Raw genomic sequence first — 72,089 nt, 5'->3', positions numbered from 1 at the left:
CTCTTTACTATGTTTAAATTCATTATCTTTCATTTTGTTGTGAACATGAGTGGCTAAACCTCTCTTAGCTAAGGGTGATTTCAAAGCCATGATTATGTGTGTAATATGATTTGATAAATTCTAGTTATGAACTCTTGAATCGTGAATGCAATTGACTTAACTATTTGATTGATAACTTATTTGCATTTGTTGATTAAGGGCCAACACTTAATTGGCATGCATAAATCCAATGCTAGAATATAAGAAAGTTTCACATAATCGTTACAAACTTTTATTCATAAGTAGTGGAGGTCGCTTATAAACGATCGTGTTAAGTTTAATTCTAGCATGAGTGACATGATGTCATAGTTGCAAGTGCTTTGTCAATGCTTATGATTTTCATTAAACGTAATGATCTTTGATTGTATCTCTATTATGATGTCATGTAGGGAACTTTTGAAGAATGTTTTGGGTTGTCGAATGATGTCATCCAATCTAATAAAACAAGGAAAATATGAGGGTTAATTGGTGATGTCACAGTTAATTTGGGGCATTGTCGTTCATAATTCAATGAAGTAGTAACTGGAAATCGAGTTATTTGCATACATGTCATGTGTGGAGAAAAAGCCTCTAGCTATCCCATCCATCATCTTATTTCTCAAATTCGTTTTACAATGTGTCTAGTTTTTCATACTTGTTTGTTTGTTTGTTTCAACTTCATCCAAATCAAAACCCCCCTTTTAGTTTCGTGTTTCAAAGTGTTTCAAATACGTTTTAGTTTGTGTTTTTAAGTGTTTTGATTCAAGTAAAAGTCAATTTTCGTCCAAAGTTATTCCTAGTGTCTAGTTTAAGTTTATTTAGTTGTTTTAAATTGTTTTGAGTATTTTAAATTTGCTTTGAGCCTTGTGAGTCTTGTTAAGTATTTTTAAGTTTAGTTTTATGTTTTTGAGTCAGTTTAGAGGTTATTAGCAAGCCCTCCTAATCCCCGGTCCAGAACGATCCCTACTTATACTTATACTACAATTGTCAAAAGAGGGTTAAATTTGTGTGTTAAGTTAATTTTTGCATCAGAAGGGCGAGTCGATGCCGGACCATTGGATTAGGACGGAGTCGCCCGATTTGGAGAGGAAGGTTGGGGAGAGAGAGAGTGAAACAGTTTGGTGGGTCGGAGGGAAGAAAGTGGATGCTGCACGGAGGATGATGACGACGCTGCAAGGAAGACGATAACGACGCTGCAAGGAGGACGATGACGAAGCTGCAGAAATTGATTGAAATGAATTTTGGGATTTTTCTATGTTTGATTTGAAGAGAAAGAAATTGTTTGGGGGTCTGATTTGTCATTTTTTTCCTTCTTGTAATTGTTTGGGGGTCTGATTGGTTTCCGAGAAAACGAAGGAAAACGACGACGCTACAGAAATTGTACAAACATAACACGAACCTCCATTTCATTCCATTTCATCCTATGCATACCAAACATAACACGAACCTCCATTTCGTTCTGTTCCGTCCCGTCCCGTCCCGTCCCATTCCGTCCTGTCTGCGTACCAAACGGTACCTGAATGCAAGCATGCAAAAAACAAGAAAACGAAAACAAGTAAACTTAAATACCATTTTGAGTTGGTATTCAAATGATTTAGTATTCGGAACCGTAAATAGACATAGACCGAACCGAAAATAGTGTGAATCGAACCATACGGTTTCAATAATAAATTTAAGCGAAAACCACATTGAACCGTTGATATTTCCTGGTTCTAGTTTTGATTTGAGGGTGAAACTGCACCGAATTACATATTTTTATTTAATTTATCAAAAGAAAAGGGAACATATGAAAAAAATAACTATAATAATTTCATATCAAATATTTCTTACTGCACCATTTATGTGTATGTTGTGAGCTTAGTGGTTAGAGGATAATATTTCGTACGCCACAGCTGGACTTGTCATCAACATCTTCCTCCCCTCTCCCCCCAAACAACTTGTCCATTCTCCAGACTCTACTCTTCCCGGCAAATTTAATAGTATCAATGCCCTCACCTATGACTGTACGAGACATCCACTTCCCCACGGATTAACATCAGCCCGTGAGGATCCTCTATCCATTGAACCTACCAACAACACTCAAGCATCTAAATTCTCGCATTGGTAGCAAGCGATGAAGGAGGAATATGATGCACTTCTCCAGAATCAAACCTTGTTTCTCTTCTCTGCTACTCCTCATATGAATATTGTAGCATGCAAATGGTTATTTCGTGTTAAACGAAAAGCCAATGGCTCTATTGACAGCCACAAAGCTCGTCTCGTCACGAAAGGGTTCAATCAACAAGTTAGGCTTGACTACGACGAAACCCTTAGCCCTACTGTTAAACTAGGTACTATCCTACCATTCTTGCCTTTGTGGTTTCAAAAAATTGGCCATTGCAGTAACTTGACGTCCAGAATGCTTTCCTGAATGGAATTCTTCACGAGAAAGTTTATATGAAACAACCGCTTGGCTTTGTTGATTCCAAACACTCTTAGTATGTTTGTCACCTTCACAAGGCTCATTATGGCCTCAAACAAGCACCCCGCGATTGGTTTCAGTTTTTAGCCCCATTCCTGCACACTCAAGGCTTTTTCCATAGCAAATCGGATGCATCTTTGTTTGTTTACCACTCCTCTACATACCTACTATATGTTTTGGTATACGTTGATGATCTCATTGTCACATGTTCAAACAATGATGCTATTCACAGGTTCATTGATATCTTTCATGGAGCATGTCAACTTTAGTGTTGCATTAATCCAAGGGATAAATGTAAATTGTACAACAATAGGGTAGAATGGCCATTAGGGGTCACATGGTAAGTTACATTTGATGAAGGATGTAATGAACAAGTAAAAGGATGATGTGATATGGAATTGTGTGGCTAAATCTTTGATTTTATTATCATATTTTCTAGCGTGTGTAAAATGGCGCTGCTTAACTGGCATAATACAATTCTATTCTGGGCAACGGTGGTTGTTGCTCACCCCTCACCCTTTTATTTTTCAAATGAGTTATTTGGCAAGAGAGGTGCTAAATGAGCTGAGGTTGTGTTAGGCGAGGAATGTATGGGTTTTATTTATTTTTGTACACTTGTAAGTTTTTCTGGATTATTGGAATAAGAGAAGTTTGTTTTTCATTTTTTTTTTACTTTTACTCGCACGTCGGGCATGGGGTTAAATTTTCCACTGACACGGGGTCCAGGGTGTGACAAAGATGCTTTTAGACCATCTCTAAAAGAGATGTCAAATTTTAAATTTTAAAGCTTATGCAACCTCTGATTTTTTTTATTATTTTATTCTCCACTTTAGACTATTATTTACTTTCATAATTGTAATAAATATCTTTAAAACCAAAAATAGATTTGAAGTTACTGTCAAATTTGACAACAACTATCTTTGCTATCAATTCATATCATGCCACATAGGAATTGACATTTCAGTTGCAAAACACTAATGCTGTTTTTTTTTTTTACCATTATTGTTGATGTGGACTTTTTGACTCTTTCTTTACAAATGCTCTTAGCTCACTATTTTTTTAATTACATATCTCACAATATTCTACTCTAAGCAGAGGCGTGAAGTGGGCCAAGCCACACTTATGGGTCTACAACAAGGTAGAAAATTCCACACATAATTATACCACATCCACCTCGCCATCTATGAAAGAAAAATATTCTCTCACATTTTAGTCAATACGTGGTTATTTAATAACGTTCATTAAATTTAAGGTTGTTGTAGTTCTAACTTCGTTAGGAGTGTGATTGTGTAAACCTTAGTAGATTATGTGTCTGATTATGTGAGATTTCTTAGATCTTTCTTTGTTGTACTTATATTACTTGGAGAGCAAGATTTCTCTTCCTTATCATTGTAAATAAAGGCCCAAAGGGTTGAGAAATCACACTACAGACCAATCATTAATCTTCAAGAATAAAGGCAAAGCTCAAACCAATCAAGCTTCTACTGATCTTGGTATGTGTTGCCATTGTGGTTCCAAAGATTATGTTGGAAATGTGCCCTAAAGCCAATCATATGATGATACTTTACGTACATTTCACATGTTAAACTAATCTAGTTTAATATAAAGGGCAAAGATTATTGTTTAAGCCGTCTCATATAAATGTTATATGCTTAAACGATAAAGTCCAAGGAATATGTGATTGGGAGAATGTAATCTAATGAAGTTAGATTCATGAGACCATTCTTTCGTAGACACATCCTAAATGTTCCTGATCATAGGATTGCCAATTGGGCATTGACAGTCCATCAAGATCGGTACGTGCTATGTCTTCTCTCAGGGAGAGTGACTAGTCTCGAGTCATTGGTGTGTGTGACATCAAGACAAGTACGTAGGTGCTCAATAGAGAATGAGTTCACTGAACGTGATCGACGAAGAGTTCTCATACTCATGTCACATGAGAACTCATGGTTGGGATAATGCAAAGTAGTCATTTGACCTGAGGCATCATAGTTGTCTTGTGGTTAAGTCCTTGATCTTTGATTATGTCAAAGTCACTCCATCAGGAGGGTGTCCACGGCATCGTTGGAGTTAAGCCACTTAGCCATGGAGGCAAGTGAATGCGCAACAAGGGATCTCTAACCTTCAAACTGTTTGAGGGAGAATACTCTATGATATGATTTAGAATCTCTGGCCAGAGTATGAATGAGATTTAGAAAAGTCGTTCTAAATCACATTCAAGGAAATCATATAAGCACACGAATCACATTGGATAGTAGACATGAACATATAAACTATCAAACCAAACAATGTGGTCAAGAGTATTAGATTAGAGAAAGACCGTATTGCATTTGTAATCCCAAACTGAATAGGTTCTCTAACCTCTTCTGATTAGCTTGGGTAACCATGATATGCTGCTAGGTGTCACTCATGGTTTGTGGAAGCCCTAAACGTGTGTAATCACTAAAGGGAGAATTGAAAGTAAGTTTCAATTCACAATCGATGTAAAATGGTTTTAATCGCCCACTGCCTCGCTAAAAGGAACCTAATGGATCGCACACCATAAGAGGTGGAGATTGGAGATTAAACGGAGATGAGTAAGAATGATTAAATGGTTTAATCATTTATTTATGGCAAGGATTAATTAATATGTTAATTAATCAAACGAATAAGTTCGTTAAAGACCTCGGTATAGTTTTGGACCTTAAGGCCCAATGGGCTTTGAACGTCAAGCCCATTAACTTAAGTTGTATGACAATTTAATGAATAAAGATTCAAAAAGGCCCAAAAGCCCAAATCCCTTTAGGTGGCCGGCCATGAAGGAGAAAATTGGTTTTGGTTCTTTAGGTCACTTATTTGAAGAGACTATATAAAGGACTTTATAGCTAAAATTCATAAGGGCTTCTTTTTGGAGAAAATTGGTGAGAACATGTCTCTCCTTTTCTCTCTAGGAGGAAGGTCACTTTGGAGGGTACATCTAGCAATCCTACTACTCCAAGGTCACTCATATCTTCTCCAATCTAACCTTGGTGAAGAGACTTAGAGGTTCCCTATTTTGGGAACTTGGAGAAACCTATTCTTCCATCCAAATCCATAGATTTAAGATGCAAGGAATGAAGGCCCTCTCTTTGGGTGATTAGCCTTTGCTTATGCAAAGAGGAATCTTCAAAGGTATCAATTTCAACTCACTTTGTTTTGAGTTGATTAATGGTTCACCAATCTACTAGGCTTTGAATTTCTTGGTTAATGTTTTGTTTTTAAGTGCATGCTAGCATGATTCCGCCTTTAATTGTTAATTGCATGCTATATGATGTTGCTTAAATGAACATGTTTTCACAAAATATTCCTTCAGATTATAGGTCCCACATTTGCCCAACTTCTCCTCAAGCCATTGCTGATATCTTTAACGTCGTAAGAAGAGTGAGACAAATTTTGCTTGAGGGGATAACCCCGAAGATACCACCATGGAGATTTCTGACTTCCAAGAGGCATCTGTTCCTATGGAAGATTATTGTCCGTGCCAGCCAAATGTGAGTCCAAAGGGGTGAGTTTCAAAAGCCTGGGGGTCAGTATCTTGTTTCCAAACCAACTGCTAAATCCAATCTTGGTATTTCCATCTTTCTCAGTGAACATAGTGCAAATTAGTACCAAATACGTGTTAGTGGTGCCTAACACCAACTTCCCATCAAAGTTACATCAATAAGCGTAATGGGAGGACTGAGACCAGGAAAATCATTTTTTGCATGCCTTATGGAGGTCTTGGAATACAACCTTATCTTTCTTTCCAGAGCCCCTAACAACAATGGAGCCATCTCTATTGGTAGAAAATTATTGAAAATTGATCCCTCGAGAAAACTGATGCCCTTGGGTCCAATGCAGGACTGGGGAATTCGCATTAGCAATGTTCTGAACCATTCCAGCACTGTCGCGCATATCACACTGACAAAGCTTGTTATCATCCAAACCCAAAAAGGTCGATTCTGAAAGATCTAATTATGACCCTTTAGTGTCATTAGTGATATCTCTCATTGTAATATATGTTCCATCCTTTTGAAACTTCCATTCTGAGACAGTCTTGCCCGTCTCAATGTCAAGCTATTGAAGCCCATTAGATTGAGGCTTACCTTCCTTTGATGGACACATAAGTAGCTTATTAATCTTAGCCATCATTACAAAGCCTTATTTGGTGTCGATTTCCCCAAACTCGAACCTCTAGTATCGAATTTCCATACACTCCCTTCCCATGAATGCTATGGTTGAAATTCTGGTAGACCTGAACACCATTCTCATTGACCAAAAAGCTATTGTCCAATGTGCGAAAGAGTTAAGCTCTGGACACCTCCACTGGTAGCCTCCTCGAACTCCTCCATCTAGTCGTGGCCGGACCGCCCCAGCGTGGCTGACTTTGGGCTTTTCTTGTAATCCTCATAGTCCCATGCTGAATCATCAATCGCCTCCAACTTAAACTACCCAAGAAAATCCTTACCGTAAACCTTGACCTTGTTTTCATCCATGGCCTCGAGTCTTCTGTACACATTCTCGAACAAGTAGTCCTGAAACTCCATCACGAACATTTGGTACTGCTCGTCGATGTAAAATTTAATAAGAGCCCAAACGCCATTGGACACAAAGTCGATAGATACCCTAGCTCGGACTTTTAAGCCAACTTTCGGAAACCACTCCTCCTCACGGTCTATTTTTTTGTCATCATCGTATTCAAGGTCGTCGTCAACATTAGAGGTCTTGAAAAAGGAGTAGGCAATCTTCTCGGAGACGATCCACTTGGCCTTAAGAGTGGTATCGCCGACGTGGAGGTAAAGCTTGATAGCGTTCAAGCCTTGCGCGGTGGAGGCAACTAAAAAGAAGGATGAAGGAGAGGCGTACTTAAGTTTAAGGGCTTTGAGCCTGGCGTCGACGTCATCGATAGTGGAGTTTAGGATTTTGGATTTGGGTTTCAAAGTAGCAATTTGTTATGGCTTGTAGTCGGCCTTTACGTCGTCGTATTAGTCCTCCTCCTTCGATTGATGTTCTTCCTCATCCGACTCGTAGTCGTCGATGTGATCCTCATGGCTCTGAGCGGGTCCCATGAATTTTTGGAAATTCAAAATCCGACTTATCGCGGAGAGATGAGTAAGAGTGAATTTTTGGAGAATTTGGGAAATAAAAGCAATTGGCAGAGAATTTTAAGAAATGCGAAGTATGAAAGTTGTGAAATGGTAGGAGTGATGACACAGTTGGGTTGTGAATTGGGTTGGTTTTGCCCTTCTGTTATATTTGTTTTTCTTTCCACGTGTAGCGTTGATTTGATGTGGTGGTTGCTTCTTGGCTAAGGAAGTGATTTGGTGTGGTGGGAAAATACTTCTCGCGGTAAAAAAAAATTGATAGAAGTGTTCTAGTCTTAATTATTTAGTAATGTGATCGTGTAAACTCTTGTCAAATTTTTAAGAAATTGTTATGGAATTCTACTATCTTTTTTGTTTATATTGTCTTATTTAAGTTGTAAAATATTAGGGTAAGGAATTTACCTTCTCACCATCATAAATAAAGGCAAAATGAGATGAGATCAAACATTCCTCAAAATTATGTCAACTCTCTCTTGTCGTCTCTCTTGCCACTACTCCCCTTCTCCTTGCCCTATAATTCCTCAATTAAATAGGCCTACTGTGGATGGAAATCTTCGTCATTTCTTGCCTTGACGAAAATGGATCTGCAAAACAATCAACACCTTTGATCAAAGACCTAAGTCTCATGTGCCCACGAGCTGGGGGGTTAGGCCAATGTTGTGTTCTTTTTTTAGTGCAAATATAAGGATAGTATAATGGCACAAGTAAGGGTGTCGAACCACAGGGACTGATTAGACCTCTACAAATTACTAGCTTTATGTGAACCCTATCTAAACAATGAAACTAACAAATTGAGTTTGGATTTTGATTTGAAGAGTAAAGTAACTTAAAATGCAAGAGAATGTAAATATGAATAATAGAATAATTCAGAAACGATAGGAATGGAACTATGGATACTGATTTCACCATTACAAGTGAAGTCCATGAAAATTAAATCAAAACGCATTCAGCTCTCCAATCTGCAACTAGAGTTCGTTTTACTCATTTATGATCATCCATTTGATGTGTGGTTGTGATCAAGTACTCCTAATCTGCAACCTAGTTGTGATGCTCAACTTAGATTACCAAATAAGAATGCATTAAGAAAAAGAAAACTTCAAAGAACTAGAGAAATCACATGGCAGGATGTGTGCATGGCAGTTTCTTCATTCATTGACTTGTCCACCATGATTAAGTGATGTGAAATATTCTAACACTCAAATTAAACCCTATTGTTGACAATTGTAGTAAAGATGAAGGTAGGGATCATTTTATACCGGGGATTAACTAGGGATGCTAATCTATTAAAAACTGACTTAAAAACACAAAATTAAACTTAAAAACATAAAACTAGACTCTAAGATTCTTAACTAGACTTATATGACTCAAAACAAACTAAACTAACTCAAAACAGCACAAAACAATAAAAAAGACTCAAAACTAACTCTAAAGAGTTATTTGGACGAATTTAAGACTTACTTAACTCAAAACACTGAATTGGACAGATTCAAACACTCTTCTAACTAATCTAACACACTTAATTAAAGGGGGGATTGACTTGGACGAAATTAACTAAAACAAATAACTTGCAGAAACAAAGCAAGGTAAAAACGAATTTAGGTGAATTCAAGGGTGAAAAGCTAGCTAGAGGATTCTTCTCCACACATGAAACATATGCAACATAAATTGATTTCCAATATTGTTTCTTTAAACCACGAACGACAATGCCCCAAATTAATTATGAAAAGCACAAATTAATTTTCAGATTTTCCTAAGTTCATTGAATTGGATGGAATATGCATCGGCAACCAAATTATTCTTCTCAAGTTCCCTATATGAACAACATGATAGAGATACAATCAAAGATCATTAAGTTCTATGAAAATCATAAGCATTGACATGACATTTGTAACTATGAACTGCATGATACTCCTGCCATGGATTTACCTAACACGATTGTGACTAGCAACCTCCACTACTTGTAAATATAAGTTCATAACGACTAAGTGAAACTCTCTTATACTTGAGCATTAGATTCATGCATGCAAATTAAGTGTGCACCCCTAATCAACATACATAAATAAGTTCTCAATCAATCAGATAAGTAAACCACATTCATGTTTTACGAAACAAAAAATGAAGGTAATCAATTCATATCAAACATATGTCCATGGCTTCGAATTCACCTCTAACTAATAAGAAAATTAGTTACACATGTTCATAACAATTGAAAAGCAATATGAAATAAACATGGAAACAAAACAAGGGAAGAAAGAACTCTAGAAACTCCAAAGGATGCAGGTAGGCTTGCGCACACTCCTCCTTTTCCAATGGAAGCCACGACAAGGTCTTGTCCTCTCTCCTCTGCGGCAAAATATGGATTTCTGAATGGGTGGTGGTGTAGAACGAATTATGGTGTGGTGGGTGGTGTTTTTGCGACTGAAAGGGGTGTAGAATTATATGGGGGGTGGTGGTGCAAATTTATGGCTGAAAACACATATTTATAGCCTAGGGTTTTGACAGATTCTAATGGGAAAAGGCTTAGGATTTTCGGCAAAGGCTTGGGCCTCAATCCAAGGGGGAAAAGAACTAGGGTTTGTGCAGATTTTAGGGTTTCTAGAAGGGTTTGGGGTGCCGCTTTTGTAGGGAATTCTAGAAACAATGTTATGTGGCTGATTTCTAGAAGAACAAGGCCTAAAAACATGCAACACCAATGTAGGAACATATAAGGCCTTCTAGAAAGGTTTCTAGGTGATTTAAATCAGAAATTACCTCCCCCTTGCAGTAGGAATTAAGTTAGGAAAAGATTAGGATAGGATAGGATAAGATAATGTTAGTTACAGTTTGGATAAGATAAGGCAGTTTGAATAAGGTTTGGATAATGTTCCTTCTTTCTTGCTGATTCCTTATCTTCCAAGTTTTGAAATAATTTCTCTAGATTTGTAACACATTCCTAGCCTCATTTAAGCATAAAGAATGTCCATCCAACTTGGTCCACATGCATGCAATCCAATTCAGCCCAAAACTACACCAAAATGCACTTTCTTGCCAACTTTGCCATTAGGACCTACAAACACACGAAAATAGCTTAAAACACTATAATAAACACAAACTCGCTTTGAAAATGCAAGAAAACAAGCTAACTAAGTCGCATAAATATGCTCCTATCATTAAGCATGATGTGTGCTATAACCATGATCAAATAATATGTAAGAAACCCTAATGGTGATCAAACATTAAGATTAACAAACAAATTAAACTATAAAATCAATGAATGAAACAAGAATACATATTGGTAATTTGAATACTTTAACTTAATAACAACGAGTAGTTTTGCAAGGTTACATTGAAATCCCCAGCTATGAGCTTAATTACACAACATGATTACATAATATATAAATATCAAGAACAACATGAGTAAAACTAAAGTTCACAGAAGAAACCCCCTTGAAGCAATTTTGATGTTGAACTTCTCCAAGAATAGCACGGTTGCATGGTTTCTTCGGTGGCAGTGGATGGTGGAGGGAAATAGGGTTTTGTTTATGAAAGAAAGGCCAAAGAAAGGGTAGAGAGTAAGCTCTGGGAGACCCCAAGGGGGGGCTTGTGTAAAAGTGATTTGAAACCCTAGTATTTATATGCTAAATGAGGCTGCAAGATATTCCAAAGTGATCCCAGCAACTTAGCCTTTATTTTGCACGTTTTTGCCTTATTTGGCATCTCCAAATCAGGTTAGATATCCCAATTCCTTTCCCATTTTGTTCCTGGTCTTCTAACATGCCAGATTTGTCTTGGATTCTTTATTTGGGCTTCAAAACAAGCCACTAAACTTCTTTCCACCTTTGAATAAGGGTCAACCCAAAAAATGGCACGTTTTCATTTCTTTTGCCTTCAAATTGATCCTAAAGTACATGTAACTGCACATTGACACAAAATAAGGTAAAATGCAACCCGTTTAACTCAAAAACATAAGAAAGAGACTAGAAATGGATGGTATAAATGCATGAAATATATGAGTTATCAGCCAATGATCTTTGATGCCTAAGTTAGTTTCTCTGAAAATAGTATGTGTTTAGGGCTTTTAGGGGTAGCAAAAGCTTACCAAAATTTGGTAGAGATGGAGGTATTTATAGGAGGAGGGGTCGACCATGGTGTTAGGGTTTTACCCTACACATGGCATCATCCTATTGGCTAAGGTTTATGGAAAGAATATTCTCAAGATATTAAATAGGAAATAATATCTTGAGATAATAGTGTAAATATCCCTAATTGATTTAAGTAGGGATTACTTACTTGAACGGAGTCAATTTTCAATTGGGAATGAATTAAAGATAGGATTTGGTAATTAAACCTTATCTTTAATGCCTTGAGTTTTCCTTGTCATGGGCAGGTGAGCAATGACAGTCGTATTCAGCTACTTGGACCTTCAAAGGTGCTAAGCTGCGTGTGAGAGTATTTGAGAAGCCCACCCATTTAATGAGGGCAATCTTGTCTTTCTTGAACAAAAGTCCATGTGTCACCTCTAGGATTTTTGAGTTTATTTTAGGCTCCACACCTACAACAACATGTTATCAACACGCTCTAGCTTAACGCCAAGGAAACCGACGTTAAGGAACTTAAGGTTCGTGGATAAGTTCTTCTACAAATTCAAAGGCTCAATTTTGTTTTCTGCCAATCAGGTTCACCTAAAATCTATGTTTGATATTTTCAACTACTATGATGCATGAAAACATTCCTCATGATGCAGGCATGAGTGCCTGGGCCTTTCGTACACAGTGTGTAGCCTCAGCCCGCGCCTCGCACTGCCTTCCAAAAGCCAGCTATCATTGGGCTTCTCGCGCCTCTGCCCACCCCTCCAGCAAGCCTAATACTTAGGGCTATTTTTCCCTTCGACCCTCAAGCCTAAAGCTTGCACCTGCAAGCTGGATTGCTTTGCAGCCTACCCCGAGCCCAATCCAAGGCTTGCAACTTTGCTGCAGGGTCGTGTACCAACAACCAACAATTCTATGCTAGGCCACAACCTTTTTTCGACCCAGCGCCAATTTTTGACACCCCCTACTTCTTAGCCACACCCAAATATTTTGGGGGGGGGGGGTCCTAGGCTATATTTTCACAAGTGCTTGACCTGAAGCCAACCAAAGCTAATATTACACAAACGTTATCATTATTTGCTTCCACAATTGACCCTAAATGGTCTCGATCTATTCAATTAATTTAAGTGACTAATAGTCCATTAATTTGACAAAAATTCAAAATTATTGGCCTAAAGTCCATTTTTTGGCATTAATGATTCAATATTTTATTTCTTTTCTTTGAACCGTTGGCATCCTTTCGCAGTCTCAAAGCTACTCACACTTAGGTTCCTGAAGCAAACCCCAAACTCACTACACTTTAGTTGTATATTGTATTATGTGTTCTTGCATGTGCCCCTTTTATGAACCGGAAGTTCATGCTAAACTCGAGCGTGTAGTTTTGAATTTAGTTCCTTTGAAACCCCAAAGTTTTCAATTCAAAATATATACCATGAAACCTGAAATTTTCATGTTAAAATTAAGACAATATGTGTCCACATAACCCCGAATGTTGTAAAAGTATGTCTATGCCTTTTTTTATATTTTCCATATGACTAACCACATTCTTGCTCTCTCCATTGCAGCGACATGTTGAACTTGAATAAACTCAACTTTACCGCTCTGGAAGTATCCGGAAGAAACCACCTGAACTGGGTTCAAGATGTGAAGCTTCATCTCACCACCAAAAATCTTAAAGTTACCATTGAAGAGGCTGTGAATGTTTCAGTTGGTGAAGCTGACAAAGCTACCACCATGATTTCCATCTCTTCCTACTATTAATTAATATGAAATCGTTACATAATATTCAAACTTACGAAATTGACTTTTAGGGCACAACTCCAATGTTCACCCCATGCCATTCTTTTCTGTTCAATATGGTTTAGAACCCAAAATTGTTAAAATACTCATTTCAAACAAGTAAACACATCACTAAATATCTCTATGTATTATTTGTTTGCCAAAAACAGACGTGGGCACCTCTTTAAATGGTGAGAAAATGTATTGTAATGCGCTACTATTATGATAAAGAATCATAAACTTGGAAGTGTGGCCATCCGTTTTCTGTAGGGATTGGAAGGAGATAATTTCCTTTATGACTAATTTCTCTAATCGGCAACTTTGATAAAAGTTTGAACTTGGCATCAACTTGTTCACTTACGTAATAAATCTAGCGAGTTATCCAATCTAATTTCTCGACACCGAATGATTGTTTCGAAGTTTGATTTCCATGATTAGCAAAGTAAATGAATGAGTAAAAAGTGCAGAGTATTGAGTAAGAAGACATCATACCTTTCAGTGTATAGGGCACATGAAAATCAGGAAACCACAAGTTTCACTGGCTACATAACAAAGAACACAGATGGACTAATTGCTGACATTTGGGGGAGATTAGCTTTGCATCTTATAATTAGCAGTCCGTCGAGCTATAACTGCCATCTGTAGAATAGAACTCGTTCTTGGAAGGATTTTGGGAACTGAACAAGCCTAGACCAAATCATGAGAGGCTTGTGATAACGAATCTTATCGACTCTTTTCAAGTAGAAACGGCACAATGGAGCCATCAGTTGCATAATCACGTCTTTCAAATTTTGGCTTTGCCTATAAGTAATCTACATATTAAAACAGGCAGTTGAATTTGCCCAAACAGAAATAATAAGCTACATTGTTTCTGTTTCCTACACCACCTTACAAACATAGCTTTGCAGTTCGGACCTCAATTCCCAGAACATCAACCTCATTCTAGACAGAGATATAATCTATCAAAGTAGTTGGGCACAAGAAAACTAGGGGGAAAGGGTAGAACATAAACAAGTTTCAACCTGCTCTTCTCACAAGGCATCACGAGAAGCAATCCGGCATGTAATAGCATCATCAAGTGACGATATTCCTAGCTCCACACTTGTTATCTTATAGTGCTGGGGAAAAAAAAAACTTTTTGATCACTAACTAGAAACGCCATCACAAGAGAACTCATTGCCACTATAAAATGAGATCAATATACATGTATACCTTTTGTATTTGGGCTTGATCTGCTCTCCCTGCTAACTCCTCCAAGTCAATCTCTTTCCCATTGACAAGTTTCTCTACTGCTTTTTGTTCTATCTTTTATAACATGAACATGATTAAAGTCGAAAGTGCTAACAATTTTCGGATATACTGAAGCAATGTAACGCTTGATCTACCAGGCATTTCATGAGACAGTGATCTTATCTCATCAAAAGAAGCATTGAAACGAGCGGCAAGCACATAGGTTGAGCTTTCAGAAATCCCACATCTTTTCAAGGACTCTGTGATCTAAGCAACAATCAAAGCTAGGGGTTACATCTTCGCAGCAATAGATAATTGCGCACATTGGTTAATTGGTAGAAACTTACATGCTTGGATCCTGAGTAATTGTAAACAAGCTCAGAATGAAGAGTGCGTGTTGTCAGTGACTCTCGGGACTAGGATACAAGAGTCTTATGTGCAGCTGCAAGTAAAGGGAAAACATCTGGGATCTGATTCCAAGTGAACAAAGGTAGCATTAGCGAAATGCAGCGATAAGCATGTCAGCAGAACACAACATCGAAGGAAAAAAACAAGCAACGGTTAAAGAACACAGAATTATACAAGCGAAGCATTCAGGAATGCGACTTCTGCGTTTAGTGTCCTTGATTGCATCAAATCAAGCAGCTCCCTGCAAGATAATCACTCTATTAGGCACTCACATAGCGTCGATAATTTGATATCACATAACGAAATTCAGTTCAAATTGCTGAGTTCACTTTCAATTCTGTTAGAAATTAATACATCTTTCATTATTATGTTCTTCTGGGAATGAAATCAGATTAACATTTCACTAATTAACCGTCACTGATTCCGAAAAAGAAACAATCTTTCCTAATGGAATTGGATAACGAAAGCCCAATTTTACTCTAAAGTTTGACAGGTTTTGGTGGGAAAATCCAGGGGAACAAAACTGGGGTTGGAGAATTTTGCATGAGAGAGCACTACCCAGTTAAGCTAGTTTAGAGAGAGAGAGAGAGAGAGAGTACTTGGAGTTGGTGACTTGAGTGAAGAGAGCAAGAGAGAGGGTGTTCCCATTTACCTGAAAGTCCTTCATTGTTGCGTCTTCAAGCTCCGGACTTTCTGCACTGCTGCAATTCTGCAACAAAACAATTGAAGCTTACAGTTGTTTATGGAATTGAATAAATAATCAAATAGAGAATTAGCAACAAAAAGGAAAGCAGCGCATGGGTTGGCTACCGGCAGGTGATTATTTCTCGGCTGTCGCTCTGCCACTGCCTAGGGTTTTAGGGGCACCAGAAAACTACAAAAAAGCGAACACCATATTGTGAATGCGCGCCAGGAAGGGGTCGACCTTCGACTTTCTGCTTAGGAAATAGAAGCTCTATCCACTGAGCTACAGGTGCTTTGTTGTCAATAATCCACTAATCTGATTTAATAATGTAAACAAAAATATTATTGACCTGGTCAAACATTTCTTTATTTGTGTTGGCGCCCATTCGTCAATTTCTCCGAGAAGAAAAATACTTTGGCAAACGTTTCAGAAAATAAATTTGTAAACCAAATGATGTGTAATGTAACAACTCATCCTTAAAAATTATGGTTTTTATAATTTTAATACATGAAAGGACGGAAATGCCCTATGGGCAAAGCGTGATTTTTCGAGGACGTGTGTAACTCTCGTATATTTTGTCATGTTTATTGACATATTCGGATAGAGCTCGATCTTACGGATGCGTAGGCACAGGTAGAAGAGGATTTGGAGTTACGGTTAAAGTTTTATGGAACTGTAAACCCAAGAAGTATTTTGGTTTTAGTTAATATTTATTCTTTTATGTATCTATTGATATAAGTTTTTTTTTTTTTAGGAGTATTGTTAGAATATGGGAAAAGAAAAGAAGAGAGCCGGGGAGGAAGAATAGAGGGCAAACAGGATTGGGCAAAGCTGCCGAATCTGGAAGAAGGAAGAGATGGCGAATCAAGAAAAGAGAAAAGGAGAGGACGACCAACCAGAAGAAGGTAAGGAGGGAAAGGAGGGAGAAGGAAAAGGAAAGGAGCAGTCGGGTCCTTCTAACCCACGCGAAGACCTGGCTCTATAGGGTGTTTTCCCGACGGTTTTCCATCCAAATTTCCATTTTTCTCCAACCTCCCATCACCCTCAAACACCCTCAAGATATCCCAGCATCCAATTCAACCCAAAAATCAACGAATTTTGTTGTGATTTCACGAAGAACACCCACACGGGTGCCGTGAGGTCTTTGCTCCAAATCTACCATTTCTGAAACAATTTCTTCCAATTACCACTACCTATACACTTCCCTTGAGCCTAGAAACAATGCCCAATTGTTGGTTGGAGCGGCGGAGTTGAGTAGAGGACGAATTGATCACACCCAAAACTAGGGTTTCCGACGGATTTTGATGAAATTAGAGCCTTTCCAGGCCAAATTGGCCTTGGTCAGATGTATGAAAGTTGTTCTACTCATTGAGATCTTCAAATTTGCAAATTTTGGTAATTTTTAATGATAGTTGATTTTTCCGACGAGTTGGGGCGGCCAACCACCACCCACGGCGGCGCGTGGTAAGAGGGCCGACAATGCTATTTTTAGGCTATATTTGATGCCTTAAATTCTATTTTGAGAATTGAATGACGTAGATTGATTGTTGGAACCAAAATTCTACAAGATACGTTAATAGGCCATTATCTGAATCGACGATCCAACTGTTGGATTGTCATCAAATTTTAATAGGTTATTATTCATAATATTTGAAGAATATAGGAACTTAAGGATTGGGAATCCGACGTACGGATATTCTCAAATTGAATTTGTAAGTTTGTAAAATAAAATGTTAACCGCCACTTGGTTTTGGCAATTGGCGGAGATCCAACCGTTGGATTGTTCCGAAACTTTAGTATGTTATTTTGGAAATATAATGTGGATCCTTGGAAGTTACGGATCAGAGATTTGATTTGTAGATCTTCTGGACCAAATTATATAGACTCATGTGCGATGTAAGTTATGTATTGTATCGACGAGAATTCTGAGACATGGTTTGATAATTGGTCACAGGCGCCGATCATTTGGGACGCCTCGATGTGCATGCTAGACAATCATAGCGTGGACTCCAGGTGAGTGAGTCTTTTCCTTTCTATCGTATATTATATACATATTTATATATATATATGATTGACAATTCCACAAACGTTTATAAATTAATTATTGCACATGATTACTGTGAATATTTTGAAATACTAATACGAACTACGAATGGCTTGATCCCTGTTTAGGGTACGTAGGCAGTCTAACAAGACGTTAGATGCAGCCATATAATAAATGAGAATGAATAATCGAGACAATAGTCTAGTTTGGGAAATTGAGTAGTTTGAGGGACATTGGTGGAAAGAGTATAAGATTTGACCTTATGTTTTAGTGGTTATACGGTATTAGCCATGATTGATGAGATATGTGATGAGATATGAATATGTCGTATAGGTCACTAGAGGTGACTCCGACTTATATGCTAGCCATGATTGATGAGATATGTGATGAGATATGAATATGTCGTATAGGTCACTAGAGGTGACTTCGACTTATATGCTAACCATGATTGATGAGATATGTTATGAGATATCAATATGTCGTATAGGTCACTAGAGGTGACTCTGTCTTATATGCTAGCCATGATTGATGAGATATGTGATGAGATATGAATATGTCGTATAGGTCACTAGAGGTGACTCCGACTTGCATGCTAGCCATGATTGATGAGATATGAATATGTCGTATAGGTCACTAGAGGTGACTCTGACTTAGATGCTAGCCTATATGTGATGAAATGCTAGCATATATAATGAATATACGTGATGAGCTAGCATATGTGGTGAATACATGAGCTAGTGGACGTGATGAATATGCGATAAGTTAGCATATGATTATAAATATGTGAAGCATGACTTGAACTGATATATATATATATATATATATGTATATTTTTATATTCTAATTCTGGAAATTATATAGGCGTTGTAGCGAAGGGTTATAGAAATTTATATGGTTTCTATTAAAATTTTATCTACTGGGCCACTCACCTTTGTCTTGTTTTCACCCTCCAGGTCTTCTTAGCTGAGCTTTCTTATCGTCGAGGAATTGTGGCGATTCTTAGTATTGGAGATTATTCGAGGGTACGATTCTTAATTCACTCTTTTGTACTTGCTTATGCTCTAACGTCACGTGTGAAGTGGGTTCATTCCCGCTCACCAGTGCACTCTGGTATTTAGGCACTCTTAGGTTTAAATTTATCCACAATATTTCCACATCATCACACTTTATGGCTTCGTCACCTTCTAGATGTTGGCCAACACAGCTCGATTTGGAGTCCTAGTGGACATTCCGGGTGGGATTTGTCATGTAACTAGTAAAAAATAAGCACGTTAATAAACACTTAAAGTAATAATTTAATCCTCAACATCTACATAATTTTATGGATTAATTTCAGTTTAGTACTCTAAAATTTCTTGATTTTCAACATTTCATACATCAAATTTTTTTCGTCACAAAAGTGGTACCTAAAGTCATAATTATGGAACAATTTCATACTTCCGTTAAGTTGTCTGTTAAAATAGGCGTTAACTTATGACGTGGTGCCCGCATGGACAGTGACTAGGCGTCACATGAAAATTAAAAAATTGAATAAAATTAAAAAATTATAAAAATATTAAAAATTGAAGTCGCCATTTCTAGCTTGGCAGTCCTCCATCTTTCCTATCCTTTCTTCTTCTTTTATTGTTCATGTTTTTCAATAACTAAACTGCAAAAAAATTGTAGAAAATCAACACACCAATTAATTCAGGAACCCACATCCCATAAATCAAACCATGTTTGATATAAACTTAAATTCGTCATAAAAAAAATTGTGGCCAAATTTGTTGACCAGTTGTCACCTCCATGTCGACCATCTTCGAAATCAGCAATCAGTACCTTAATCGGGCTCTAGCGGAGTTTTCTCTCTCCTCACCCATCAAAACCAACCCTCTTTGTGTCACAACACTTCCAGCCTCAACCGCCACCAAATCTAGTCTCTCTATCCTATCTCCCTCACACAGTCTCACCCTCTCACTCTAAAACTCAAACCACCATAATGGGAGCCTCCCTCACAATCTCAAGGCTCCTCAAAGCCCCTAATTCCCTTGTTTTCTCCACTATCACAACCGCTGCCGCACCAAAAAACATCTCTCTTCTCACCCAAATCCTTCTCCTCCAAAATCTCCTACACTCCCCTCACCCAAAACCTCTCATCCGCTTCTCCACCGCCGCCTTCAAATCAATATCCGCCACCATCGCCGTCTGCGACAAGTGTCCCTAAGCGACCTTCTCCTACCTTGACGGTAAGCGACCCTCTCCTACCTCGATACGAGCTTCATGATCGGCTACGAGGTGTTGCTGCTGTCTGATGGGATCGGGGATTTCAAGAGGGTGATCGGCGACTTCACGGCGGGGCTGTTGTAGGGTTTCGAAGGAAATCTAGGATTGGGTTTTTTTTTTGGGGTGTGGATTCTGCAAAAATAATTTTTAGCTTTTAGGTTTTTAAATTTCAAACTTCTAAATTTTTTCCACATGGCATCTAGTCATTATCCACGTAGGCACCACTCTATTTTCCACATACTTTCCAAAACAAGCAAACTCCTAGTACATGCAAATTGATGTCTCAAAAATGCAGGTTACCGCCTAACACTAGCAAGAAAAACAGTTTGCACGATGACAAAAATTTCATCGCTTAAAGTGTGTTTGCGCAACAAAATAAGGAATCTGTCGCACACAAACATGTTGCCCACCAAAAATGTTGAAAACTTTATGCGACGAAGGATTTTGTCACCCAACGGATCTTTGTTCGACGAATCCAACCATTCGCCACGCAAAGTTCCACAAGAAACGTGGGTGTGGAGTTTTTTGTCACAAATAAACGCGCGACAAAGAATTTCCAGCATAAGCTTTGAGTTGAAATTAGTAGTTTTAGGATTTTAGTTCTAATTATAATTGTTGAAATTAATAATTTTAAGATTTTAGTTATAATTTATAGTTGAAACAATATTTTTAAATGAAATTAGTAGTTTTAGGATTTTAGTTATAATTTATATTTGGAATTATAATTTTTGTTGAAATTAGTAGTTTTAGGATCTTAGTTATATTTTTTAGTTAAAATTTGTAATTTTAGGGTAATTTATTAATTTCAATTATAATTTTTAGTTGAAATTAGTAATTTTGGTGTTAGTAATTTTTGTTAATGCTTACATTTTTCTATTTAAGATTTAGTTCTCCTTATTAATGTAAGGAGAATTTCTTAATTTTTTACTTGGGATAATTTTTTTGGATATTTAGTTTCTGCAATTTAATGATTTATTTTTATTTCTTTTTACATTTGTGTAGATGTCTCTTCTTATTTCTAGTCATAGGAACGTGACGAGTGCACCTCTGCTGCCTCCCCCACCTGCTACTACTAATGCAACTGCTCCACCACAGTTGGACCCTACGCCGCTTCCTCAAGTTGATCTATTTGATCCCCAAGTTGCCCAGGTGTTGGCGTCATCGACATCTTCAGTGGCTCTTTCCCTTAGCGCGCGACGTACTCATCGGCAACCCCGCACACGCCAACATGACATCGGCTTCCACATCCAAGGCCGATGGCTTGCAACTTGGTAAAGTAATTATAAAAAAATAAAAATAAACAAAAAGTTCGTTGATTTCCTTATTTTTTCAGTTGTAAAATATTTTATATTCAAAAAAATTTGTTGCATGCTCTAATTGCGTGTTTGGTGCCAAATTGTGCGATTCAACTGTTGCAAATGTTGGTTGGATATGAAATATTGTTTATTACTATTTGCAGTGTAAGATTCCAAATCGCCCAGGGGTGAGGATCTTGTAAGCCTTATATGTATATTCTCATCTCTACCTAGCACGAGGCCTTTTGGGAGATCACTGGCTTCAGGTTCCATCGGAACTCTGAAGTTAAGCGAGTTTGCGCGAGAGCAATCCCATGATAGGTGACCCATTGGGAAGTTCTCGTGTGAGTTCCCAGAAACAAAACCGTGAAGGCGTGGTTGGGGCCCAAAACGGACAATATCATGCTACGGCAGAGTCAAGCCCAGGATGTGGTGGGGCCCGGGCCAGATGTGACATGCAGGATTTGGGAAATGTTATAATTATAGTATATGTTTGACATTATTAATTTTTTTTAGCTAAGAAAAACACCCGGGGTCCTTGCTGATAGTTGAAGACGGCAAAGATCACCCGGGTGACCAACGATCATATCACGATTGGATACGACGAGCAACATCGGGCCGCACTTATGCCAGATCAACCTAGCACATTGGTCCATGATGTTGGGCACATCATTCAGACCTTCTGCACTATGCAGTCGAAATCTTGGCAAGTGATGCTGGAGAAGGTGAAGGCGAAGGTGTGCAATTATTTGTCGGTAAGTATGCAACTACCTTGTATTCGTTTTCATAGTTTTATTAATAAATGTATGTAATATTTAATATTATTTTGATATAATATTTGTTAAATTGTAGACAAACTACAATTTCGACAACATAAACACATCCATGGCCACCTACCTAATCAGGCTTTTCGTTGACCGCTACAACCAGTGGAATAACGACCTCTACAAACATTTTGAGGTGTTTGATTGTCTGTAGGTTGCTCTCCTGGAGGGTTTCCCGTAATAGTTAGAGGAGTGCCCGGAGGATTGGGAAAGGCTTTGCGGCCATTTTCAGGAGGACTCCTATGTGGTACGTATGTTAATACAACTAAATCAATTATAATTTTTTTTAAATTCCTTCAAATGTTAATTAATTTTTGTTATATTTCTTTAAATATTACAACTACATTCATTTTGTAAATAACAGAAGAAGGCAAAGGCCAACAAGATCAACTGGGACAACAAGACCATTCTCTAACATTCGGATTCAAGGCCCTTCTCATAAAGGATGGAAGTGTGACGACAGATAATAAAGTGTTTAATATTCCAGTATTTAAATGTGACAAATTTTAATTTCTTTTTTTGCGCACTAACATTTTTCTAATCTTTTTCTATTTTAGGAGGGTTCAAAATTCCTCGAGATCGATGTCTATAAGGACGTTTATGTTCGACCTGGGGATAAGTTGTCTGAGTAGCTGCATGTAAGCATAAATGAATTCTTATTAGTCTCTTATGCTTCCAAGTATTATAAACATTAATTCAATATTAATTATTATTTCCTATCTTATTGTCACAGGCGATGATAGGGGAGAAAAGCCAATCTATTATTTAGGAGTCTGCCAGCACAGGTATTGATGGTGGAGAAGAGCCAATATGTTCTTCAAAAGTTCGCGTCCCAGCTTTCCTTGGACACCCGAATCGAGGTTGTGGGTCCGCTCGACGATGCGGCGTTTCTTATCCTAACAGAAACCTTGGATCAAGCTCTTGATCAGAGGCCAGGGAAGTATTGTAAGGGAATGCCCATCAGCAAGACACCAGGGCCTCTTCATCCACGTAGTCAAAGGGTAAGGTCACGACATTGACACAAGAAGTGGCTAATTTGAGGAGTAAGTTCGCGTCCACGTAGAGTTAGATGTCGTTGGCTGTATAGGCCCTCACCTCGTCTGGCCTCCGTCTCCTACTAGGTTTTGATGCTCTATCGACCTCCAAGCTTATCCATTTGGAACAAACCTAGCACCTTGGTCCGTCGACTAGACGCAAGACATCCAACACCTCACCAACGCTGACCAAATAGACTTTTAGTCCCTTTTTGTTTAGATTTTTTTTTCAGCTTACTTTTAAAAATTTCAGCTTGTTCGTACATTTTCCTTTATATTATAAAATTTTCTTATTAATTATTGTTAAAATTTAATTTTTTAAATTAAATTATTCTTTTGAAAATTTCGTTCCTTCCTTCGCTGCCTCACACTAAGCACGAGGGAAATGTTGTTATGTGTGCTGTGACTTCCTTCGCTCTTCATGTTGGAGAGGGATGCCTGGTCAAATGAGAGTGTACGAATGATGGAAACCAGCTTGGTAAAGCTGAAGGGAGTAGGAATAAATGTCTTTTTCCCACATACGGTGCCAAATGTTGATGCACAAAATCGGTGAATACTTTGGAACAACGTAAAGTGTCAAGTTTGTGACATTCGCTCGGTTGTTCTGGTAACCTGGTGAGGATAATATGTAAATAGATAGAGATAGGGAAGCAAACACAAGATGTACGTGGTTCACCCTAAGTTTGGCTACGTCCACGGAGTAGAGGAGTTCTCATTAATAGTGAAGGGTTTACACAAATACATAAGTTTAAGCATAATCACCATTAGTGGGTTCTAATGACTGGTTTAAGTACAATGATGACATTAGGGGATTAATTGTAGGAGAATAGTTTCCTTTTATAGTTGAGGAATGTCTTTAGCTTTTGTCTGCGGTCTATGTGGGACTCTATGAGCTTTATTCTGACGTTGACATGTGTCACGCTGTGATTGGCCTCTTGGTTGGAGAGAAACTCTTGTGCTTTGGTAGGGGTGCCTCAGCATGAACCCCTCAATGGGTCCTTGAAGGTATGGCGTTGACCGGTGCTGGGTAGTTTTGGGATTGGTCAAGTATGCTACAAACATAACCAAAACCAAAAAAATTAAACTTTGTGTGACGAAAGGTTTCATCGCATAAGATTAAATGCAACCAAATATTTCGTAGCATAAACATTTGTACGACAAACGTTTGACAATTAAATAATGTTAAAATTGCTTCAATTTTGTTGCATGAATGCTTAATGGATGAAACGTTTCATCGCTACATCGCGATGACATACTTTTGTACCCTAGTCCGTCCTACAAGGAAGGTCTTCGTTCCGATACATTAACTGCGACAAAAGCTCATTTGGTCGTGCATCTGCTTGTTATGCGACGAAGTTCATAATTTCATCGTGAAAGGTCTTTTTTCATGACCTTTGCGCGACGAAGATTTCGTCACGTTATTATTTATGCGCCGAAATTTCTCTTTGCGTGACCAAATGTTATTCATCATGAAAACTGTTAAATGTAGTAGTGTAAATGTGAAGCTGGGCAACATCTGAGAACGTAATAGTAGGGAACCTAAAGTACACAATGGATAAGGGCTTCATATCTGTAGGAAACAGTAGCACCATCAAGCAGGAAGACCTTGTCCCCATCCTGCCATATTGCGCTACTTCACCAACAAGTCCGCACTTAAGTACTGCTACTCCATCCCAACAATTTCAAAGTAAAATATATTGCAAAACCTAATTTGCTAATTTTAAGTAACAATTGACCTTGTAAATATATACAAGATTAGTTGTTAACTATTTAATTTGTTAAGTAAGTTACTATTTCTGTTTGAGATGCATTTTTCATACGTGGCATAACAAATTTAGCATTGCTAAATACTTAGGGAAATTTGAAAAAATAGTCGAATTTTAGACTCCATATAGAATTATAGCCATTATTTTAACTTTATGATAAGTATAACCAAAACATGATATAAAAGTACTAAAATACTCTTAATATTAGGATTTCTCACAACAACCGAAACACAACCTTTAAACTACCTTTAAATGAAAAATTAATCTCCATCACTTTTTTTGTTTTCATTTTTCTCTACAACTTTTGAACTACTTTGCAACCTTTCGGATTTCTGACCTTAAACCAGAAAGAAGGAAAGCATGAATCAAAAAAGCAAAGTTTCGCTTGATTCGAACCATCTCCGTCGAGCCACTGCTTACGGCCTTCCATCATGGTCCGCCAAGGTCAGGGGGTCGCGGTTGGGTCTAGAGAGAGTGTGACAATCAATTACACTGAATCATTCGAAAAGGATGGGCAAGGAAAGTTAGAGCTAAATTCCGAAGATAGTCATGGTTGGCTTTTATAGTAATCATAGAATGAACACTGTGAACTATCTGCTTCAAAAAAATAGTTGTAAGATTGAAAGTTCAACCTCGACCAGAATACAGATGAAATCACTAACATCCTTTTTTGACCTATGTTTTTGCAAGCATTAGAGATTTTGAGGGCCAAACAAAATTTGACTCCACAAGCAGGGACACGGGGAGTATATTCACTTTGCATAAGCAGCATGGCAGCAATGTTTGACTCTCTATTCTATCTATTGTACAATAAATTCATGGGAAGCTGTTCTTCCTTGTCTCTAGTTTTGGTTGTCTGTTACGGTACCTTAGACTTTATAGAGCAAGTTTTTTAGCTCCTCGTAGTTTTTCCTTTAACACTAACGGTATTTAGGAATCGAACAGTCTAATAACGTTCTAAACCTAATTCACGTATCACTTGAATTAGCGAACAACCGAACACTTGGGACGTTCTTCAACCCTAGTACGTGATGAGTCGACATCGAGGTGCCAAATGACTCCGTCGATAAGGGCTCTTGGGAGTTATCAACATGTTATCCCCCGCGTACCTTTTATCTATCTCGGCGTTTTTGTGCAATAAACCCCTCCGGCCGAAGACTAGTGGTAGGTGGTCCCGCGGAGCTTTCGGAGAAGGGTAGCCTAGTGTGTAAGCACAGCAATGAACCGCGGCGAACCCTCAGACAACCTATCTAAGATTCCAATTTTGGTTTAAAGGTTGCAGACATCTAAAGAAAAAATGATCGAGATTAATTTCTCAAATTGGCGCCAATTAGCCAAAAAGAATTTGGGAATTTAGAAAACGCTCTCCACTTATATTCAAATATGCAATCTTATAGGTTGTGTTTTGATTGTTGTGAGGAACCCTAGTAGTAAGGTTATATTAATACTTTTGCATCAAGTTTTGATTCTAATTACCATAAAATTAAGGGATTTTTTTTTGAAATGTCGTATGAACTTATATGCTTTTATCAATTTATCATATGAACAAAAATTTTAAGCGATTTGTCATACCAAATTTCCAAAATCATTGATTTGTTATCTAACCCTAACTCTATTAAGTTTTCCATCCAAAATAAATCAAGTGCTTTGCACATAATTTTTTTCATAGTTATTTAAGACATTTTAACATAAGAATATAATCCAACTTTACCATATATTAGAGGGCCCCAGTAACTATCTATATATTAAGTCATATTCACTTCAAAACACAAAAAAGTAAGTGCACGTCGTTCCCTTTAACCGAACGGCAAACTCTCAAATACTCGTATATCGGAGTAACCTTTTTTTTGTATTTTTGAGAAACCTTAGAATTATTTTTGTCGAAGACAACTTATTAAAAGGGGAGAGAGAGGTTGAAATGTCTGAAATAACTCTAAACATGAGTCATGTGCCTTGCGCACGACTATTTTGGATGGAAAACTTAAGGGAGTTAAAATGAGATGATAAATTAATAATTTAGAAAAGTTGTTATGACAAATCATTTAAAATTTAGTCCATATGATAAATTGAAAAGGATGTATAAATTCGTATGACATTTTGAAAATATTCCCAAAATTAAAATAAGGCTATAATTCTATATGTGGTCTAAAATTTGATTATTTTTAGGATGAGATGACAAATTAATAATTTCGAAAAGTTGGCATGATAAATCACTTAAAATTTTAGTTCATAGGATAAATTAAAAAAGATGTATAAGTTCGTATAATATTTCAAAAATATTCCTAAAATTAAAATAATGACTATAATTGTATAGGTGGTCTAAAATTTAATTATTTTTTCAAATTTCCCAATTTCCCAAATGCTAACTGGTGAAACTTCCACTTGATAAACGAACAGGGACCGCAAGTTAGTGTGCCTTGCTGTTACCGCGCGCGCGGCATTGGTAGTCTATAAAAACAAACCTCCCTCCAACTCATAGCCTTTCTTTCTCTCTCTGTCACTCCTCTGACTCCTGAGCTCCTCACCATTTCTTGGAATGTTGGCTACAAACCCTAGCCTCTTCTTCCCCACCAAACCCTCACCCTTCCGCTGCCGCGCTGCCACCGGCGACCTCCCTCGGGGCCCCACATTCCCCCGCCTAATCCAATTCCCCTCCGCCGCTGCCGACGCGTCTTCTGTCGGCGTCCGAATTGGCCAAGATTCTGACCTCGAGGGCGGTAGCAGCGGGAGTTCTGGTGTTAAGGTGAACGCCAAGGAGAGGAAATGGTCGCGCGATAGAGAGAGCTATTTGTTCGACAACGGCGACGCCCTCCCTCTCCCGATGACTTATCCCAATTCGTCGCCTGTCTCGGCGGAGGAGATTGACCGCAGGCTCCGATGCGATCCTGTAGTTGAGGTCAGGATCGGAATTTCAGTTTTGATTTGGTTGAAATTTGCAAAATTACCTGTGGAAAATCCATTAACAATTTTTTTTTTTTAAAAAAAATTGGAAATTGTTGTAGGATTGCAAGGAAGTTGTGTATGAATGGACAGGAAAGTGCAATAGTTGCCAAGGCTCAGGATTTGTAAGTTATTTCAACAAAAGAGGAAAGGAGACAGTCTGCAAATGCATACCCTGCCAAGGAATCGGTATGATTATAAATTTTTTTAATTTTTGGGGTTTTCTGAGCTGATTTTGTGCTTTGTATGTTGGAGGCTTGTGAAAGCTGGGTTCTACTCGATTACATGTTAAATTTTGTGCTTTCTCGTTTTGGGTTGTGATTGGAATTGTTCATTACATATGTGTTTGTTCATACTGTTTACTGGTTTAAACACTCACATGAATCATAGGTAAATAGGCTTTAGCTCTTAAACAATAGATTTTGAGACCCTCATGTTGAACATTCTCTTGTGATACTCTGTTCAAGGTGTAGAAGTGTATTTCGATTTTTAACATAGACTAGTACAAATACCGGTAGGCTTGTTGGATATGTCAAAGTTCTCCCTTTCTAAACAATATAAGCCTTATATAATTCGACTGGTACGCTTGACAGCCTAACTGAACAGGAATAGAGCGTAATCAAAGTTATTGTTCGAATTCTCCGATGTGGACAAGTTGGGGACAAATGGAATTTTGTACTTTGGAATAATTCTTTGAAATATATTATTGGGGTATCTGGCAGTGTTCCTTGGTTTCTTTATGCCTCTAGAAAATTTTATGTTGTCGTTTTTCCATTTGGTTTCTCTGAACTCTTGTATACAAAAATTATGTCAAGAGTTTATAGACTTCTCTATCATGTCTCTTGTTTCTCAGTTACTGAGGTCAACAGGCAGTAGCTCAGCTGAACCATTTTCCGGTGGCATAAACATTGTCCTCCGTCTACGTGTGTGTGTGGTGAGACAGAGAGAGTAATATAAAAAGTTACCTCGGAGGAGCTATGATAGTACATTAACAACTAATTTATGTAATTATATGTATTTTGGTACTATCCAGTCTAGTGTGACATAAACGATCTAAGTATGTGAAACTTGAAACTACATGGGTAGTTATTGACAGTTATCCCGAGTACCTTAAACTTACTGGTTAATGTGGGACAAAGCATCCATCTGATTTTAACTTTTGAACTCTCGAGTTTAAATAATATGCTCTCCTTTCATCTTATTTCATCTTAATAGATACAACCTTTTTCTTTTCTGTTGGACGCAATCCTTCCAGCTCTCATGTGTGACTATGTTTGATAGGATTTGTAGTGACAGTTAGAAGCAAGAAACCAGGATATTTGAATTTCTTACAATGGTTCCTGGCGGCTAAGTTGAGGCTTTCCTTTAATATCATGACTTGTATTGCCTGGGGACTTTTAACATATATGTTAACATGTCAGATTGCTGCATCTCCCCTATTATTGTCCATTATCCATTTCAGCCACCCATATAAATCTCACGGTAAATCAGTGTTTAAAAAAACTCGCCTCGGGGCTCGCCTAGGCGGCCTTGAAGGCTGGGTGGCTGGATTTTCGCCTCTGTTTTGTGGGAGTGGGCGTAGGGCGGCGTCAGGGTGTGCCTAGGCGGCTGAGGCGCGCCCAGGTGTTCAACATGGGCGTTTTTTCCCTTCAAAATTCATGTTTGTTTCTAAAATGCAGGAGACTGTTCTAGTTTAAACGAAGAAGGAGAGTTTCTCTCTCCAAATGACAAAGTCTAACTCCAACTCACTCTTCCTTTATTTTCTTTTAAATTCCCTATAATAATTGCTCCACTAAGCCTTTATTTCCTTTTAAATTCCCTATAATTTCTCCACTTAGCCTTTATTTCATTTAAATTCCCTATAATTTCTCCACTCAACCTTTATTTCCTTTTGAATTTCCCTATAATTGTGACATTCAGCCTTTATTTTCCTTGAAATTCCCTATAATTGTGGCCACTTATCCTTATTTCTCTTAAAGTTCTCTATAATTGCTTACAATAAAATAAATAATTACAACATTTTAAGACTTTATGAAATAGTTTCCAAGTACAACTAGACTTAGTAATGAAGATGTTATTATCTTTAATTTAGATTAGTTATAATTATATTTGTTTTACAAAGTATTATATCTATAAAATATAATTATATATGTAATATATATTAAAATTTTAGGTACTGTGAGGCTTCGCCGCACACCTAGACGGGGCTATCCATGGGACGCCTCGCCTACGCCTTCGCCTTTTAATACATTGCGGTAGATACATGTTTTCGAGTCCAGTCCTCAAATAAGGTTTAAGTTCTCAACTTAGGTAATGAAATTATATATCATGTGAAGATGTATGGAATTTAAGATAAGCGTGTCTCTACCGTTTTTCAATTCTTTTGCTTTAACTCCAATAGTGCCTAGGTCTGCCAACTTTCTTCTATTGGTTGGAGGTTTAGTGCCAGAAATAGGAGCAATGGAAATATTTGGCAAGCTGTTGGGCACTATTCCTTGTTGTAAAGGGGAGGTATATGAGAATATTTGATGATGCGGAAGACAACTTTAATATTTACGTTATGAAAGAACCCTACGGGTAGGATGCTTAAAGTTAATGGGCATCAAAGCTTGTGCAAAGCTCGAATGGAAACTTTACTGATTCACTTGGGTCATCATTTATGAACGCAAATCTTTTTTTGGAACCCTTGTGTTTTTTATTTACAACCCTAGAGTTCTTACTCAAGATATTCAACATTGTAGGATACGTACAGAAGATAACAGCTCGCAAGGACATTGAAGTGATGGTGGATTTGGATAATGGAAAACCGCCATGAGCTAAACATAGTTATTTCTTATTAATTTTTTTGTATATCGGGAAATATTTTACGATTAGTTCGGTGAGTTCTGTTATAACTCCCCTTCAGTACTTATTTATAAATTTGAAATAAAAAATAAAACCAATCTTCAAAAGGAGATTTTTGGGGAGGAGAAAGGAGATTGTAGTTGCTTAGCTTTTGTAAAGAATGTATTCTTTCTTATCTATTCTTATTAGCTTTTTTCTGCCATTTATTAAGAATCTATTCTTCTTGAATTGCCTCAACTTTTTATGGAATGAAATTGTTGTACACAGTATATAAGGATCGGAGACGCCCAGTTTCTGCAACCTCGTATTGACGGTTACCTGCACCGTTATATAAAAGTCTGATTTTGGTTTTTGCTCTGATCGCCTGAGATGGATATGTCGAATGTCAACTCCCTCGACTTCCAGTACAGCCTCTCAAAGCGGAAGTTTCTGTGCAAACCATCTCGGATATTTTCCTTCCAAGACAGGAAAAACTCCGGCTTAGCACTTACTTTTGAGCCAAATCACAATGAGATGAAGAAAGTCTTTGACAAGTTCGACTCCAACAAAGACGGGAAGATATCTCCGGCGGAGTACAAGGCCATATTGAGAGCACTGGGAAAGGGAAGTAAGGTTGGAGAAGTGCAGAAGATTTTCAAGATTGTTGATCTGGATCGGGATGGCTTTATCAATTGCAAGGAGTTCTTGGATGTACACAACGGAGGGATTCGGACGATAGACATCCAGAACGCTTTTCAGATGTTTGATTTGAATGGCGACGGAAAAATAAGCGCAGAAGAAGTTATGGAAGTGCTAACGGGATTGGAGGAGAGTTGCAACCTTGACGACTGCCGGCGGATAGTGAGAGCGGTAGACACTGATGGGGATGGTATGGTTGACTTAAATGATTTCATGACCATGATGACTAGTTCCATGAGACGTGCATAGAACAGTAGAGATCCAATTTGCATTTGTGTTTGTGTGTGTTGATGTAAATCCATGTGAAGACAAATGTCTCTTTTCTTCGAGATAATCTGCTTTGTAACCAGCTGTATGTGTCCTTATGTTTATCTCCCTGATCACATGCTAAAGACACAAGGGGATATACAACCAGAGAGAGCTAAGAATCTCTTCGAAACAAGGTTTATTAACTTCATCCAAATTGGAAGCTGGCCATCTATCATGCTATCCATCGTATTTTTCTTGTTTTCATCAACGAGGATGGAAAATTTGAACTTGGGGACTCGAGAAAGTAACTCACTAGATCACGAGCTAATTGGTAATAACTTCAATGCATGCGCTATACTACCCAAAAAGTCCACGTCAATTTGTTAACTAAATACCCAAAAAGTCCATGTTTTGAAAGTATGTTCTTTTTTGGTCAAAGAAAGTATGTTTGAATAGCTTCAAGACATCATGAACCAAAATACAGTTATTTCCAACAGTATCTTATAGGAAGAGAGCAATCGGAATGCCGCAAAAGGATAAGAAAATATTATTTTGATTTTTGACAGATAATAATTGATTCGACATCGAAACAAACAGATAATGCAATGCATATATAGTTCAGCATATATGTCAAAACCAACTAGTAGCACTGGTGCTCATCACAGGATCCCGTACAGCTCGGCATAGTTTGAACTTTCTTTACACACCAAACTGCAACTGGGAAGAACTCTTAGACAAGTCTGAGGTGATATCTGCTCTTCACCAATAATCCCCACAAGAGCATTTTCCGTCCTTGAAATGATGGAAACGTTTGTCCCTGACGATCAATTCCCTTCCAACAATCTTTGACATGATCTTAATTGCATTGTGGCAGTCATCGCAGACGCGGAGGTTCTTGATGATCCTAAGAGTTTGCCTTGGCGGAGTACTAATGAGACCATACGCAATTGCCAAACGCTCACTGTGATAAAGCAAGGCCTGTTCCTTGGCCTCCTGATCAATGTCATGAAGGACATATCTTGTGTCTGGCACATAACCTCCTCCTTTTATCGCAGCAAGAGCCTTTAACTTCTCATCATCCTTGTAGAGTGTTGGATTTTTAAACTCACTGATTCTGTTCTTGCCATCAAGCATGCTAATGGTAGTGTTTGGACCCAAAAAATATTGTTTTGGGCCGAGTTAGATTTTTTTCGGCCCAGTGTTGGATAGGCCAAGTTTAGATTCATTCTCGGCCCAGAAGTCGTGGACAGGTGTCATTGGGAGATATTCAGCCTATGGGCCGTGCGGTCGAAGTTGGCCATATCCTATCGGAAATTGGGAATGTGGACGAATCCTGTTATGAGAAGGAGTTTCAACGGGATCAGGATGCTAAGATTGAATACGGTCTGATAACGAGTTATGTTTGAAGTCCTAGTAGGAATATGATTGGTCGAGATAAAGTTGGATCATGAGAAGGAGTTCTAATCCAGGAGTGATTGGGATTCGATATAGGTTGGCTGCTATAAATAGGGAGGGAAGACATCGAAACAACCCCCCTCCAATTCAACACACAAATTGCCCTGCGCATTTTCTCGCTCTAGGCAAAACCTCTCAACAACCTTGAGATTTTTGTTTTCCCCTTTTCACCGACACACCTTCAGTTTGGATAAACAGCATTGTGGAGGCAACCGGTGAACATCTTCAGTTTGGATAAACAACACTGTTGTCGTAGAATCAGCTGACCGTGGAGTATCTTCATTTTGGATAAACAGCACTGCGACATGGCCGACTGGTTACCTATCAAAGTCTCGGTCGAGAATGATTTTTTGAATCCTTATCGGCAGAGGTCATCTCGTTAACCTTCTCGGCAAAGCGAGGTGTTACAAGTTCTTGTACTTAGCACATTAATCGCCGAGTCATTTATGATTGGTTATTTGCAAGTAGGATTTAGAGTTCGACATTCTGATGGCTGAACCACTTTCACAATCAAGACGTATATTCGTTTTGAATACTTGTGTCCTTATACTCTGGTGTCAATTCGGCGTGCTTATACTCTTACGAATATAATCACAGTAACCGAATCCGGCGCTGACGATTTGTGAACTTCGCAGAACTAATAGCCTTGTCTTTAGGTTCTAGAACCTGAAGGCCGAGAGTGTTCCTTCCTCAGCCGTAGTCGCACGATCGAGAAGTCAGCAGCGCACCCAACGCAACATCAACAAATTTTACTCCTTGGCAGAGCTCGATTGACTAGTTGGCATGCCTGTATACAACCGAAGGATGTAGTTAGCTGATTAGTTACTCGGCCTGCGCCACGTAGGCTTAGTAGCTTTTAGGGTCAACATTTTGGCACGCCCGGTGGGACCCAGTGCTAAGACTACAAAGTTCATGACCATCGAGCCACGATCAGTCAAAAAGAAAAGAACTATGGGAAAATCAGTGACCGATCTGCTGGTTCAAAGTCATGGCCAAAAGGTATCACATGCGCGAAATCTTATCGTCGCCGTAACCCCTGAGGCTACAAGTGCAACACACCGAGAAAAGGAAGTGTGCCTCGGTGGCCAACCTCGAAATACAGAAGTACTCAACCAAACTGTAGGCTTTTTCATTGAAGGAATAGTGGAGGACTGCAATGAAGATGGTGGTGAAGGCTCTGATCCTCCGACTAGGTCGTTTCTTCGAAGACGACTTGACGAGCAATCCCGACAAGTGGAACAGACAGTGGGCCATAAAATAAACCGTTTGCTTGAAGCAATACAAAGCACTGGAGAGACCCAAACCTAATTGCTCGAACTAATAGTTAGTAAAGTCTTCGAAGAAAAACCTGTTGATCAGGCTCAGCATCTTCCACTTAAAAGTAATTCCCTACAGGCCGAAGTGGTGTCTATTCGGCCTAAGACAATTGACTTAGAGAAAAGGGGAGGATCGAGTAGTAGGTCAGATGGATCCGACCAGAGAGTGGAAACAACACCTGTCGATATGACTGAGGTCCAGCGGATGATCGATTCGGCCATGAAAAAAGGGCCGAAGTTCCCTAAATTCATCCATCCGTATTCAGCTTATGTGGAAAAGTTCGAATATCCTAAATGTTTCAAAATTCCAGATTTTAGCCTTTTCGCTGGAGAATCGTCCTTATCCTCGTTAGAACATGTGGCTCGTTTCACCGCGCAATGCGGAGAAGTTAACAATGATTTTCACAAGCTGCGGCTTTTCAATTTTTTGTTGACAGGCTCAGCATTTGCCTGGTATATCAACCTCCCATCTAATTCTATCCAAAGCTGGGAGGAGTTGGTTGAGAAATTTCACGAGCAGTTTTATCGGCTAGGGATGGAAATGTCAGTTTCTTCATTGGCGAGGATGGTTCAAGCATCTGATGAGTCACCAATGGATTATCTTACCAGATTTAAATCGGCTAGGAATTGGTGCCGTGTACCTCTCCCCGAAGTTGAATTTGTTAGGCTTGCTTTGAACGGACTCTACGTAGAATACAAAAATAAATTCTTGGGTGCAAACTTTCGGGATATGTATGAATTAGCTCAGCATGTCGAGCAATATGATTATTTGCTCTGAGAAGAGAAGATCTTGAAATTCCCATCCCGAAGGACGATTTATAAAAAATCCCACGGTCAACTACACATCAACCGAAGGTGAGGATTCTCAATACGTTATTATTGATGTAGCCGAGATAGTAATAGATAAACCATACGTTTACAAGGCTTTGACTCAAATTAATTCCAAAGATGCCAAACCCCGCTCGGCCACTGAAGAGACAGCGAAAACATCGAATGTCTACACTTTTGATATCACAAAGGCCGAAGCAATTTTCGATCAATTGTTATTAGCAAAGATCATCAAACTTTGGCCAGGGCATCACATTCCCAAGGCCGAATAACTTAAAGGAAAGATATATTGCAAATATCATAACTCGACCAAGCATGCCACAAACAATTGTGTCATATTTCGTGATGATATCCAGAGCTGGATTGACAAAGGCAAGTTAAAATTTCCTGAAAAACGCATGATGGTTGATACTGATCCATTCCATTCAGCAACAGTTGGCATGGCAGACGCCTGTTTACCTAAGAGCAAAGGGAAAGAGATGGTCGGGTTTACCCCAGTACAACACATCCTAAAGAAAGGTTCCCAGCCTCGACTCAAGGTCGACCTATTTTCCAATGCGCCACCTACTGAGCTTTCAGGACCGGCCATAGTTGAATCCATGTCAGACTCCAGCGAAGAAGAAAATGGCGGGCCGATAGTTTTGTGCAACAATTGTATGGCACGCGTTGTATTAACCGAGCCTAAGGAGAAATTGCCTCAGACGCAGACGCCGACGTCACGGTAACAATCGGCAACCACGGAGGCACCTTCAATGGAACCAAATGAAGGCCAGCACCATAAAGTATTCGATAGGCTCGGCCCTAAGAAACAGACAGATGGCCTTGATACAAAAAATTACTTAACACACAAATTAAACCCTCTTGTATCAATTGTAGTAAAGAATGTAAGTAGGGATCGTTCGGGATTGGGGATTATGAGGGCTTACTAATAACCTCTAAATTGACTTAAAAACATAAAATTAAGTTTAAAACACCAAACTAGACTCAAAAGATGCAATACAAACTAAAAAGACTCAAAACTAGTTTAAAAGACTCAAAACAGCTTAAAACAATGAATTAGACTCTAAATTGACTCTAGGGATGGTTTTGGACGAAATTAGGTTCTAACTTGACTTAAGACACTTAAAAACACAAATCAAAACAGATTTTGACTAATAAAACACTTTAAAGTAAAGAGGGATTTGATTTTGACAAATTTGAAAACAAAACAAATAGATTGTAAACTAAAACAGATTTTGGACGAATTTGGGTAAACTATAAGTATTGACAAGGCATTCGTTACTATGATGAGCATGAAACTCCTGCCGAGAATTCATTTAACGCGATCGTTTATAAGCGACCTCCACTACTTGTGAATATAAGTCTGTAACTATTAGGTGAAACTCCCTTATACTCTAGCATCATATTCATGCATGCAAACTAAGTGTGCACTCTTAATAAACATACACGAATAAGTTATCAATCAAGCAGTTAAACAAATTGAATTCACAACTTATGAAATCACAACTGAAGGTAATCAATTCATATTGCAAGTATGTTCATGGATTTGAATTCCCCCCTAGCGAAGGGGGTTTAGTTCCTCATACTCACAAAGCAAAGATAAACAAATTTAGACATTGAAAACAAAAGAATGAAAACATTTAAAAACGCTCCAACAATCCAACTTGAATGGCAAGCACGTCCAAGGGTCCTCATTCTTCTCTTTGTTGCGGCACAAGGTGTGGTTTGATGGATGCATATGGATTTCTGGAAGGGAATGGCTGAATGTGTTTAGGTTGGATGGAGGTCATGGCAAGGAAAGGGAAATGAAGGTGCATGGAATTGTGTTTTTGTTGTGGGAATGTGTAGAATGGTTAAGAAGAAAAGACTCTGCCTTGCGGCAAAATGTGTCTTCCTCCCTTCTCCCTAAACTGTCCCCCTGAATGTGTCTTTGGATGGATATATTTATAGGCTAGGGAGAGGATGTAGTGGGTGGTGGTAATGAGTGGATGTAGTGGTAGGTGAATGGATGTGTTGGGTGAAATGAGTGGATGTAGTGGTAGGTGAATGTGTTGGGTGGTTGTAGTGAGTGGATGTGTTGGGTGAAATGAGTGGATGTAGTGGTAGGTGAATGTGTTGGGTGGTTGTAATAAGTGGATGTGTTGGGTGAAATGAGTGTGCTAAAATGGTTATTTATAGGGAGAAGATGATGCACAAACTTCAAATTTCGTCCATTCCTTTTGCTCCAAGCATATGCTATCCATTCCATGCCCAAAAATGCTCCAAAATGCTCCAAAATGCACTTCTTTGCCACATTAACCCTTTGGACCTACAAACACACGAAAATAGCTTAAAATACTAAAATAACTACGAACTAACAACACAAATGCCAAGAAACAAGCTAACTAAGTCGCATAAATATGCTCCTATCAAATTCCCCCACACTTAGCTTTTGCTAGTCCTCGAGCAAAACAAAACAAACAAAACAAAACAAAACAAAACACAACCTAGACCTTCCAACAATTGCCTCAGGGATTTTTAATGAAACATGATGTGTTAAAAATCATCATTCCCACAGATTTTGGTCAGCCTTACACTTGAGCATGTACTTAATCACAGTCACCACTTATTAGTTCACAATTAACCAATTAAAACGATGTTTTGAATGTAGTAACATGCCTTAGAGAATTTGCTCAATTCCTTACAAGATACTCTCTATTTTCACACACTTTTTCTGACTATACACCCTACACTAGTATATGTGAGAAGATTAATGTAAACACAAAAGATTAGGACTCACATATGTTATAACAAAGAAAGCAATTTTCTGGAGTTATTAATCATGTTTAGATATGATCTCATGAATGGAATGCTATTTCTTAGATGCGAGAACCAGTGACACCATATGCTCATACCAATTTCGAACTCCACAAATTGAAACAAACAACACTCAAGATTGAAGTTAAGGGTTGTAACAGGGCTTGGGGGTAATGGCTAACAAAAAAAGGATAGAGATAACAAATGTTCTTAAAGCGATAGCAAGCAAAGCAATGAAATAGACACTTGGAAATCACTTTAGAATGCAGAATCAACTTTTAATTACAAAGGGAAGATTTATGCAACACTTAGGGCCGAATTTAATGTTTTGAACCCTTTCTTTAACAAACAACACTTTAGAGTTCTTTTTCATACTTTTTTTTTCAATTCTTTTTTTTTTCTTTTCTACCCATGCCTTATTAAGGACTTTGGCACACACACACACACACACAAGAATCACTTCCCCCACACTTGCTTTCTGCAATACATTGATAAAAAAGGAGTTCATTTTAAGTCATGCTTTACTATGCTTCAAGAACAAGGGTATGGATGGTCCTAACACTAGGCTAGGTAAGGATAGTGTGGATTAACAAAGAACATAGGCTTAACAAGGCTCAACGGGGTTAAACTTAAACACATAATGAAATAGGGGCACGGAAATTTGGCTTTGGTGGTCACTACACAACTTCATCTTGAATATGTGTTATGCAAATTAATAGCATGCTTTGAATGAAATAGGCATGAGTTCTAGCATTTGGAACTAAATGATGAAACGCCTTCTAAGTAGCAACCAAGCAAAGAATAATGAGATCATGCAACGACTTTAGAAAACAATGATGCATAGATTATTAACTCTCCAAATAAATGTTTAGGCTCAAGTCTCACAAGGTTGTAGCATTCATTTGAGTTCCTTCTTTCAAGCATGTTACAAAAACTGATTTTTCCTTTATGGTTGCATGTGAATTCATAAATTATAACCACAACCAAGCATACACCGAAGGGTAAATCAAATTTTCATCCATGTTTATAACTCTCTTTAACAGTCATGTAATTAAAAACCAAATCCTCATCATTGTGTTGGAAGGTACCCTAAGACACAAACAAACAGACAAAAACAACTTTTTTTGGGTTTTTCAAAACAATTTTTCAAATTTTTATGAGATTTTAGGATTTTTATGTCAAAACACACTAAAACACTCCAAAACAGCATAAAAACACTTAAAAACAGCAAGGAACAACACTAGAAGTATTGGGTGATAAACTCCCGCGAATTTCATGCAAAACAACTTGGTTACCCCCCATACTTAAATCGAACATTGTCCTCAATGTTTCAAGCATAAACTCACACAAACAAGCAAACAATCAAACAAACAACGAATAAACATGAAAAGTATGGCAAAGTAAAAACCAGACAAAGTAGAGTTTAAGAACGCAAATCTGGTTTTGGTGATAGATGATCTTGTTGTCTTTCCATAGCTTTGATATCGAACTGGTTCGGAATTCTGAGCGAGAGTTCCTTGGTTTCAAATCAGACTCCTTCTGCTGGGTTGATTTGATTGTGCAGTCTGCATTCTTCTCTGCTTGTTTCTTCTGCACGGTAAGCAGGCACGAGGTAGAGGTGATGGTCTGTTTCTTTCTTCAATCTTTCCAAGTGCCCACCTCTTGCTTTCTTTCTCCTTGTCCCTATCTGAGGATGAATTAGCACATTATCTCTACATGCTTCGAGGTATCATTTTCACTTCCCTTATTTGTTCCTCAGGCATATGTGGTAGACGAAGAGGAAACATAAGATGTTGAAGATGAGTACTCGAGAGCAAAGCTAGGTAAGCAATCAGGAAGGGGTTCCAGGCAGTCAGTTCCAGATCGGAAGATTGATACCAATTGCTGGTTGATTGTTCTCTTTCTCTTTGTCCTATAGATGAAAACAACGACAAGGAGAAGGACAGAGAGAAAGCATGATATGAGATACTCTTGCTTTCAACCTTCATGATATGAAATACTTTTGTTCTAATAGCATTTGCCTTCGTCTTCTGGGGCTGTACCACATAATGAAGCTCCAAATGATCAACCTCCGATGCCTTCTCCTTCCGGGGCTCCGCCGACTACTGAGACTTCTCCTAAGCAGCCTTTGTGAAGGCTCTCTCTTGTATTTTTCTACTTAATGTTCCTTTTTTTTTTATGAAAATGAATGTAAAATACCTTGCATATCTGTCAATGTTTCAAAAATAAACCCACACCGAAAACAATTAAACAAGCAACAAATAAAAATGACAATCATGGCAAAATAAAACTGCAGAAAAGGGAAGGTTTTTAGGAACGCAAAACCAATCGTGGAGCAATTAAAAAATCTTCCTTATTTGAATACATGGGTTATCTCCCAAGAAGTGCTTGCTTTAACGTCTTCCAGCCGGACGAAACTTCCTTCCAAACTTGGATAGGGCCCATAACATGGAATTGATCCTTGAATGGAAGGTGATACTTGACGTGATCCGGCAATGGTTTAAATTCTAGTGTTGGTGCCTGAATCATCAAAATCAGCAAGTTAGTATATAATAAAATCGAAGTTGGAGAATTTGGCTTACTTGTTTGCTCCAACACAAACTCAATTACGAACACCACATCAGGGATATGGGACTTGGCCAGATTTGGTGTTTTGAGAGTTATGACTTTTCCCGTATCATAAAATCCAACTTCTTTGGGAATTTTCGTCTCAAGTGTATCTTTTTTTATGAATTCTAGACATTCCCCATCCACTTCTTGCTCTTGATTCTTTGGAAAGGTTTCAAAGATGCCTTTCTCACCCTCTTCTTCCTTGGATTGCATGATCCTGCGAGGAATAAGGACATTTGGTGAAACGGGGTCAGGACAAATTGAATTTAGGCTTACCTTGGTTGTAGTGGATGGCATAGAGGGTATATGGGGCTGCGACAAGGGTGGTTCTTCCCTTGCCATTGCCTTGTTATTCTCCTCTTCTTCGAGCAGCAGCTGTTCATCCATGTTTTGGCTTGGTTTGGATGTCTTGGGATCACCTCCAACCTCCATAGCACTTCCCAAAGTGATAGCATCATGGATTTCAAAATCTTCCTTCAAATTTTCAATAGTTGAGTTGGAGAGTTCACTTTCCTCTTGAATTTGTGCCATGAACTTCATAATTTGCCCAATTTGCTTCTCCAATTCACCCGTCTTCTTGGCTTGATTTTGCATCTCTTTGTTTCGATTTTCTACTTTCTGGTTCAAAGAGGTGAGTAACTTATTAAACATATCATTATCCAAAGACGTACCTGAATTGAATTGGGCAGATTGTTGTGGTGGCTGTGATGGTTCATATGGCCAGTGATAGAACTCATCCGATGGCAAAAAATATTCTTCTTGTCGTGAGCCCTGCGTCACCGAGGTTAGTACATTTCATCATAACTCATAGGCATACTTGAATTTGATTGGAATTGTTGTGGAGGGGGTTGTGGGGGCTGCATAGGTCTTGAATAGAACTCCTCTTCTTGCTGCCAATATCCATCTTGTTGGAATTGTTGAGGTTCTCCCCACATGTAATTTGAATAATCTATCCAATTCGAATTGTAAGCGTTGGAAAACATGTTGTCCCATGATTGGCTATGGCCTTGATAACCTCAAGCATCTTCATTTACAGCGAATTGAGAACATTAATGAGTTGGATATCCTTGCCCACAGGACACACCATATGTAGGGACACTTTGCATTGTGGTCCTTTCGGGATATTGTGACAATTGAGAAGTAAGTTTCACCAATTAAGCTTGAATGGTAGCAAAATCCATATCTTACCTCTCTAGTACCTGAAATCAAGGAAACAAAACTAAATCAAATATCAAAAGTAAAACAAAGAAAAAAAAAACACAAACAGAAACAAAGTCAGTAACTAAAAAAAAAAGACAAGAAAATATACAAAAAGAAATAACAAGGGATTAGCAAGCAACGGCGGCAAAAATTTGATGCGAAAATTACTTAACACACAAATTAAACCCTCTTGTATCAATTGTAGTAAAGAATGTAAGTAGGGATCGTTCTGGACCGGGGATTAGGAGGGCTTGCTAATAACCTCTAAACTGACTTAAAAACATAAAATTAAGTTTAAAACACCAAACTAGACTCAAAAGATGCAATACAAACTAAAAAGACTTAAAACTAGTTTAAAAGACTCAAAACAGCTTAAAACAATGAATTAGACTCTAAACTGACTCTAGGGATGGTTTTGGACGAAATTAGGTTCTAACTTGACTCAAGACACTTAAAAACACAAATCAAAACAGATTTTGACTAATAAAACACTTTAAAGTAAAGAGGGATTTTATTTTGACGAATTTGAAAACAAAACAAACAGATTGTAAACTAAAACAGATTTTGGACGAATTTGGGTAAACTATGGATGATGGGCTAGCTAGAGGGTTCTTCTCCACACATGACACACTTGCACATAAACCAATTTTCAGTTGTTCTTTTGATAAATCATGAAACTCAACACCCCAGGTTAATTAAGTCCGCTTAAATTAACCTTCAAGTTCTCCTTAAGTTATTGAACTGGATGGGAAAGCGCATACAACAATTCAAGCATTCTTTAAAAGTCCTTTTCGTGAACAGCACAATAAAGATACAATCAAAGATCATTAAGCATTATGAAAACTATAAGTATTGACGAGGCATTCGTTACTATGATGAGCATGAAACTCCTGCCGAGAATTCATTTAACGCGATCGTTTATAAGCGACCTCCACTACTTGTGAATATAAGTTTGTAACTATTAGGTGAAACTCCCTTATACTCTAGCATCATATTCATGCATGCGAACTAAGTGTGCACTCTTAATAAACATACACGAATAAGTTATCAATCAAGTAGTTAAACAAATTGAATTCACAACTTATGAAATCACAACTGAAGGTAATCAATTCATATTGCAAGTATGTTCATGGCTTTGAATTCCCCTGTAGCTAAGGGGGGTTTAGTTCCTCATACTCACAAAGCAAAGATAAACAAATTTAGACATTGAAAACAAAAGAATGAAAACACTTAAAAACGCTCCAACAATCCAACTTGAATGGCAAGCACGTCCAAGGGTCCTCCTTCTTCTCTTTGTTACGACACAAGGTGTGGTTTGATGGATGCATATGGATATATAGAAGGGAATGGCTGAATATGTTTAGGTTAGATGGAGGTCATGACAAGGAAAGGGAAATGAAGGTGCATGGAATTGTGTTTTTGTTGTGGGAATGTGTAGAATGGTTAGGAAGAAAAGACTATGCCTTGTGGTAGAATGTGTCTTCCTCCCTTGTCCCTAAACTGTCCCCCTGGATGTGTCTTTGGATTGATATATTTATAGGCTAGGGAGAGGATGTAGTGGGTGGTGGTAATGAGTGGATGTAGTGGTAGGTGAATGGATGTGTTGGGTGAAATGAGTGGATGTAGTGGTAGGTGAATGTGTTGGGTGGTTGTAATGAGTGGATGTTTTGGGTGAAATGAGTGGATGTAGTGGTAGGTGAATGTGTTGGGTGGTTGTAATGAGTGGATGTGTTGGGTGAAATGAGTGAATGTGTTGGGTGAAATGAGTGGATGTAGTGGTAGGTGAATGTGTTGGGTGGTTGTAATGAGTGGATGTGTTGGGTGAAATGAGTGTGCTAAAATGGTTATTTATAGGGAGAGGATGATGCACGAACTTCAAATTTCATCCATTCCTTTTGCTCCAAGCATATGCTATCCAATCCATGCCAAAAAATGCTCCAAAATGCACTTCTTTGCCACATTAACCCTTTGGACCTATAAACACACGAAAATAGCTTAAAATACTAAAATAACTACGAACTAACAACATAAATGCCAAGAAACAAGCTAACTAAGTCGCATAAATATGCTCCTATCAGACCTTACTTCGGTTAGACTGCGCCTCTACTTCAACGCACCGTTTTATAACGAGGATTATTAATCACGTAATTCCAGTAGCTCAGGCTCATAAGTAAATCCAAAAACCTTCAGGCCACCTGAACCACGTGACCAACGTTAGTATAGCTACAATTCTTCCACTGACATATATATCGCGCTTTCCAAATCTCAGAAACGTCGACGTCAGCATATAGATTGCTTGGCTTGACGGCAAGTGACCCAGCCTATTTCGGCCACTAAATGGCGGCCGAAAGAGACGGCAAGGAGCGGAGATGATTGGCCAACCCCAACAATCATGGTTGAGTTACAGAGGCAGAAAAAAACCAATCGCGACTTCGAAACTACCCTTGAAGAGTTCGAGAAACGCATCAAACTCCTTTTTCGGCCTGGGGAGATGAAAGCTCGCTTCGAGCAATTTAAGAAAGAGGCCGAAAGCCAACTGTCCCTGTTACCTTTGAAAGAACCGCTAATCAGAGTTCGGCAGAATATGCACTCCCCATTCCTCGATGAATCTTTGGAATACATGAAAGAGTTTCACAAGAAATATTCCACCAACGATTTGTATGGTTTACCCAAGGCATGCTAAGAAGCTTTTGACTTGGCATTGACTTGCCCCGATGCTGAGCAGATCATCCAAAAAACACTGATCCAGCGATGAAAGCTAGATTTCAGCACATTCGAGATGCTAAAGTTTTTAGCTTCGAGGTCAACCCATACACGGATATTGACACGGTTGAACTCCCTTTTTCTTTCGAAGACCTTCAACACCTTCGATATCACTTCGAAGTATTTTTGGCCGTATCCTTATTCGGTTTAACGATTGATGAGAAAGATTGAGTGGTACGTTTGGACGCCTACCTAGATACAAGGAATGCCCAGATCGCCTATGAGGAACGAACTCGTAAGATGTGGCAGGAACAGAGTTAGACACCAGATGCATGCAAGCCCGACGATGACAGTCAAAAGGACACATAGTTGGATTATATGGCACAAGTGCAAGAGCATGTTAAGACACACATTAATCAGGTTGAGAATGCTCTAACACATGATGCTATAGTCCTCACCAACCCGGAAGATGACGACCAGGATCCAATGGGCCCTTTAGTTCTTGAAAATATGGAAATCAGCATGGTCCATGTTCTACCGGTTGAATTCCAGCTGACTACACATCAACCAAGTTCCTTGGATGGCGATATGGTCGCCGAGGAAGCAACATAAGTTGATTTCGTCACTACCACTAAAGATGAGTCCGCAAACGGCGACGATAAACTTAAAACAACCTTGGACATTTTGTTTCCCCATTCGTCCTCGGCTAATCTTCAACATTTAAAATCATTATATATCACTGCCCATATTGAAGGCTACCCAATCTCCAAAATTTTCATTGATTGCAGAGCAACGGTTAATATCGTGCCTGTATCAGTCATGAAAGCATTACGACGATCCAACAACGAACTCATTCCTTCAGGAATAACCATGAGCAGCTTCATCGGTGACAAGTCTCAAACCAAATGAGTACTCCCTCTAGAGGTCAACATTGCAGGTCGCAATCACATGACCGTATTTTTTATCGTCGACTCCAAGACCAAATATAATGCTTTGCTCGGTAGGGATTGGATTCATCAAACAAATTGCATTCCTTCTTTTTTATACCAAGTTCTCATTTTTTGGGATGGTAAATTGGTTGTGGTCCACCCAGTCGATACTCAACCATTTGAAACCAACATGATCCAAGCCTGCTATTATGATGATCACGTTGGCTATATTACCCTACAAGGTTTTAATGAAGATAAACGACCCACTTGGATCTCAGTTCAGAAAGCCATTGAGGTAGGTGCCGAGACTGTCCACCAAGATTCGGTGAGACTCGGTTTGGCCAATTTGCTCCCCACCACTGATGATTAACATCAAAAGCAAAAGGCGTCGGGCCGCGATTTCATCCACAATGGAACACTTGCTGGCTTATTGGTATGCTATTTCCAAGCACCCACATTCGGGCATCAACTTGATCAAATTTTTGGCCGAAGAAGATAACGGCCCGGTACTGTCGTTAGATAAAGTTCAGGCCGTACCGGCCAAACTTGAAGACAGTCGACCCCAAGTTAGGGATCCTCTAGAGTAAATAAATGTTGGAAAAGCCGATGACCCTCAGACGTTATTTATTAGTGCATTATTACCCCATACCATGAAAGTTGAACTCCGTCAATTACTTCACGAGTTTAAAGATTGTTTTGCTTGGAGTTATCATGAGATGCCGGGTCTCGATCGGACTTTTGTTGAACATGAATTACGCATCAAAGCTGGCTGTAACCCTTTCTACCAGCCTCCTCGCCAATTCTTAACTGAAGTACAGCTGCATAAAGGACGAACTAGTTTGACTTTTACAGGCTAAGTTTATTCGAACAGCTCGATAAGTCGAGTGGCTAGCCAATATCGTCCTAGTACTCAAGAAAAATGGCGCACTCCGCATCTGCATCGATTTTCGTAACCTAAACCTGGCAACGCTTGAAGACTAGTACCTGATGCCAATCTTCGATTTGTTAATTGACGTCGAGACACATCACAAGATTCTACCCTTCATGGATAGGCATGCCGGTTATAACCAGATTTTCAACGCTGAGGCAGATGTCCACAAGACTGCCTTTCAGTGTCCCGGGGCACTCGGCATATACGAATGGGTCGTCATGCCCTTCGGCCTCAAGAACGCCGAGGCTACATACCAACAAGGTATGAATAGTATTTTCCATGATTTAATTGGTACCATCGTCGAAGTCTATATTGACAATGTAGTTGTTAAATCAGCACGACGACGGACTCATTTGGATGACCTACGTCATGCATTCTTGCTCTTGCGCCAGCACAATCTGAAGATGAATCCCGCCAAATGTGCTTTTGGTGTATCAACGGGGGATTTTTTAGGATTCCTCGTTGATAAGCTCATATTTATATATATTTTACATAAAATTCACTTGTCTTTTCTTAGTTAGTTCCATATATTTTTGAGCTATTTACTATGTTTTTGTGTTTTGTGTGATTTATCAAGCAAAGAAAAGAAAAGTAGCACAAGTGAGATATTAAGTAACAAATTCGTCAAAACTGCCTGTGCAGATTAGCTGACTTTGGAAGCATGGTACGAATAGCTCAGAATGAATGAGAGAATGAACCTTATATGCTTAGAAAGCTACGGATGTCTATTTTCTGGAGCAATTTACGGATTGTTAATATCATTTTCCTAGAAGACGTTATAGGCATTGTAACACTGAAAGGTTCAGAAAAGGGCTAAGCAGATTTGGCTAATAAAGTGAGAAAGTAAAGGCACTTGTTTTGTATTTTGCTTTGTCATCAACACTCAGCAGCAAATGGGGTTATGATTGCACTCATTTGGCTTTGGAGCAAGTGGAAATGCACAGCTAGAAAGAGAAGGCACGGCACATGCAAAAGAGAAACATGGACAGCTACACACATGCAAACTGCACAGGTTGGAGGGCATACACACACTCTACATGAACAGCACACACACAACAAGAAAGGCATGGCATGGAGGGCTTGGCATGGGCAGAAAATGGGTGGATTGTTGGCTGAAATAATGAAGAACATGTGTGTGCAAATGCAAAGGAAAAACACACACATATGGGCAAAGGAAACACACACACAAGGGCAAAGGAAAGACACACACATGGGCAAAGGAAAGACACATACATGGGCAGAAAATGTGTTTGTTTTGTGGCTGAAATGATGGAGGTCATGTGTGTGCAAATGTAAAGGGAAACATGGACATCACACACCCATACAAACTGCACATGCAAGGAATTGAAGTGGTCCTCTCCTTAGCCTATAAATACATCCACCATTCCCCTTCCTAAGAACAATCTTGATCCATAAAAAAAGAGCTTCATTCATAAACACAAGTCCCTTGCCATGAGCTCCATTCCATTTCATCCATACATTCAAACACATCTCCATACACTTCCATTTTCCATGCCATGAGATCCATTCCATCCATACATCCATAAATCCCACATTTCACAAACACAAATACGTTTTCCTTCCCTTGGCTGAGACATTCACCAATCCTAAATACATTCCTAACCTTTCCATATATCCATACACATCCTAGACACTTGTGCCACAACAAAAAGAAGAAGGAGGAGCCTTGGACGTGCTTGCCATTCAAGTTGGATTGTTGGAGCGTTTTTAGGTGTTTTCATTCTTTTATTTTTAATGTCTAAATTTGTTTATCTTTGCTTTGTGAGTATGAGGAACTAAACCCCCCTTAGCTAAGGGGGGAATTCAAAGCCATGAACATACTTGCAATATGAATTGATTACCTTCAGTTGTGATTTCATAAGTTGGGAATTCAATTTGTTTAACTGCTTGATTGGTAACTTATTCGTGTATGTTTATTAAGAGTGCGCACTTAGTTTGCATGCATGAATATGATGCTAGAGTATAAGGGAGTTTCACCTAATAGTTACAAACTTATATTCACAAGTAGTGGAGGTCGTTTATAAACGATCGCGTTAAATGAATTCTTGGCAGGAGTTTCATGCTCATCATAGTAACGAATGCCTCGTCAATACTTATAGTTTTCATAATGCTTAATGATCTTTGATTGTATCTTTATTGTGCTGTTCATGAAAAGGACTTTTGAAGAATGCTTGAATTGTTGTATGCGCTTTCCCATCCAATTCAATAACTTAAGGAGAACTTGAAGGTTAATTTAAGCGGACTTAATTAACCTGGGGTGTTGAGTTTCATGATTTATCGAAAGAACAACTAAAAATTGGTTTATGTGCAAGTGTGTCATGTGTGGAGAAGAACCCTCTAGCTAGCCCATCATCCATAGTTTACCCAAATTTGTCCAAAATCTGTTTTAGTTTACAATCTGTTTGTTTTGTTTTCAAATTCGTAAAAATCAAATCCCCCTTTACTTAAAGTGTTTTATTAGTCAAAATCTGTTTTAATTTGCGTTTTTAAGTGTCATGAGTCAAGTTAGAACCTAATTTCGTCCAAAACCATCCCTAGAGTCAGTTTAGAGTCTAATTCATTGTTTTAAGCTGTTTTGAGTCTTTTAAACTAGTTTTGAGTCTTTTTAGTTTGTATTGCATCTTTTGAGTCTAGTTTGGTGTTTTAAACTTAATTTTATGTTTTTAAGTCAATTTAGAGGTTATTAGCAAGCCCTTCTAATCCCCGGTCCAGAATGATCCCTACTTACATTCTTTACTACAATTGATACAAGAGGGTTTAATTTGTGTGTTAAGTTAATTTTCGCATCACTCGTCCATCACCGTGGGATTGAGGTAGACGACAACAAGGCTCGTGCAATCATTAATGCTCCACCGCCGACGACCAAGAAACAATTACAGTCATTGCTTGGCAAGATCAACTTTCTCCGACGATTCATTGCTAACTCGACCGAGAAAATGAAAGCCTTTTCCACGCTTTTGAAACTCAAGGAATCCGACACCTTCGAATGGTGTGTCAAGCATCAAGAGGCATTCACGCAGATTAAAGTCTTTCTAACGACTCCACCCGTCCTCGTCCCATCACGACGAGGTCAACCTCTTAAGCTATATATCTCGGCGGTCGAATAATCCATCGGTTGCCTTCTCGCCTAGGATAATGACGCTGGGCGAGAACAAGCCATTTTTTACCTTAGCCTGAACCTCAACCCACCAGAGATTAATTACTCAGCCATCGAGAAGCTCTGCCCAGCTTTATTTTTCACCACGTCGAAACTACGATACTATATGCTTCCTTCAGTCACACAGGTCATCGCCCAAACCGATGTCATCCATTACATGCTCACTCGGCCGAACGTCAAGGGCCGAATGGGAAAATGGACGATGGCCTTTTTCGAATTCAGCTTGTAATATGTACCCCAGAAAGTTGTCAAAGGTCAAGCCCTAGACGATTTTTTGGCTCACCACCCTTCCCCGTACGAATTCGGGGGCAATAACGTTGACATCGGCCTGATATAAACACAGGATAATTACTAAACGCTGTACTTTGATGGGTCCATTACGTCAGTCTCAGCTAGCGTTGGGATCGTTATTCAATCCCTCACTCATAATCGTTCGTATTTCTCTTTCAAGCTCGATTTCGATTGTACAAATAATCAGGCCGAATACGAAGCCCTTGTTATCGGCCTTGGCGTACTACACGACTTGCGGGCAACTCGTGTATTGGTGCTTGGTGACTCCGAACTTGTCATTAATCAACTCAACGAGACTTTTCGTTGCATGAGTTGTACTCTGGTGCCTTACCACATGGTTGTCAACTATTTGGCCGAATCCTTTGACGGAATAACTTTCAAACATATTTCACGTGAGCCGATGAATTGGCTCAAATAGCCTCCGGAGCCCAACTCATGGGGAGCAAATTAGGCCGAGAAGTACCTGTGTTACGACAGGAACATTCATTCTTGATTAATCAGCAAGTTCTCTAACACGATTGCATGATTTGTACATGAGTCATGTCTTTGCCGTCGTTGTTAGAACGTAAGGATATTATCGAGGTTTGTGCTGTTGAAGCATTACCTGACGATTGAAGAAGGACGATTATGCGATATATTGATAACCCCAACGAAAAACACGACCGACAGACAAGGGTTCATGCCACAAACTACGTATTATACCAGAATGAGTTATATAAAAAAGGTGAGGATGGGTTATTGCTGATGTGCCTCGGCCCGCAAGAAACTGCTCAAGCAATGGCAGAAGTACACGAAGGAATTTGTGGAGCCCACCAATCTGGATGAAAAATGAGTTGGCTACTTCAACAACATGGCTGTTTCTGGCCGAGTATTCTGAAGGATTGCATTAAGTACACACAAGGTTGTGTACAGTGTCAAATTCATGGGCTGATACAGAGAGTACCGGCCGAATCATTACATTCGGTCACCAAACCATGGTCGTTCCGAGGATGGGCCATGAATGTTATTGGTAAAATCACATCATCATCTGGTGCAGCCAAACATGCGTGGATACTTGTTGCAACGGACTACTTCACCAAATGGGTCGAAGCCAAGTCATAGGCCGAGCTAACGTCTAAAAAAGTTTGTTGTTTTGTTGAAGAAAACATTGTGACTAGATTCGGCATGCCAGAAACAATCATAACAGATAACGGTACGATTTTTATATTCGACAGATTTAAGGACTATACGGCAAATTTAAAGGTTCGACTCGAGCAATCTACGCCATACTACCTACAGGCGAATGGACATGTCGAAGCAAGTAATAAAGTTCTTATTGGTATTCTCGAAAAGATGATAAAAGAAAGGCCAGACATGTGGCACTTAAGGATAAACGAAGCATTATGGGCTTATCGAACCACTCCACGAGCAGCCACCGAAACGACTTCATATGCGTTGAGTTATGGACACGACAAAATGTTACATGTCGAGCTAAGTGTAAACTCGTTGCGAATAATTGAACAGAGTAGTTTGTTCAGCACCAAATACAATCAAGTCATGAGACAAAAGCTAGAAGATTTGGAATACACCCGACTTGATGCTTATAATTTATTCGTAGCTCAAAAGAAAATCGCCGAGTATGCATATAATCAGCAAGTTAGACAAAAAATGTTTGGCAAATGAGAATTGGTTTGGCAAACTGTACTACCCGTAGGAATTAAAGACCCCAGGTTCGGCAAGTGGTCGCCGAATTAGGAAGGGCCATTCATTATTCATAAAGTCCTCGGCAAGGGGGCATACCGTCTTAGAGATCGAACCGGTATTATTCACAAGTTGCCAATCAATGGAAAGTTTTTAAAGAAATACTACCCAGTCACATGAGAGATGCAAGAATAAAAGCTCATTTCATTTCATCAAGTTCATATCATTGATGGGTCGGTTTACAATCAAATGATTCTAGGGTGATGAATGAAGAAGAGTTCCAAGAAGGGCTCTCAGCTCCAACCACCTCACCTCGCCCATTATGACCTTAGTTTGCCGGTTTTTCTTGTCCATTTTCAGCTTCTCGACTCGCTTCACGTTCGCCGCATATTCGGTTAAGCAAGATTTTTCGCCCGACTCAAAGTCCCTCGCAAGTTTAGAAGCAATGGCCAACCTTCGTTTTGCCAGTTTGGCCATTTGACGGTCAAGGTCGGCCAGGGCCTATTTTTCGCCTTTAGAGCGTCGATCTTCGGATGAAAAGTGTCTTGAACGGCTATTGCAGCTTTTAAGTCATCGTCGGCCCGAAGAGCGTTCTAACAAATACTAAAGGATTCTCAGGTTTGTTCCAAGGCGGACGACGCCTGAATGATAACTTCGGCGCTCAATTGACCATCAGCTCTGAGGTTGTTTAGGCATGCACCCAACAAATCAAGATCTTTACGCTCGAGGACTTGAGAAGCTGAGAGAGATAAAACTTCTTGCAACCTAACAAGAGAGCAGCTGATTCGGCAGGTTCAGTCGTAGCTACCGAAGGACCAGCCGCTCCATAAGTGCTTGAGAAAAGAGCATTAAACTCGACTTCCCATGAAGGCTGCACATGAAAACAGTTTAAGCGTAAAGAAAATCACAAAATAATATCGCAAGAAGGTTTTCGTTTTAAACCTGCCAAGAGGAGACTTCGGCCATGTCTTCGGGTTTATTGCTTGAACCTAAAGAACTTAATAGGCAAGCCTAATGTTGCAGACTGCTTCTTAATTCACGAGGCCGATGAAGGTTATCTACGTTCGATGGCCACTGAGGTGGCCAGAAAATATAGATAACACCTTTCGGCGGATAAAATTTTCAGTGAAATGAATAACCGGACACTTGACATTTAATATTTTCTCAGTTCAGACATGTTATAAAAAATTGATAATAGAAAGTAATGGAGCCTTACAAAAGTCGAGGTCACTTCTTGAGGAGGGATGCCAAGGTATTGGTCCTGAGGGTGAATTGGAGTTTCTGATGTCTCTTCAGGCTCGACCATATGCCTCTTTCCGCGATCGACCGTAGGAGGATCAACCTGGTTGGCTGCCTCAACTACGGGGGGAAGATCAACGGAATGAGCTTAGGTTGGTCGAGAGCGACTCACCAGCAGAGTCTCGTCACTCTTATCATCCTAAAACAAAAAAATGTTAATCATTTTTTGGTACTTAAAAAGTAAAGGGATTTGACGGCATAATCGTACCTCTTCTAAGATGACTGCCGAATGCTTTGGATTCTTAGAAAGATCATTCCCAATCGAATGGGTCGTCTCCAAAGAACGGGTACTCTTGTTGACCCTGGAGCTGCAGGCAAGTCAACCGAGGGGGCAACAACCGGCTCAACCATGACCTCGGGAACCTCAGGTATTGGTTGAGCTTGGTTACCGGGCTGGCCGAATAAGGCTGATTATCCGTCGAAGCCTGAGCAACGGGAGTAGGATGAGAGGCATTCAGAGCAGATATCCTAATGGTGTGGCTGGAGATAACATGAATCTCCCGTGCTCCCTTCTTCGCAAATTTCTTGATGCGTTTTGGGGGACGGAGAGTTTCACCTGTTGTATTGGCGTCTAGGCGAGGTCGTTTGCTCGGTGGGTTTTGTACGGTGGCATTGGTTTTCTTAGAGGAAGGGGCCAATTTCTTCTTGACCACTGTAGGGACGATCACGTCAGCTTGTTTCAGTACCCGACCGCCTAAAAAAGCGAAGCTTCGTTAGTAAAATCACTCAAATATTTGAAGAATAAAGGTAGAAGCAAAGGTATACCTTGGGACGCCTCTTTAGGTTGAGGGATGGAAGGTTTCTTGGGCCGGTCACCAAAAATTTTGTTAACGACTTCTTTGACCGAAGTGCCAAAAAAGTCGTGCGTATATTCTTCCCACCAGTCGTTGAATATATCAGTGCCTAGAGATTCAGGAGAATTTGGTTGAAGATGAAATTTCCTACATCGTTCCTGAAATTCTTTCTCTGTGTCTCCACACTCTCTTTTTGAAGAACCAAAGATGCGCCTTCGTGTCGGAAGGGAGCGAAAAAAGAGTAAAGGCAATGGACAACCTTGGAGGTAACCGAGCTGCCGGGCGGCAAAGTGGGGGTGATAAACTTCCCAACTTGCTTGATGAACATCACAACCAAGGGGAAGGTCGCGAGTTAACATGAACGAGCCCCAATTTTGACAAAAAGCGACATCCTCGCTGTCACTCCAAGTCGATGTGGAAGTCTGATGGAGTGAGGATATTCTTGACGATGACATATAAAAAATTCGTCATCAGAAATAACATCCAGGCCAAATAGGTGTTTAAAAACTTATTCAGCTCGGTGAGGGGGCACTGGTCGGGAGGCCAATTGAAGGCCGAGCGCTACAGTAGACTGGAGGTCGGAGACTTCTGGCCGAAGCGTCAAGAAACAAACATGCAGCCAGAGTTGGAACACCCAGAGAGGTCCATTCTGGTGCAGGTCGATCTTGTTGAGGGTCGTCTCTGCTAAGCAACGAAGAAGGTTGGCGAGGATGGCGGGGCTGAGCGCTAGAGAGTGACCAGTAAAATGGAGGATAAAGGTGTTGTAGTTCAGAAAATACTTGTGCAACTTGATTAGCATCCCTTCTAATCCCCGGAATAGAACGATCCCTACTTACTTGTACTACGATTGCATAATTTATAGGGTTTAATTTGTGTGTTAGTTTTTACCACATCAATTAGGCATCCCTGTTAAATTGGAGTTGATAAGAATAAGCCTCCCTTATAAAGAGTGTTCACTTTCCAACTTACTAACATTTGCTTAGCCCTTTTTAACAACTCATTACCATTAGCTTGGAATTTCTAGAACACAATATTGTGAATTCCAAGATACTTACCTATTGTAGTTTTTATGTTGAATTTGCAAAATATCACAATATTATTTCTGATTTGTGAACTAGTATTGTTAGAAAAATACATAAAAGACTTGTGGAAATTTATTTGTTGACCTGCCGCTTTAGCAAACAGATTGAGAATATAAAGGATATTCCTCGCACCCCTAGGAGTACCCTTAGCAAATAGAAGACAATCATTTGTAAAGACTAAACTTGAAATTTTAAGACCTCGTGGTGAGGGCAAAATACTAACATGAGACCTAGGATTACTTGCTAGTGCATTAAGGTGTCTAATTAAAGGTTCTCATACCAATGATGAATATGTAGGGCGACAGAAGGTCCCCTTGTTTAATTGCTTGCTTTAGACAAATATAACGATGAGCGGGCCCATTAATTAAAATAGAGAAAGAGGGAGAAGTAAAGCATTCCATTACCAACGCAAACTAATGGTTATCAAATCCAAACATAAGAAGAATATACCTAATAAGTCCCAGTTTAAGTAGTCATACGCCTTTTCTAAATCTAGCTTGACACCCATTGCTTCATTTTTTCCTTTCTTTCTATTAAAATTTGCAAACATTTCATGAGCTATTAGAATATTGTCCTGAATAGTTCTCCCAGGAGCAAAATGCCACGCCCCGAACCCGAGTCGGTAATAAAAACTCAAACCCAAATCCGAAACGTGAGTTAAAAGCTCAATAAATAAAAGGAAATTGAAAACATGTTGGAAAATAAATTCCTCTTATAAAAATAATTCATGATTCATAAACAAATCAAGAATTCTTTAAAACCTACAGTAAATAGATGAATAAACTTTCTCTACTCCAATCTAATCCAATCTCATCCTGCCTACTATCTTGAATGTCTAGTTCGTAAACTTGCATAACAATAGAGGGATGAGCTTCAACAGCTCAGTAGGGACATAACCTTATCACAGTAAATTGACAATACTAAATTAATTGTCATGAAATCATATAGCCAAATATCAAATCATTGTTGATAATAATGCATGAATGCAATGCAACCTCTTTGGCTACCCTCGTTAATATAAATAATAAAACTTGTAGACTTGCACGTCCCATACCATGTATTTTACCACTGTAGTGGTGGTTTGAATGCTCCATTATAGAAACTAACCCCCATACGATATCCCAAGTTCGTAAACGCCTTTTGCTAGTCATCTTATCTAATTCATTGATCTCCAGCCCAAATCACCCACATCGACAATTCTTGTTGTATCCTATTCTAATGTGCACACCTGGCTCGCCTGGAACTAGTTTCACAATGAATAGATTCAACTACACAAAAGATCCATTCCAACTACCCTTGTTTCTCGATTTCAAATCTCACACTGAAGTTCCAACCACATCTCACAACATGAGTGATACACAAATAATGTCATTTCATCTTTCGCATGTATCATAGTATATTCTCAACGAATAACATTCCAGCAATAATTTCATAACCAATAACAAGTAAACACTTAATTGAAGCAATTAGCCAATTAATATCCAATCACTTTAATCAACCAAAAAGATCAAGAATATTATAACACTTCACAAAATTTAATAAAATCAAATTCCATAAAGGCCTACCTTATTTCCCTTACCTGGATTCCAAAGCTAAACACAAAGATCCAGGTGACTACCGGAATAGCTAATCTCCACGTACTTATCCACGTCACTACCGAAATAGTTAAGCTCCATGTACTTATCCACGTCACTACCAAAATAGCTAAGCTCCACGTACTTATTCATGTCACTACCAAAATCGCTAAGCTCCACGTGCTTGAGTAAACTTCGTGATCACTCCTAATGCCATGTGTAATTTCACTCTTATTTTTCCTAATCTATCTCTATACATATATAAACTATATGGGATAGGATCAAGGGACATACATTTTGACAAATATTTTTACACTCTTTTTAAGCCTTTAGATCACATGACATACAAGGGCTCTTATTTATTCATTAAATGACATTGATGCTTATGTGGATTTTAACTAACATTAAAGAAAAAATAACACTGAAAAAATCTGAAGGGAATTAAAAATAAAATTAAATGGGAAGCCCCCAAGACTTTGCCATCACTGTCTTTCTCCATGATCTACCTGCACTTCATCTCCAAAGTTGCTTTCCCCACCTTCAGTTCCTCCAAAGACCATAGAATTTTCAACCTTCGAAACAAAATTCTCTGCCTCTACGTCCTAACCGGTGTCATCATCGACCTTCTGCTCCTCATTGCCTACCTTTTTTAGGGCATTTTCGAAGGCGATAAAGAAGGGGGCGACGGAGGTTGCAAACCTCTCGATCATTTCTGTTTTTATTTTTTATTTATTTTTTATTTTATTTTTTATTTTTTTAATGATTACAACTAGGGTTTTCAAAGTAATTATTTGTTTTCACGACTACATGGGTGTGAATCCAAATCTTGATATGCAGCAGAGCAATGGAGGCCAGGAAAGGTTTATTTATTTATTTATTTATTTTAATACCAAATATCAGGATAAAAAGGACTAGGAGAAAAAAAAAATATGAGGAAGGGTTTTTTTCTTACCAAAGATCTGGAAAAAAAGACCAAGAGAAGATGCATATGCAGCAGAGGGGATGACGTTGAGGGTGTTAAGATGCCAGAGGTTGCAGACCCATCAGCAAAGAAAAGATGCAAAGGAGTTCTACTCCTTTCTTGTTTGCACGCTCATAGGGTTTCTTCCCATTTAATTTTATTTTTAATTACTTTCAGATTTTATGGCTTGTCATTTTATTTTTTCTTTAAAGTTGGTTAAAATCCACATAAGCATCCATATCATTTAATGAATAAATAAGAGCCCTTGGATGTTATGTGATTTAAAGGCTTAAAAAGAGTGTAAAAATATTTGTCAAAATGTTTGTCCCTTAATGTTGAATTTTGGTTTCAATATTTGTTGTATATTTCATTATGAATGTTACAAGAGAGTGAAGGCAACTCTTATAGAGAGTCAAAATAAAGCTACAATAGATTGTAAGATAACTACACAAACATAATCCCTAAAATCTACCCTAACAAGTGGAAAAGCAAAAAACAAATTACAAGTAAAGAAGCTTTTACAAGCAACTAAGAAAGGTTGATGTAAGGTGAATGACAAGCTATGGAAAGGTTGATGTAAGGTGAATGACAAGCTATGGAAAGTGACTTTAGCCTATGACTTAGCTAAAGTGAGGATGACAACTCATACATACAACCCATCCATACAAACCGGTTTCAATACACCCCCTCATGCTGGATCAAGGGGATTGATTGATCCAAGCTTGCACAACAAACGCTGAAACTGAGTAGAGTCTAGTGCTTTTGTGAATAAATCAGCAAGTTGATCGTGGCTGCGTGTGAACACAGTGTCTATCACCTTGGATTGAACTTGAGCACGAATATAATGGTAGTCAACTTCAATATGTTTGGTCCTTTCATGGAATACTGGATTGGAGGCAATGTGCATGGCAGCTTGGTTATCACAATACAGAGACATATGTGTCATGCTTGTGAATCCGAGCTCGAAAAGAAGACCTTTCAACCATATGAGTTCACAGGTTGTTGCTGCCATAACCCTATACTTAGCTTCGGCACTAGATCGAGCAATAACAGTTTGTTTCTTGCTCTTCCAAGTGACAAGGTTCCCTCTAACAAATGTGCAAAAACCTGTTGTGGATTTTCGATCAACGGCATTTCCAGCCCAGTCACCATATGTGTAGGCCTATCCCCTTTCCTACTGAGCCCTTAAGATATCGAAGTATTCTCTAGAAGATTTCCCAATGAACTAGAGTAGGAGAGTGCATGAACTGACTGGCTAGGCTAACTGAATATGAGATATTAGGCCTAGTAATGGTGAGATAAATAAGTTTCCCAACCATTCGCTGATAAACACTAGGGTCCGAGAGAGGTTCACCTTTTTCATGCCACCGAAATTTGCTAGCTAGGGGTGTCTGAGTTGGTTTGCATTCCATCATGTTAGCTTCATCTAGAAGATCGAGAACATACTTTCTTTGATTCAAGAACAATCCATTTGAAGAGGTAGCCACCTCAATTCCAAGAAAGTATTTCAAAGGCCCCAAGTGTTTAATGGCAAATTTTTGGTGAAGTGACTGCTTAAGCGTCTTGATTTCACTTATATTGTCACTTGTAATAATTAGGTCATCAACATATATAAGCACAACCAATTTGCCATCAATACTACTTCAAACAAACAAAGAAGAGTCAACATGACTCCTTTTGAACCCTACAGCTTCAAGGACTGAACTAAGCTTCGAATACCAAGCTCGAGGGGACTGTTTGAGACCATATATGGCTTTGTGAAGTCTGCAAACCTTGTTGGGTTCATTTTCTCTTGGATGACCAGGAGGCAACTTCATGTACATTTCTTCTTCAAGATCCCCATGAAGAAATGCATTTTTCACATCCATTTGGAATAAGGGCCATGCATTATTAACGGCCACAGACAACAATACCCTCACTGTGTTCATTTTGGCAACAGGAGCAAAAGTCTCCTTATAGTCAATGCTATAGGTTTGAGTAAAGCCTTGAGTTACTAATCGTGCCTTGTGTCTTTCAATGCTTCCATTGGAGTTGAATTTGGTCTTATATATCCACCTACTTCCCACGACCTTCTTGCCATTTGGAAAATCCACCACACTCCATGTTTGATTTTCATTCAGAGCTTGAAGCTCTTTAGTCATAGCATCTTGCCACTCTGGCATGCATGTGGCTTCATGAAAATTCCTTGGTTCGAAAGTGTGGGACAATTTGTTAAGGAAAGAAGTATGAGAATATGAGAATCTGTGATAAGAAATGGCTGCAGAGATAGGATGCCTGAAGGATGATTTTGTGCAAACATGTTCATTTGAATAACATCTATAGCATGCATTTAACAATTAAAAGGCGGAATCATGCTTGCATGCATTAAAAACAAAACATTACCCATGAAATTCAAAGCCTAGTAGATTGGTGAACCAAGACTCAACTCAAATCAAAGTGAGTTGAGAAATTATACCTTTGTAGATTCCTCTTTGCATAAGCAAAGGCTAATCACCCAAAGAGAGGGCCTTCATTCCTTGCTTCTTAGATCCATGGATTTGGATGGAAGAATATGGTTCTCCAAGTTCCCAAAATTGAGAACCTCTAAGTCTCCACACCAAGGTTAGATTTTAGTAGGAATGAGTGACCTTGGAGGAGTAGGATTGCTAGATAATCCCTCCAAGGGGGCCGGCCTCCTAGAGAGAAAAGGAAAGACATGTTCTCTCTAATTTTCTCCAAAATAACCCCTTAATGAATTTTAGGCTATAAAGTTCTTTATATAGTCACTTCTTTAAATGACTTAAGAACCAAAAACCCTAATTCAACACACATGGCCGGCCACATAAGGGATTTGGGCTTTTGGGCCTTTGTGAATCTTTATTCATTAAATTGTCATACAACTTAAGTCAATGGGCTTGACGTTCGAATCTCATTGGGCCTTAAGGTCCAAAACTATCCCGAGGTCTTTAACGAACTTATTCGTTTGATTAATTAACATATTAATTAATCCTTGCCATAAACAATTAAACCATTTAATTATTCTTACTCATCTCCATTGTTTCTTCAATCTCCACCTTACACGGTGTACGATCCATTAGGTTCCTTTTAGCGAGGCAGTGGGCGATTAGAACTCTTTCAAATCGATTGTGAATTGAAACTTACTTTCAATTCTCCCTTTAGTGTTTATACACGTTTAGGGCTTCCACAAACCAAGAGTGACACCTAGCAGCATATCATGGTACCCAAGCTAATCAGAAGAGGTAGAGAACCTATTCAGTTTAGGATTACAAATGCAATACGGTCTTTCTCTAATACAATACTCTTGACCACATTGTTTGGATAGATAGTTTATTCATGTCTACTATTCAATGTGATTCTTGTGCTTATATGATTACCTTGAATGTGATTTGGAATGACTTTCCTAAATCTCATTCATACTCTGGCCAGAGATTCTAAATCATATCATAGAGTATTCTCCCCTAAACGGTTTGAAGGTTAGAGATCCCTTGTTGCGCATTCACTTGCCTCCATAGCTAAGTGGCTTAACCCCAACGATGCCGTGGACACCCGCGGATGGGGTGACTTTGACATAATCAAAGATCAAGGACTTAACCACAAGACAAACGTGATGCCTCAGGTCAAATGACTACTTTGCATTATCCCAACCGTGAGTTCTCATGTGACATGAATATGAGAACTCTTCGTTGATCGTGTTCAGTGAACTCATTCCCTATTGAGCACCTACGTACTTGTCTTGATGTCACACACACCAATGACTCGAGACTAGTCACTCTCCCTGAGAGAATACATAGCACGTACTGATCTTAACGGACTGTCAATGCCCAATTGGCAATCCTATGATCAGGAACGTTTAAGATGTGTCTACGAAAGAATGGTCTCATGAATCTAACTTCTTTAGATCACATTCTCCCAATCACATATTCCTTGGACTTATCGTTTAAGCATATAACATTTATATGAGACAGCTCAAACAATAATCTTTGCCCTTGATATTAAACTAGATTAGTTTAACATGTGAAATGTCCGTAAAGTATCATCATATGATTGGTTTTAGGGCACATTTCCAACAATGCCTTGCAGTGTAAGTAACATACTCTTGTAACCTTACTAGTGGATGTTTATCTCGTGTAGGATTTCTTCTTGGTGCACTTATAGCTTGCTGATTTGGTTGAGCTTCTGATGGTTCAGAGCAGCTTGGCACTGCATCAATTACACTCTCAGTGAGTTGAGAATTATCAGTGATGATATGAGCAGGAGTGACTTTATGAATTTCTGCTGGAATATGTAGTGGAAATAGGTCCATAAGATCTTCCATATTAGCAGTAGTCTCCAACCCTTTGTGGAAATAAGGTGAATATTCATCAAATCGCACATCTCTAGAGACTGCCAGCTTTCCTGTGTTAAGGTTGTACACTTTGTAACCTTTTTGAGAACTGGTGTATCCCATAAACACAAATTTGGCAGCTCGAGGGTCGAGTTTATCATGATGGAAAGCTTGAATGTGCACATAACAAGTACAACCAAAGGTCCTGAGGTGAGATAAGCTTATAGGCCTGCCCTTCATGACTTCAAAAGGAGATTTAGTATTCAACACCCGAGTTGGCAATCTATTAATGATGTACGTGGCAGTGAGTAGAGCTTAAGACCAAAATTTCTTAAAAACATTCATTTGGATCATAAGTGATCGAGTCTTCTCCAATAAGTCTTGATTCTTTCTCTCAGCCACACCATTTTGTTGTGGTGTACCAACACAGCTAGTTTGATGCAAAATGCCATGATTGCTCAAGTAATTACTCATGTTATTGGAAGTGTAATCGATACCATTATCTGATCTTAACATATATAACTTAGATGAAAATTGATTGGTGATTAGGTTGTGAAAGTGCTTAAAAGCATCAAACAAATCACTTTTAAGTTTTAAAAGATACAACCAGGTTACTTTAGAATAGTCATCAATAAATGTAACATAATAACTATACCCATCAAAGGATTCTACACGAGAAGGACCCCAAATATTAGAGTGAACAAGCTCAAAAAGTTTACTAGTTCTAGAATTAGAGGAAACAAAAGGAAGTCTAATGGCTTTTGACATTTGACAAGTTTCACACTCCAGTGTGTTTTTACAAAAAAAGGGAAACAACTTGGTCATCACATGTTCTGAGGGATGGGCAAGGCGTTGATGCCAAAGTTGGTGTTCCTGAACTTGACTTAAGTTAACATTGAGCTTTTTTACAAAATTGGACTCCTTTGAGAGATAGCAGAGTCCATTCAAGAAGAACCCTTCACCAATCTTCTTCTGAATAACTCGGTCCTAAAGCACAACATTGTGAGGGGAAAATATGGCAAGACAGTCTAAGGTTTTTGTGATTTTTCCTATTGACAAGAGCTGAAAAGGAAAAGAAGGTACACAGAGAGTAGTGGAATCAGTATGCTCACTTAATGATAGGAGCATATTTATGCGACTTAGTTAGCTTGTTCTTGTGCATTTATGTTGTTATTTCTTAGTCAATTATATATTTTAAGCTATTTTCGTGTGTTTATAGGTTCAAATAACAAAGTTAGCAACAAAGTGCTATTTGGAGCATTTTGGAGCATTTTTAGGCCAAGATTGGATAGTGCAAGCATGGAGACATGAGGATGGACGTTTTTGAAGATTTGAAGGCTAGAAATCAGCATGTATGTTGACCTACAACTCCAAACATCCATTCACTACACCCATTACATCCATTCATTAACAAACATTCACCCACTACACCCATTACATCCGCTCATTACCACAACACTCATCCACTACACCCATTACATCCACTCATTACCAAACATCCATCCACTACACCCATTACATCCACTCATTACCAAACACTCACCCACTACACCCATTACATCCACTCATTACCAAACACTCACCCATTACACCCATTACATCCACTCATTACCACAACATTCACCCACTACACCCATTACATCCACTCATTACCACAACATACACCACTACCACCTTAATTAGATGGTGGTCCTCTCCCTAACCTATAAATACATCCACCCTTCACCATAACAAAGAGAGGAATGAGGGAGGAGAAAAGATCCGTCCAAAGACACTACATTCACATCTCACAACTCCATACACTTACACTTTCATTCCTTGGCCGTGAGCACCATCCATTCCTCCATACAACCAACCCTTCAAACACTCACCAACACCTTGTGCCGTAGCATTCTTGTTTTCTAAAGTCATTGCATGATCTCATTATTCTTTGCTTGGTTACTACTTAGAAGACGTTTCATCATTTAGTTCCAAATGCTAGAACTCATGCCCATTTCATTCAAAGCATGCTATTAATTTGCATAACACATATTCAAGATGAAGTTGTGTAGTGACCACCACCAAAGCCAAATTGCCGTGCCCCTATTTCATTATGTGTTTAAGTTTAACCCCGTTGAGCCTTGTTAAGCCTATGTTCTTTGTTAACCCACACTATCCTTACCTAGCTTAGTGTTAGGACCATCCATACCCTTGTTCTTGAAGCATAGTAAAGCATGACTTAAAATGAATTCCTTTTTTATCAATGTATTGCAGAAAGCAAGTGTGGGGGAAGTGATTCTTGTGTGTGTGTGTGTGTGCCAAAGTCCTTAATAAGGCACGGGTAGAAAAGAAAAAAAAAAATTGAAAAAAAAAAGTATGAAAAAGAGCTCTAAAGTGTTGTTTGTTAAAGAAAGGGTTCAAAACATTGAATACGGCCCTAAGTGTTGCATAAATCGTCCCTTTGTAATTAAAAGTTGATTCTGCATTCTAAAGTGATTTCCAAGTGTCTATTTCATTGCTTTGCTTGCTATCGCTTTAAGAACGTTTGTTATCCCTATCCTTTCTTTGTTAGCCATTACCCCCAAGCCCTGTTACAACCCTTGACTCCAATCTTGAGTGTTGTGTGTTTCAATTTGTGGAGTTCGAAATTGGTATGAGCATAAGGTGTCACTGGTTCTCGCATCTAAGTAGTAGCATTCCATTCATGAGATCATATCTAAACATGCTTAATAACTCCAGAAAATTGCTTTCTTTCTTATAACATATGTGAGTCCTAATCTTTCATGTTTACATCAATCTTCTCACATATACTAGTGTAGGGTGTGTAGTCAGAAAATGTGTGTGAAAATAGAGAGTATCTTGTAAGGAATTGAGCAAATTCTCTAAGGCATGTTACTACATTCAAAACATCATTTTAATTGGTTAATTGTGAACTAGTAAGTGGTGACTATGATTAAGTATGTGCTCAAGTGTAAGGATGACCAAAATCTGTGGGATTGATGATTTTTAACACATCATGTTTCATTAAAAATCCCTGAGGCAATTGTTGGAAGGTCTAGGTTGTGTTTTGTTTTGTTTTGTTTTGTTTTGTTTGTTTTGTTTTGCTCGAGGACTAGCAAAAGCTAAGTGTGGGGGAATTTGATAGAAGCATATTTATGCGACTTAGTTAGCTTGTTTCTTGGCATTTATGTTGTTAGTTCGTAGTTATTTTAGTACTTTAAGCTATTTTCGTGTGTTTGTAGGTCCAAAGGGTTAATGTGGCAAAAAAAGTGCATTTTGGAGCATTTTTGGGCATGGAATGGATATCATATGCCTGGAGCAAAAGGAATGGACGAAATTTGAAGTTTGTGCATCATCCTCTCCCTATAAATAACCATTTTAGCACACTCATTTCACCTAACACATCCACTCATTACAACCACCCAACACATTCACCTACCAATACATCCACTCATTACAACCACCCAACACATTCACCTACTACTACATCCACTCATTTCACCCAACACATCCATTCACCTACCACTACATCCACTCATTTCACCTAACACATCCACTCATTACAACCACCCAACACATTCATCTACCACTACATCCACTCATTTCACCCAACACATCCACTCATTACAACCACCCAACACATTCACCTACCACTACATCCACTCATTTCACCCAACACATCCATTCACCTACCACTACATCCACTCATTTCACCCAACACATCCACTCATTTCAACCACCCAACACATTCACCTACCACTACATCCACTCATTACCACCACCCACTACATCCTCTCCCAAGCCTATAAATATATCCATCCAAAGACACATTCACACAGACAGTTTAGGGAGAAGGGAGGAAGACACATTCTGCCGCAAGGCAGAGTCTTTTCTTCTTAACCATTCTACACATTCCCACAACAAAAACACAATTCCATGTACCTTCATTTCCCTTTCCTTGCCGTGACCTCCATCCAACCTAAACATATTCAGCCATTCCCTTCCATATATCCATACGCATCCATCAAACCACACCTTGTGCTGCAACAAAGAGAAGAATGAGGACCCTTGGACGTGTTTGCCATTCAAGTTTGATTGTTGGAGCGTTTTTAGGTGTTTTCATTCTTTTGTTTTTAATGTTTAAAATTGTTTATCTTTGCTTTGTGAGTATGAGGAACTAAACGCCCCTTAGCTAGGGGGAATTCGAAACCATGTTCATCTTGCAATATGATTTGATTACTTTCAGTTGTGATTTCAATTTACTTATCCATTTGAATTAAAACTGATTTGTGTATGTTGGTTGAGAGTGCACGCTTAATTTTCATGCATATATCTGATGCTAGGATATAAGAGAGTTTCACCTAATCGTTATGAACTTATATTCATAGGTAATGAAGGTTGCTCGTCACAACCGTGTTAAGTAAATTCTTGGCATAAGTTTCATGCAATTCATAGTTACAAGTGTTTCGTCAATGCTTATGATTTTCATAGAACTTAATGATTCTTGCTTGTATCTCTATTATGCAATTCATGTAGGGAACCTGTGGGGAATGCTTTGGGTTGTTGTATGCAATCATCCAATTCAATGAATCTAGGAAAATCTGAGGGTTAATTAGTGTAATTCACAGTTAATCTAGGGCGTTGAGAATTTGTAGTTTATTGAAAAGCAACTGGAAATCATTTTGTTTGCAAATGTGTCATGTGTGGAGAAGAACCTCCTAGCTAGCCTTCCATCCATTCAATTTACTCAAATTCGTGCAGATTTCATTAGCTCTTTAATTTACTTGTTTTGTTTTCAAATTCATCAAAACTAAAACCCCATTTACCTTGTTGAGTCATATTAGTTAGAAACTGATTTAGTTTGTGCTTTTAAGTATTTCGAACCAAGTTGAAACTAAAATTCGTCCAAAAGTGTGTTTAGAGTCCAAATCTGCTCAGTTTGTGTTTTTAGGCAGATTTGAGTGTTTTTAGCTTGTTTTGAGTTCTTTGAGTTTGTTTTGAATTCTTTGAGTCTAGTTTAGTGTTTTTAACTTTGTTTATATGTTTTTAAGTCAGTTTAGAGGTTATTAGCAAGCCATCTTAATCCCCGGTCCAGAACGATCCCTACTTACATTCCTTACTCCAATTGATACAAGAGGGTTTAATTTATGTGTTAAGTAAAAATTCCCATCAGAACCAAGAGAAATAGTGGGTTGCTTGGTGGAGTTCCAAGAGATTAGATTAGGCCCATGAAAAATCAGGAATCCCAATGTGGAACAACGAGTGTCTAGCCAACCAGCCCAATCGATATTGGCATATCCAGAAATCATAAAAGACACGAAAGAGCGTCGAAAACAAATTCCATCTTCAATTGAACATTTAACATACCACAAAATACGTTTAGTAGCAATAATATGTGTGTGAGTAGGATGAGACGTGAATTAAGAAATATGATTTATTGCATAAGCAATGTCTTGGCGAGTTAAGCTAAGATAATGTAAGTATCCCAATAAGTGATGCAACTCAAAAGGATCAGAAAATGGAGTACCAACCTTATTGGACAACTAAGCATGAGAGGCTATAGGGGTGCTACATGGTTTGCAATCAACCATATTCACCTACTTAAGTAAATCAAGGGCATACTTAGTATGAGAGATATGAAGTTTGGTTAAAGCGAAAAGAACCTCAAGACTCAGAATTTAGTGAAGATGACCAAAGTCTTTAATTTCAAATTCATGTCCCAAAAGATCTATAAAGTGTCGGAGTGCCCCAAAATCATTCCCAGTTAATACAATATCATCCATATAAAGTAAGAGAATAAGATGAATCATACCATGGTGAAAGGTGAATAGGGAGGATTCAGCTATACTTTGCAAAAACCAACGAAGAATAAAATTACTAAAGCACTGAAACCAAGTACGGGTAGCCTATTTGAGACAATATAATGCTTTATGTAACTTACACACATGATGAGGGTGCTAGGTATTGACAAAGCCTAGTGGTTGAACCATAAAACATCCTTCTATAAATACCCATGTAGGAAGGCATTTTTGACATCTAGTTGACGAATGGACCATCCATGCGCGACTGCTAAACTGAGAACAAGGTGAATGGCAACAGGTTTAACAATTGGATTGAACATCTTATCATAATCGAACCTATGTTGTTGATGAAAACCTTTAGTAACCAAGCGAACCTTGTAAAGCTCAATTGAACCATCCACATGACGTTTAATCCTGAAAACCCATTTGCAACCAACGAAATTCTAAGTAAGAGGAGACGTAACAAGAAACCACATATCATTTTTATTTAAACCATTAAATTCTTCTGTCATTGCACTACGCCATTCTAGAATACGAGAAGCCTGCATAAAACATGTAGGCCCACCACGATCAGAGACAGAAACAATAAGGCCATGAGGAAGCAGATAACAAAGAGTGCCATTGGTAAATTGCTTAGGTGTGGAATGGCTAGTCCGGGAGCGGGTTTGCATGGGATGGAAGACGGAGGAATTGGATGTAGTGGATGTTATTGAGGAAGGCTCAGGCTAGAGGGTTGTGGATTGGATGACCCCCTGAAGGCAACCACCACACAACCAGTTGTAGCCCCTACAAGGTTGATACTGTTGTTGTTGGACATCTGGGTCGTAAGCCTGGTAGGTCATGACTTGTCGTTGCTACGACAAGGTAGGTTAATGGGTAGGAATGAGCTGAGGCTGTAAGGCAGGACGATACTACAGCATGGCCTGCATTCTCAAGGCGAGTCTAAGCTTCAAAGGTGAGAATGTTGGATTGGAAATCTAGGAATTCTTGCAAAAGAGGAAAATTCAGAACGGCAATGACAAACATCGAATAATTAGCCCCAATGACCTTAACCACAGAGTTCACCAAATCGTTATTAGAAACTGGTTGATTAATAACAGCAAAAGAATCAGCAATGAACTTAGCCTATTGAAAGCCGAGATTGGTGGCATTGGCAATATAAGCCTGAGAAAAGTGAGCATGGAAAGTCCCAGATAACTTGTGAAAGCTGCCAAGGGTAAGAGACAAAATTGGCTAAGAGATGGTGGAAGTCAAATAACTGACAACCAATTGATTTGTTTGAAACCACGTAGCAAAAACCGAACTCTGTTGAGAGGGCTCCTTGTCAATAGTAGGAAGGTTGGTAGCAAGGGCCGAGATAGAACCATCGACAAAGCCAAATAAATTATGACCTAGAAGAAATGACATCATCTGACTAAGCCAAAGAAGATAATTAGAACTAGTGAGTTTCAGATGGTGTGCAACATTAGGATGAGAGAGGGGGATCAGAAGAGGAAGAGGAAGAGGCAACTTGAAAAGCCATGGTGGAGAGGGAAAGGCATGGCAAGAATTTTGGGGGGGGGGGTGTTCACGGCAAGGTTTTAGGGAAAGGGGGTCACGACAAGGATGTGAGAAAGAGAGATTTTGAGGGCTAGAGTTTGACCAGGAAAGGGGAAATCTAAACGAGTGATACCATGTAAAATTGTAATTCTATTGATTTCATTTGATAACACATACATACTAGTCAAGTGATTTGTTGTACTTTGACAAAAAATGAGTGATTTGTTATACAAGTAAATCTAAGCTCACAAGAATTTACATAACCTTACCTAGCCCAACAAAATCCTAACTGGAATTCTCCTATAGAGACAAAAATGATCCTTTGCTTTTTCTTAACCTTCTGCTGTGAATAAAAAGTTTCCATCTGGTGGGAAATTGTTTTGTGCTTGCACTTGAAAGGACTTAAACACCCTTTATAATCCTTTCTAATTTATCAATGTAATAATTAATTAACAACTAAAGCAAGTGTTAATATCTTATCATGGTTTATCATCATCCGTGGACGTCATTCAGATTTTTTATTAAATTTACATCAACGACGCATGTTACACACTCCGAACAAACATCAAAGAGCACACACATAAACTGGTATCATAACTAAAATGTACAAGTACAACATGATCAATGATCTGCAGAACCTTGATACGCAAGACATGGTTCTGTAAAATTCTTTTTTTTTTATCTTGTCATGCCTGGTACGACAGTTGAAGCTGCAGTAATGCCATGCCTTCGTCTGTCCATATTGGCTTCCCAGCCTTCATTTCCGACAAAACAACGATTACCCACAATTTCATTAGAAGTATAATAAGAAACAAAGTCAGTCAATGTATTATAAACTGAATGCAACTAGCCATGCAACAAGTTCATATTATATGCATGGATTTTGTTTTCCAATGACGACATAGCTTGGCAGCTGCTAGGGAGGTACTGAATGTGCTTAATAAGGCTCACACATTGACCAAGTCATTTTCTAATTCTGCTGGAATTTGGTGTTATATGTATTTTATATTCGAGTGATGTACTATTTAGTCTAATGTAAACTTCAGGGAACAGGTTTCGAAACTTGGATGAGAAGGGGGAAGCGCACTACTGCAACCAATTTGGTTACAACCAGGTTTGTGGCCTGAACAATAATTGATGGCCTATGAAGACCTTTGGAATTTGGATCATATTCTAATGGCAGAAAACTGTTGGTCGATGGTGAGACAAACTCTGTATTTCACAGGCCTGGATATATATGTAGCATACCAAAACAGATATTTGATGTGAGATTCTTATAAATTATCAAGTTAGCACACTAGTAAATTTACCTATTCCCATATCGAACCCACAACTCTTGAGCTTTCTATACTCTTGACACAGTGCACAAGTAGTGCAACAGAAGTGCACTAAGCAATGCACATAGGGTGTTTCTTCCAAGTTGTATTGAGCTCTTATCCTTGAGCGGTAGGAGCACGAGTACAAGCGTGCATTTGCAGTTGTCGAAATAAGGATATAGTAGTACAATATATTGGGCGCCAGGCCCCTTTTCATAAGGGAATGGTCCTTACACTTGCCTATCAGCTTGTTCTCATCACTAGACTATTTCTGGTCCATTTTGTTTAATGTTACATTGGCTATTATATCATCACGTTTGACAATTTTAGCCTTCTCTGCTTTAGAGCTTTTTGCACAGTTGTGGGGTGTCTCGTTGGTGGTCTTTGTGTGATACTTCCTCTTGGATCTACCTTTGTTAGGGTAGCAGAGCCTTCAATTACCTCCAACTTTGACCTATGGGTATGTGTTGCCCTTCTTGTGTCTTGGTTGTTCGTGTCACGACTACGGTACACGTAATTCATTCTTAGCTAGCGAGCTGGCTGCTTGTGGTCGTGATTGGCAGAGATTGCCAGTTGAACTTGAATTTGAGTGTTTTTACTTCCTACTAGATTTACCTCTGTTAGGCCGATTGTGTCTGGGCTGCCTCTAGTGGTGGCATGCAGGTTTGTGCTACTTTTCCCAGCAGTTCGCTCGTCTATGTTTCAATTGCGTTACACGTCGTTCGTCTCTGATTAGCGAGCGAGATACTTGGGACTGTGCTAGGTGTTAAATGCTCGTTGAACTTGAGCTTAAGTATCGACGAGTTTCTTTATGTTTCTTATGTTGGCTGATCTGGTATAAAGTGGGAAAAAACTTCATTCGAGCCATGTTACGAGTGAACATTATGTCGTATTCGGGTCTTGAATGTTTGTCAGAGTATGGACCCAACCGTTGATGCATAAAATAACTAAACACACAAATTAACCCTCTTGTTGACAATTGTAGTATGGATAAGTAGGGATCGTTCTTAAACCGGGGATTAGGAGGGATTGCTAAAACACTCTAAACTGACTCAAATCTGTAAAACAAAGTTTAAAATACTAAACTAGACTCAAAAAATGCAAAACTAAAATCTAAAACACTAAAACAAACCAAAAGACTCAAAACAGCAAACAAACACTCAAAACTGCCTAAAAAACACTTTCTGGGCATTTTTGGGACTCTAACACAACTTGGACGAATTTTGGTTTTCTAATGACCTAAAACACCTAAAAACATATTCTAAGACAAGTTCTAGTTAATATGACTCAAAGAAATAAGGTGGGATTGATTTTGGACGAAAATAATTAAATGGGCAGATTGAAAAAGAAAACAGATTGTAAGACAAAATTGTGATGAATCAATGGATGATGGAATAGCTAAGGGGTTCTTCTCCACACATGAAATATATGCAACGTAAATCAATTTTCAGTTATCAATTTAATAAGTTGTGAACCTCGACACTCCAAATTAATTAGGTCCGCTTAAATTAACCTTCAGATTTCCCTAGAATCATTGAATTGGATGAATATGCATCGCAAACAAATTATTCCTAACAAGTTCTCTATATGAACAGCATGATAAAGATACAAGTTAGAATCATTACGTTCTTTGGAAATCATAAGCATCGACAAGGCATTTGTAACTATGAAAAAGCATGATACTCTTGCCAGGAATCTACTTAACACGATCGTGACTAGCGACCTTCACTACTTGCGAATATAAATTCATAACGATTAGGTGAAACAAACTTATATCCTAGCATCAAATTCAAGCATGCAAATTAAGCGTGCACTCT

General features: G+C 38.8%; 3 protein-coding genes and 2 pseudogenes across 5 annotated transcripts; 2 read left to right on the top strand and 3 right to left on the bottom strand.

The window, feature by feature from the left end:
- Positions 1–5,956: 5,956 nt before the first annotated feature.
- LOC126584259 (protein CYPRO4-like) lies at positions 5,957–7,383 on the bottom strand (annotated as a pseudogene).
- A 6,752-nt stretch (positions 7,384–14,135) lies between these two features.
- Positions 14,136–16,031, bottom strand: LOC126584684 (uncharacterized; annotated as a pseudogene).
- Positions 16,032–27,442: 11,411 nt separating this feature from the next.
- LOC126584682 (protein disulfide-isomerase SCO2) lies at positions 27,443–30,961 on the top strand. Of its 2 annotated transcripts, none has more exons than XM_050249015.1 (3): positions 27,443–27,871; positions 27,978–28,104; positions 28,769–29,116. In XM_050249015.1, the coding sequence occupies exons 1-3, from the start codon at positions 27,512–27,514 to the stop codon at positions 28,789–28,791; spliced, it is 510 nt and encodes a 169-aa protein (XP_050104972.1). In that variant the 5' UTR covers positions 27,443–27,511; the 3' UTR covers positions 28,792–29,116. The 2 variants fall into 2 exon arrangements, with proteins under 2 accessions (XP_050104972.1, XP_050104971.1); XM_050249014.1 differs by lacking the exon at positions 28,769–29,116 and adding an exon at positions 30,657–30,961 and having other exon boundaries at positions 27,444–27,871.
- On the top strand, positions 27,978–31,900 carry LOC126584683 (calmodulin-like protein 30). Of its 2 annotated transcripts, none has more exons than XM_050249016.1 (2): positions 27,978–28,104; positions 31,027–31,900. In XM_050249016.1, the coding sequence occupies exon 2, from the start codon at positions 31,129–31,131 to the stop codon at positions 31,684–31,686; it is 558 nt and encodes a 185-aa protein (XP_050104973.1). In that variant the 5' UTR covers positions 27,978–28,104; positions 31,027–31,128; the 3' UTR covers positions 31,687–31,900. The 2 variants fall into 2 exon arrangements, with proteins under 2 accessions (XP_050104973.1, XP_050104974.1); XM_050249017.1 differs by lacking the exon at positions 27,978–28,104 and adding an exon at positions 30,657–30,793.
- Positions 31,901–32,445: 545 nt separating this feature from the next.
- On the bottom strand, positions 32,446–32,820 carry LOC126584258 (pentatricopeptide repeat-containing protein At2g15690, mitochondrial-like). The gene has a single exon (XM_050248695.1). The coding sequence runs from the start codon at positions 32,818–32,820 to the stop codon at positions 32,446–32,448; it is 375 nt and encodes a 124-aa protein (XP_050104652.1).
- Between the last annotated feature and the right edge of the window lie 39,269 nt (positions 32,821–72,089).

The sequence above is a fragment of the Malus sylvestris genome, chromosome 10 (assembly GCF_916048215.2).
Source record: "Malus sylvestris chromosome 10, drMalSylv7.2, whole genome shotgun sequence".
Classification (NCBI taxonomy): Eukaryota; Viridiplantae; Streptophyta; class Magnoliopsida; order Rosales; family Rosaceae; genus Malus; species Malus sylvestris.
The sequence above is the reverse complement of the archived record's forward strand: the minus strand, read 5'-3'. Positions and strand labels throughout refer to the sequence as shown.

Coding starts and splice junctions, on each gene's coding strand:
- LOC126584258 (XM_050248695.1), bottom strand. CDS start 32,820: ATGCTTGATGGCAAGAACAGAATCAGTGAGTTTAAAAATCCAACACTC.
- LOC126584683 (XM_050249016.1), top strand. CDS start 31,129: ATGGATATGTCGAATGTCAACTCCCTCGACTTCCAGTACAGCCTCTCA.
- LOC126584682 (XM_050249014.1), top strand. CDS start 27,512: ATGTTGGCTACAAACCCTAGCCTCTTCTTCCCCACCAAACCCTCACCC. Junction 27,872..27,977: donor GATGCGATCCTGTAGTTGAG/GTCAGGATCGGA, acceptor AAATTGTTGTAG/GATTGCAAGGAAGTTGTGTA. Junction 28,105..30,656: donor CATACCCTGCCAAGGAATCG/GTATGATTATAA, acceptor TCAACATTGTAG/GATACGTACAGAAGATAACA.